Raw genomic sequence first — 70116 nt, forward strand, 5'->3', positions numbered from 1 at the left:
TGAGTTTGAGTAAACTCCAGTAGTTGGTGATGGACAGGGGAACCTCCTCAGGTGGCCAAAGTATTGGAGCTTCAGCTTCAGCATCAGCCCTTCCAATGAATATTCAGGCTTGATTTCCTTTAGGATTGGTTTGTTTGATCTTTGCATCTTTTAATGTCTTGGCTGCAGTCATCATCTGCAGTGATTTTGGAGCCCCCAAAAATAAAGTCTCTCACTGTTTCCATTGTTTCCCTATCTACTTGCCATGAAGTGATGGAACCAGATGCCATGATCTTAGTTTTCTGAATGTTGAGTTTTAAGCCACTTTTTCACTCTCCTCTTTCACTTTCATCAAGAGGCTCTTTAGTTCCTCTTCACTTTCTGCCATAAGGGTTGTGTTATCTGCATATCTGAGGTTATTGATATTTCTCCCAGCAATCTTGATTCCAGCTTGTGCTTCAACCAGCCCGGCATTTCACATGATTTATTCTGCATATAAGTTAAATAAACAGGGTGACAACATACAAACTTGACGTACTCCTTTCCCAATTTGGGACCAGTCTGTTGTTTCATGCCCAGTTCTAACTGTTGCTTCTTGAACTGCATACATATTTCTCAGGAGGAAGATCAGGTGGTCTGGTATTCCCCTCTCTTGAAGAATTTTCCACAGTTTGTTGTGATCCACACAGTCAAAGGCTTTAGCATAGTCATTGAAATAGAAGTAGATTTTTTTTCCTGAAATTCTCTTTCTTTACATATGATCCAACTGGTATTGGCAATCTTATCTCTAGTTACTCTACCTTTTCTAAATCCAACTTAAACATCTGGGAGTTCTTGGTTCATGTACCGTTGAAGACTAGCTTGAAGGATTTTGAGCATTTCCTTGCTAGCATGTGAAATGAGTGCAATTGTTTGGTAGTTTGAATATTCTTTTTCATTGCCTTTCTTTGGGATTTGAATGAAAACTGACTTTTTGATCCTGTGGCCACTGCTTAGTTTCCCCAATTTGCTGGCATATTGAGTGCAGTTCATCCACAGCATCATCTTTTAGGATTTCCATTCCATTTAGGAATTCTGAGGAATTCCACCACCTCCTCTAATTTTGTTTGTACTGATGCTTCCTAAGGCCCACTGGACTACCCACATCTGCATGTCTGGCTCTAGGTGAGTGATTTCTCCATCGTGGTTATCTGGGTCATGAGAATCATTTTTGTGTAGTTCTTATGTGTATTCTTGACACCTCTTCTTAATATATCTGCTTCTATTAGGTCTATACCATTCCTGTCCTTTATTGTGCCTATCTTTACATGAATTGTTCCCCTGGTATCTCTGATTTTATTGAAGAGATCTCTAGTCTTTCCCATTCTATTGTTTTCCTCTATTTCATTGCATTGTTCAGTCAGGAAGGCTTTCTTATCTCTCCTTGTTACTCTTTGGACAACTGTATATCAACTTGAAAAACACAGATGCCAAACACAAAAATGGATTATATGCCTAAACATAAATCTGTAAAATTCCTTGAAGAAATAATTAAGAGAAAATATGTGTGATATTGAGGCAGGCAGAGATTTCTTAGAATGAAAAGGTGTAAATCCCATAAAATAAAAATTGATAAATTGAACTTGAACAGAATTAAAAACCTCTGCTCTTAGAAAGATTTCTAAAAAGTAAAAAGGCATGTCACCAACTGGGGAAAATATTCACATGTCAGACTAAGGGTTTATATCCAAAATATATAAAGAACTCTTGTAACTCAATAATAAGAACACAAATTGCCAAATTTTTTAATGTTGGCAAATATTTAAACATGCTACATATAAACAAAAGATACGAGAAAGATCAGTAAGCACATGAAAAGACATTGAGTATGAAACCATTGGAATAATTAAAATTGAAAAGCTTGAAGATAGAAGTGTTGGCGTGGATTTTGAGTAAGTGCAACTCTCACCATTACTGGTGGAAATAATACACTCCCTGGTAGAGCAGTCAAGAAGGTCTTATAAAGTCAGAAGTATACTTATTATAGGGTCCTTGTGCTATATACCACTAGCACTCCTAGATATTCACCCAAGGTAAATGAAAACAGTCTACATAAAACTTGTGCTAGAGTGTTCATAGCAGTTTTATTCTTAATAGCCTCAATAAGTACATAAAATCACAGTCTGATCATGATGCTTAAATATACAATTAGAGAGAGGTCGGGGGTAAATTAGAAAACATGATCAGCAAAATGAAGTTTACAAGGAAAGGATAAAAAGGGAAAATATGGTACCTAGAGAAACAAAAAACAAAAATATGCAGGAAAGAAAAGCTAAGCCTATCAGTACTTATAATAAATGTAAGTGAGCTACATTCATGTCATAAACAGGATCTTACAAACTGGGTTGAAAAAATCCTATTTTAAGTCAATTGAAGAGACACATCAAAACATGGAAGCTGAAAAGAATGGGAAGGATAAAGATAGGCCAATCAAATGTTAATAAAATGCAAGCAACTGGAGCAATATTGACATGGAACAAACTAGAATTCAAAGCTAAGACAACAAAATGGATGAGGCTGGATATTGACATATCAAAGGGAATAATGCACTAAGAACGTGTCATTCAGAAACCCTGTTTGTCCCCAACAGTATTTCTTAAAAGGGCACAAAATAAATTAAAGACAAGCGAAAAATTCTCACAGAAGAAGCATAAACTTAAATTTCAGAAACTATTAGCAACAGATTAAATGGAGAAAATGTTTAATGCAGAAAAGTTGGACACTACACTTAACAAGCTATATCTACTTTGTCTTTCAATATTGAAACTGAACAATGAAAGAATATGCTGTCTTTTAAAATAATCATGAAACTGTCACAAAAACTGGGCATTTATTACCGCATATAGAAATTTCAGCACATTTAAAATAAATCCTAGAGTAGACAGTCTCTTGATGGATATAAAAACTGATGTTTTGAAAAGAAATAAGATGAAAACTCTATAAGTTTGAATATGAAAAAATGGGAAGACACAAACAACCAAAATTCACCGTGGAAGAAGAGCATAAATGATTAAAACTTTACAGAAACACACTTTAAAATGTAGGCTTAATGGAATTATCATGGAGACATAAATAGACAATACTGTCTCAGGAATAGGTAGAAAATCTAAAACAATGGAATATTTTGCAGTCAATAAAAAGCAAGGAACTTGATGATATGACAAGTTCTTAAAGGTTCTTTAATGAAAGAAGACTGCAGAGTACACACAGCAGGTTCTATAGGACCTATTGCATTATCTATTGAGTATACACCTATTATTTCACAGTTTGTGGTTCAGAAATCTGAGTGACTTAGAATCTCTGGAGAGGCTGTGGTGCTGCTGATAGCTGAGACCATAGCCATCTCACTGGGAGAAAATCTAACTTGATCCCACTGGGATCAAGGACCCTCCTCCAAGTTCAAAACATGTCTGTTCGTTGGCCATGGCCCCTCACCAGGCAGCCTGTTCACAGGTTGCTTTGCAGAGAGCTGGTTTTCCACCAGAACAGGTTATCTGCGTAGCACAAGAAAAAGCACACCCAAAATGGAATCGACAGGCTTATACCTCAGACTTGAGAGTCCACCGTTTATGCCATATTCTGTTCAAAGGCTTCCCAGGCGGTGCTAAGTGGTAAAGAACCCACCTGCCAATGTAGGAGACATAAGAGAGGTGAGTTTGCTCCCTGGGTGGGGAAGATCCCCTGCCTAGAGTAGGAAATGGCAACCCACTCCAGTATTCTTGCTTGGAGAATCCCATGGACGGAGGAGCCTGGCAGGTACAGTCCATAGGGTTGCAAAGAGTCAGACTGGCACGCACATGCTAACCAGTTAGTGAAGTTCTCGCTCCTGTCATATGTGTACGTATGCCTAACACGCCTGCACATGCACACGCACACGCCTGTGCCCAATATGTCTGTAGATGCATGTACATGCACAGAAGTGCTTGGAGAAAGCTCCAAACAATACACTCTGTCTCTGAAGTGAGGAAATGAGATTGAGGTACTGGTCTGAGGTGGGTGTATAACGTGGGCCCCAAACTCCGCCCACGTCCTCACCCCAGAACCTGGAAATGAGACCTTATTTGGGAAAACAGTCTTTGCAGCATCCTTTCTGCTTACACCTACAGTCAGCACCCAGCCACGTGACCTAGCTGCAGGGCATTCTGGGAAATGTGGTCCTTACTCCAGGAGACCGTGGACTCAGCTGAACACCAAGGTTCTGTATTTCTAGGACTGGGCAGTGTGTGTGCCAAAGGATTTTAGGCTATAGCACTCCCCAGTCACGACAGTTCAAAATTGCGTCCTGTGGACACCGCTCCGTATAGGAAGCAGGGGCTTGCTAAGGAGAGGTAAACAGGTTTTGTTGCATCAGCCAGAAACAGTTCATCATTGGAATCATTCAAATAATGCGTAAGAATTCAAAGCAACTTACTACGCCGTTACCATTTAGCTTTCCATGGTTTTATTAGTAGTATATGTGTAGATCACACGTGCTTTATCATATACAGAATCTAATAAGTTATAGAGGTGATCTTCACATTTTATTTCATATATTACTACTTTGTCCTTTTTCAGAATCTACTTAATATTCTACTGTGGGACTGAATCATAACGTATGTGACTAAGGACCTATTACTTATGTTTTTAAATTATGAAATGCAAAAAATAATAATAAATAAATAAATTATGAAATGCTACATACCTGTGGTAAAAATAAAAAAGAAGAAAATTAAGAAGTACACAAGCTCCTCCTAGGTTCCTTTATTCTCTTCCTCAGAAGTTATTCATATGCTATTTAACCACATGGTATGAATCTTAACAAAAGATTGCAGTGTGTATATCAACTGTACAAACAACTGATTTTAAGACTTGCCGAATATTCCACTCATGAACTCTTACTTATTGCATTTCCCTGACAGTAGATGTTTACTTAATTTTAGGCTGTTACAGACCTGCAGTAAGAAATGCCCTTTTAAACAATTTTGGGGGTATTTCCACAATTTAAATTTGTAGGAATAAAATTCCTATTTCAGAGATGATAAAGATTTTAAATTTTGAGGAACACTGCCAAACGGCCTCCAAAAAGCGTAAGCAATGTATATTTGTGCCCCAATCTATAATTTCTGTTTCCCCTCTCCCCTGATGAGCACATTCTCACATTCACTCACCAGATAGCTTGAGCTTTTTTCCTTGTTGTTATTGCTGATGTTGTTTCATTTCAAAGTAGGTTGTTTGGGTTTTATTTTGTTGTTAATTTATGATATTATGGTTACCTATCTTTTATTTGGGGACTTAGAACATAATTTTGCTGTTGAAACATGCATTTTAATAAATTTTCTATGAATTTTATAAACATTTTTATTTGCTGAAAGTGCATATGCATAATATATATGTATATATAAATATATATTATATATGCAAAATTTCAATTAAGATTATGTATACATTCGGTCACATAAAAAGCACTAGTTGACAGCTGCTACATGAATTCCTCTTGGAAAACTGTCTTTGTCAGCATAAAGCCTTGAGAAACTTGAGACTGACAGCTGACTGTTGGCAGAAGCCCATTCATGCAACAGTGGTCACCGCGCCCTAAGAAAGAGCGCGCGCCCTGGCTTTTTGGACGCAGGCCCGGGTGGACTAGCAGAGGGGCTGGGAGGGCCGCTTGGGGCGGGGTTGCGGGGGTCACTGGGGGAGTGGAAGGCCTTGCTCTTGCTGCAGACCCTCCGCTCGTTCTCCCGTCGAGGCTGTCCGGCCTGGGTCCCAGCGGGCCTGGGTCCTGGCGGGCGGGCTCTGGACGCGCCTCCCGGAGCGCAGATGCGGAGGCGGCGCCTCGGGGCGAGGGGTGGAGTCGGCCGCGCCCCCGGCCTCCCGAGGCTTCCAGCAGGCGGTGGGGAGTCTGCGGTGGAAACTGGTTGAACCAGTTGCGCTCCGGAGCCTCTCCACCTGCGCGCCGGCCTGTGGGACCGGAGGGCGCATTCCTGCGGCAGCGGAGGCTGAGGGGTGGGGGAAGGGGCGAGGGGCGCCCGGGCAGGGGGGCGGGGGGCAGAATACCCCCCCCTCCCACAAACTGGAGCGGGCCCGGAATTCGGACGGTACCCTCCGCAGGCCTCCAGAAATGAGGGCGGCCCGGTGCGGGCTGGGCCTTGGCCTGAGGACGGGAGAGGGGAAAGGCAGGGAGCCTTCCGCAGCCCGAGGGCAGAGCCGGGAGGTGAGCTCTCAGTCGGGGCGACCTTGGGGCGGTAGGGGGACCCTGGAAACCGAAACTGCAGGGAAGGGTCGGTGGAGACGTGGGAAGAGTCAGGAGAGTGCAGACCTGCTGCCCGCCGGCCCCTGCCCCTCCCCAGCCAGTCGGGGCGCTGTGTTCTGGGCGGGGGTGCTAGCGGGGCAGTGAATGTCCCGAGATGCCAGCCAAGTCTGGGTGGGGACAGCCGCTCTCCCTGCTTTCAGAGCAGTCCTGAATGTTCTCTCAGGGCCCATTGGTTCTAAATTCCTCTTAAGTTTGTGTTGTTTAGTAGCTAAGTCTTGTCTGACTCTTTGCGACCCCATGGACTGTGTAGCTCGCCAGGGTCCTCTGTCCATGGGATTCTCCAGGCAAGAATACTGGAGTGGGTTGCGGTTTCCTTCTCCAGGGGATCTTCCCCACCCCGGGGATCGAACCTGTGTCTCTTGCATCTCCTGCATTGGCAGGCAGATTCTTTACCATCTGAGCCACCAGGGAAGCCTGTAATCTCTACATATTGTAGTTGGTTGAATAGACAACCCTCCCCCCAAAAAAAGATAGATCCACTTAGCACCTGTGACTGTGACCTTATGTAGATACAGGGTCTCTGCAGATGTGATCAAGCCAAGCATTGGCCTGGGTTGCTGCTGCTAAGTCACTTCAGTCGTGTCCGACTCTGTGTGACCCCATGGACTGCAGCCTACCAGGCACCTCCGTCCATGGGATTTTCCAGGCAAGAATACTGGAGTGGGGTGCCATTGCCTTCTCCATTGCCTGGGTTAGGGTGGGTCTAAGTCTGAGATGGTGTCCTTCTAAGAAGAGGATGCAGAGTGGAAGACCACCTAGTGCAGAGGCAGAGCTTACAGATGGGGAGTTGGCACAAGACACAGAAAGAGGCTCCTGAGGGAGCCTGCCCTGGGAAGCTGACTTCACACTTCTGACCTGCGGAGCAGTGAGAACATCCACCCCTGCTGGTTTCAGTTCTGCTCCATCACTCAGTCAAGTCTGACTCTTGCGACCCCAGGGACTGAAATACGCCAGGCTTCCCCGTCCTTCACCAACTCTCGGAGCTTGCTCAAACTCATGACTCATGTCCATGGGTCAGTTATGCCATCCCACCATCTCATCCTCTGTCGTCCCCTTCTCCTCCTGCCTTCAATCTTTCCCAGCGTCAGGGTCTTTTCCAGTGAGTCAGTTCTTCACATCAGGTGGCCAAAGGATTGAAATTTCAGCCTCAGCATCAGTTCTTCCACTGAATATTCAGGACTGATTTCCTTTAGGATGGACAGGCTGGATCTCCTTGCAGTTTTCAAGGGACTCTCAAGAGTCTTCTCCAACACCACAGTTTAAAAGCATCAGTTCTTTGGCGCTCAGCTTTCTTTATGGTCCAACTCTCACATCCATACATGAGTACTGGAAAAACCATAGCTTTGACTAGACAGACCTTTGTAGGCAAAGTAATAATGTCTCTGCTTTTTAATATGCTGTCTAGGTTGATCATAACTTTCTTCTTGCTCCAAGGAGCAAGCATCTTTTAGTTGCATGGCTGCAGTGATTTTGGAGCCCCCAAAATAAAGTCTCTCACTATTTCCACTGTTTCCCCATCTATTTGCCATGAAGTGATGGGACCAGGTGCCATGACCTTAGTTTTTTGAATGTTGAATTTTAAGCCAGCTTTTTCACTCTCCTCTTTCACTTTCATCAAGAGGCTCTTTAGTTCTTCTTTGCTTTCTGCCATATGGGTGTTTTCATCTGCATATCTGAGGTTATCTATATTTCTCCCGGCTATCTTGATTCTAGTTTCTGCTTCATCCAACTCAGCATTTCACATGATGTACTCTGCATAGAAGTTAAATAAGCAGAGTGGCAATAGACAGCCTTGACGTACTCCTTTCCCAATTTGGAACCAGTCCATTGATCCGTGTCCGGTTCTGACTGCTGCTTCTTGACCCGCATACAGGTTTCTCAGGAGGCAGGTCAGGTGGTCTGGTATTCCCATCTCTTGAAGAACCGCTTTTGGAGTCATTGTCTACATCAGTCATAGGAAACAAATACACTTTGAATTCCATCCTGCTCCCTGTGAGACTGGAAGTCTGTGCCCACCTCCCCACACCTTAGGGAAGCTCTCTCTCACTTTCCTCAGGTTTCTGCTTAAAGATCATCTTGTCAGCTTGACATCTGACAAGAGTGCCCTCTGATCACGTGCCCTGTGGCCAGTCCGTTCCCCCATCGCTTCCCCCATCGAAGAAAATGGGACAGATCCCATGGAACTTCCTGCCCAAACTCTCAGACAGTCTCCTTAGCAGACACCTCTCGGGGCTGGGGTCCAGCCCCACAGACCTGTACCTGGTCCTCACTGTAACCTGCAGTTTCCCAGGTCTGCACCTGCCGTGTGTGAGAACCGCCGGGGCCTGACCACAGAGACAAGCCCCAGTTCTGCGTGCGCAGGACTCAGGGACACCCTGCACAAGGATGTCACTACACCCGCAGAAACCTCCGGAGGTCCTTCAGGGAGAGATCCGCTCCTCATTCTACTCTTAGAGCACAAGCCTGGACGTCCAAGGCAGTCAAGAAGGCCAGCCGCTGGACACACATGCCCCGGAAATGTTTTTCCCTCCAACAGCAGAGGATATGGAGGCTCGGGTGAGAAATGGCGCTTACCTCGCAGTTGATTGAAAAGCGCGCTGGATTTTCTTAATTCCTTCTTGAGTAAATCGAATTTCCTTTGCTTTGCCGTCCCTTGCTTGGCTGCTTAGGCTGCAGTGTGGAATTGAAGATATGGTATTTGTTGCAGATTCTTGGATGCTTTTGGCATTACCAGTGTGCATGCTAAGTTGCTTCCGTTGTGTCTGACTCTTTGCAGCCCCATGGACTGTAGCCTTCCAGGGTCCTCTGTCTAGGGGATTCTCCAGGCAAGAACCCTGGAGTGGGCTGCCACTCCCTTCTCCAGGAAAGTGAAAGTGAAAGTCATTTATTCATGCCCGACTCTTTGAGAGTCCATGGAATTCTCCAGGCCAGAATACTGGAGTGGGCAGCCTTTCCCTTCTCCAGGGGATCTTCCCAACCCAAGGATCTAACCCAGGTCTCCTGCATTGTGGGTGGATTCTTTACCAGCTGAGCCACAGGGGAATCCCAACAATATTGGAGTGGGTAGCCTATCCCTTCTCCAGTGGATCTTCCCTACCCAGGAATCGAACTGCATTACAGGTGGATTCTTTACCAACTGAGCTATCAGGAAAGCCTTCCCTTCTCCCGGGAATCTTCCCAACCCAGGGACTGAACGTGCGTCTCCTACAGCTCCTGCATTGCTGGCGGATTCTTACTACTTGAACCACTATGGAAGCCCTAGCATTACCAATAATCACACTAATTCCTAAAAGCCAATTACTTTTTTCTTTATAACTTCCTTTTGAAAAGAGCTTTTATCAAACTGACAAAATGCATGGACGTCCCAGCCAAGGTAATATATCATATTAATGTAAAATTTGCATTGCTAAAATATCACTGATTTTGTCTGAATACAGACCAAAAGCATGACAACATTAAAATGCTTAATTGGTTTAGATTATCATGATATATTAGCAAATAAAGATTGGGATGAATATGAAAGAAACAAACCAAAACAAAGCCAGAAACAAACAAAAATAACCCTGCTGAATACAAGTGGAGGGGCAGCTCATTGGAGATAAAATCGTGATGCTTTAATTTTATTATGTCTTTGGCCACACCATCAAGATCTTGCAAGACTCAGGAGTGAACCCACGGCCCCTGAAGTGGAAGCACGGAGTCCTAACCACTGGACTGACAAGGGATTCCGGAAACTATCATGCTTTTAAAAAATGAAAATGAAAGCACGCTCTAAACCCTAGGAAGATCGGCATATCCTTCAGCAAACCTAATAGAGAATGACAGAACCCACAGGACCAGCAACGATGAGGGGGTATTGGAGTCTGAACGCAAGCGTGCCCTGGAGTAGGTGGGATGCATCAGGAAAGCTGGTCACCACTCGTGATTCTGCGCGAAGTGGCTGCAGTCACGTTGGATGTTGGCAGGAGGTTTGGACTCCTGTGTGGAAATCCCAATCCTCTCTATTCTGCGTCATTTTATAGATTACATAACCTGGTGGAGGTTGGCCTGTGTGTCTCTTCAAGTCTTCTGATGGGTTTAAGAAGAAACTCGGCACAGAGTTCTTCTGCACAAAGTCAGTATATGTGCCTGGAGCACTCCAGTGCCTCCACTCATTCCAGCTTCAGTTTGCCCTCCTGTGAACACTGAAGCAAACCCCCAGAGGGAAGAGATTAGGTCTCACGGACAGCCCCTTCCCACCCCATCTGCAGGAAGCTCTGGTTGGGGTGGGGAGCCCACAGGTGGTTCTAGATGTCCACCACTAGCCCCCGGCACATGGTGCTGCCCGGGGAGTGGGGGGTTGCTTGCTCACCTCCTACCCGCAGGGACCCTGCCGATAATCTGTCCATCGAGCACTGTGATTTCTATTTTGAGCCCATCTCAAGACAAATCATCTGGGAAGTGTGACAAACCATCTGTTCCCTTAGCTTGAAGCTGGGGTCAAGGGTAGCAGATCGGGGTGGAAGACGGGGGTCCCAGTCAGGAAATGCAGGAGGAGACTCATGTGCCTGCTGGGGAAGTAGTGCATTTGCATCCTCACACTTGTGGCTCAGCTGTAAAGAATCCACCTGCAATTCGGGAGACCTGGGTTCAATCCCTGGGTCGGGAAGATCCCCTGGAGAAGGGAAAGGCTACCCACTCCAGTATTCTGGCCTGCATAGTTCATGGGATTGCAAAGAGTTGGACACGACTGAGAGACTTTCATTTTCACACTTGCATCCTCACTCTCAGTGGAGCATACACCCCGTGCAGCCAGACCACCTTTTTTCTTACTCATAGTGGCATTCACAGAGGCGTGGATAGTGGCTATAACCTCGAAGGTGTTGTATCATCTCCTCAGGCTGCCCTAATGAAGTAGCAAGACTGAGCAGAGTAGTGAACAGGAATTTATTTTCACACCATTCTGGAGGTCAGCAATCCAAGATCAGGGTGTCCATGAGGCTGTGTGGGTTGCATTTCCTTCTCCTATATGTCATGAGACATGTAGGCTTGGAAAATGATCATGTAACCATGACCAAGAAGAGCAACAGAAGGGGGTGACAGAGGATGGGATGGTTGGATGGCATCACTGGCTCAACAGACATGAGTGAGCAAACTCTGGGAGATAGTGAAGGACAGGGAAGCCCGGTGTGCTGCAGTTCACAGGTCACCAAGAGTCAGACACAACTTACCAACTGAACAACGACTAACCATGACAAAGGCAAGGTTGGGCTTCCCTTGTGGTTCAGACGGTAAAGAATCCACCTGCGATGCGGGATACCGGGGTTCGATTCCTGGCTTGGTAAGGGCCCCTGGAGGAGGGCATGGCAACCCACTCCAGTGTTCCTTCCTGGAGAATCCCCATGTACAGAGGAGCCTGGTGGGTTACAGTCCACAGGGTCGCAAAGAGTCAGTCACCACACCAGGCAAGGTGGGTTTGAAATTCGAAAGTGGATTACTGCAATGCATCACATTATGGAATATGTTTTCAAGATGTGTTTAATCAGTAGATAGAGAAAAACAATTTTTAAGACAGTGCAGATCCCCTCCATGCTTGAAAGCTCTGGGCAACCTAGGAAAAGAGGGAAACTCCCAACTTAAGGACATCTTCAGAACTTACAGTAGCATCATGCTTAGTGAAGAAGGGCTGACCTTTCTAACTAGGGTCATGGCAAAACAAGGAGGCCTCCATCACACTTCTGCTGCATAATCCCAGAGGTGCTGGCTGGTGCAGGAAAGACAGACAGTGAGACAGCAAACAAGCTGGAAAGGTTGAAATAAAACTTTATTCACAAAAGACATAATTGCTTATGCAGAAAAGTTTCAAAATTTACAGAAACCACTACAATGAATCACTGAAGTAAACAAGATTGAAGAACATGTGGTCAATAAACAAAAATCACTTCTATTTCTAAATAACCAATGTCAAAATATGTCACACACAGGCATTCCCAATGGCTTAAATAAGTAAATAAAATGCTTAGTAATAACTTTAGGAAGTCTTGTCCAAAATGTCTACATTAAAAACTATGAAAGCTTCCTGAGAAAAATTTTCTGGGCTCAGTGGGAGAAGGCGAGGGTGGGATGATTTGAGAGAGCAGCACTGAGACAGGTACATTACCATCTGTAAAAGCGATGACCAGTGCAAGCTCCACGCCTGAAGCAGGGCACCCAGAGCTGGTGCTCTGGGACGTCCTAGAGGAGCGGGGGCACTCAGGATGGGGGGACACCTATATACCCATGGATGCACGGCAAAACCCAGCACAATATTGTAATTATTCTCCAGGTAAATCATTTTTTAAAAGCCCAAATAAAAGGAAAGGTATACTATATTTATGGATTGAATAACTCAGTATTTTTAAAAGAGCAGTTTCCACAAATTGATCTATATTATCAACTAAGTTCCAATCAAACCCCATAGGGGGTTTGTGGAAATTGAAGGACTAATTCAAAATTTACAGGGAAATACAAAAGACTTTGAATTTCCAAAACAATTTTATGAAAGAAAAATAAAGTTAAAAGACATACTACATAATTTAATATTTTCTGTAAAGAGATAAAAAACAAAACAACATGGTATTGAGCTAAGGACAGACAGATCTGAAAGGTACATTGTTAAGAAGCCAGAAATACACCCACACTCAAATGGGCAATTGTTTTTTTTTTTTTTTGCAAAAGTGCCAAGATAATTCACTGGATAAAATATAGTCTCCAATAACTGGCATGAAATAACTACCTACTAGATGGGGAAAAAATAATGTTGACTCTTACCACACATCATACACAAAATTATTCCAAAATGAATTGTAATGGGTAAATGTAAGAGCTATAATCACAGAAACTGCAGAAATCACATAGGAGAAAATCTCCATGACCTTGGATTAGGCAAATATTTCCTTAAAGGCACACATACACACACACATCAAAGGAAGAATTTTTGAAAACTGAATTTTATCAAAATGGGAAGTTTTGCTTGTTGAAAAACTCCATGAATAGAATAAAAAGAAATTGAAAATGCAAGGCACAGATTAGGAGAAAGTATCTGCAAAGCATATATCCGAGAAAGGACTTGTGGCCAGAATATATAAAGAACTCTTACAACGCAATCATTAGAAGAAAATGCATTTTTAAAAGTGACCACAAGAACTGTATAGCCACTTCAGAAAAGAAGGTGCGTGGATGGCCTCCAGCACAAGAGCAGATGATTAGCATCATTAGTCGTTTGGAAAGTTCAGCCTCAGCCGTAATGAAACGGCCACTTTGTTCTGAAACGAGCGTGCGGGGTTTTACCTCCGGGAGGTGACTGAGACCCAACGCCGAGAGGTCAGCGCCACGGAAAGGAGAATTCATGGCCCACATTTCACACAGCAGACTCGACAACACGCCGAGTGTCTCGGAACAGTCTATACGGTCGGGATGAGAAGAAGCGTGCAGTTACTCAGGCTGGTGTCTGAGTACAAAACAGAACAGTGGTCTGCCAGTTCCAGGAGAAACCGCACCCTGTGACCAGACGTCCCAGTGCCAGGGTGAAGCGGCGTCTTCTCCAGCAAGGAACAGCCTGGAAGAAAGCTGCCAACCACAGTGCTAGAACAGAGTGCAAGCTTGTAACAGCACACAAGTCCTTCACCAGGGCTGTGGTTGAGTGACTATGATACACCCCTGAAGGGAATACTATTCAGGTATTTTGCAGAAAATCAGGTATATTTGGGGGAAATCTCCAGAAAGGAATCTGTAGTAATCTCCTTGAGTTACTGTTAGGAAAACAGCAAGTTTTGCAAGGATGCATGTGACCTGAGAAAGAAAGGGAGAGGATTTATTGACTAAAGGCCATGAGTGTGTGCGTGTATTTGCTCATGTTTGCAAAAAGAAATGCTGCGAAGACTTGTAGAAGCTAATGAGAGCAGAGAGGGACTGCTGGAGGGCAGGAGAGACGGAAAGCAGGGCCAAGGCTGCAGAGCAAACGTCCCCTGACTTGTAACCACGCAAGCTCTCCAGGTCCAAAACCGCAGTTCCGTCAGAATGGAAGCCAGTCCTGACACTAACTTAGGACTGGAAAACAAATCTTTGTATAAAGCTAGTAACAGATAAAACACTGTTTTCAAGTAATTCTGTAGATTGTTTTGTGAATCCCAACTGTGATATTTTCTAGACGTGAAATGATCTGCAAAGGAAAATAAAAGCCGTACTCAGTGATTTATTGTGAGTAGTCCTGCAGATATTTATAGTTTTGAAGTATTTATATATATTTCACAACAAATCAAATAAACGAAGACTGGTGAAAGAATCAAGAGTCTCAATATATGAAGAGAGATATAAAGAAACATTAAAAATGAGTTAAAATATGTGTGCTTATCTCAAATATAAGTTATTGTCTACAATATTTCAGAATATATATGTATAATATATATTTTCTCAGACTAATGTAAAAATATATAAAAGGCACAGATTTCAAAAGATAACATAAAAACATGCTCTTCTTATCCCATTATAGTATACACCCAATTCTTCATATTTGTATATAATTTTTAAAAATTGAAGTATAGTTGATTTACAGTGTCGTGTTGATTTCAGGTATAAAGCACAGTGACTCAGTTATATGTACATGTATGTATGTACATGTACATGTGTGTGTATGTGTGTGTGTGCACAAGTCACTTCAGTCATGTCCAACTCTTTGCAACCCTGCCCTATGGCCTGCTGGGCTCTTCCGTCCATGGGATTCTCCAGACAAGAATACTGGAGTGGGTTGCCATTGCCTCCTCCAGGGGATCTTCCTGCCCCAGGGATCAAACCTACGTCTGTTATGTCTCCTGCATTGATAGGCAGGTTCTTTACCACCAACACCAGTGGGGAAGAAGTATACATATACTTTTTCAGATTCTTTTCCATGACGGGTTATCATCAGATACTGAGTGTCGTTCCCTGTGCTATGTAGTAGGTCTTTGTTGTTTATCTATTATGTATATATGTTAGATTTGTTGGTCCCAAACTTCCAATTTACCCCTCCCTGGCTCTGTATATAACTTTTTAAAAATCAACAAGTACTTATAAAAGTCAAAAGCTACAGAAGGCAGTTCCTGGCTTCGCTCCTCCAGAGGGATGCTGCCTCTTACCGGCCCCTTGTCACATGTCCTGCCTGCCCGTGCTCAGAGCCGGCACCATGCTCTGATGCCCACGTCTTCTCCAGCTCGCATGCCGTAAAGGTCTCTGAAGACACAGACATCAAGGTCCTGCCTCTCATCACCGTTAGGATCCCGCCTGTTTTTGTAAACACGCCCCCCTCTCTCGTTCCCACCCTTGACTCGCCTACCTTGTCCCTGGCAGCCATCAACCTATTCTCCCTTTCTAAACTTTCGTAATTTCAGAAATGTCCTCTTGGCAGGATCACGCAGTAAAGAAGCTTTGGCTTCGGCTTTTGTCCCCCAGCCTAGTTCTCTGGAGGCTTCATGTGAGCTGTGTGGACCAATAACTCGCTTCTGCGGTTGAGCGTCAGTTCCACCCACTGAAGGACGTCTGGGCCGAGTCCAGTTTCTGTCTGTCACAAATAAAGGTGCTGCGAACATCCGTGTACAGGGTTTGTGTGAACATAAGTTTCTGTTTCTCTGGGAACAACGCCCAGGAATGCAATCACCAGACTGCATGGCAGTTTCAAGGCTAGTCTTTTTTTTTTTCTTTCTTTTAATTGATTTATTTTAATTGGAGGATAATTACTTTACCGTATTGTGATGGTTTGTGCATCGTCATGAATCAGCCACAGACATACATCTGTCCCCTCCATCCTGCACCCCCGTCCCGACTCCCTCCCTGCCCACCCCACCCTTCCAGGTTCTCACAGAGCGCCCCATTGGGCCCCTGCATCAAGCATCAAACTCGAGCCGTCTATCTTCATAAGAAACTGCCCAACTAGTTCCCACAGTGGGTTTACCACCTTACATTCCCACCAGCAATGCATGAATGACCTTGTTTCTTTGCATTCTCACTTTTGATGTTATTGCTACTTTATTTTCTTATTTTAGCCATCCTGGTAGGTGCATATACTTCACAGTGCTTTTAATTTGCATTTCCTTGATGGTTAATGATGTTGAACACCTTTCATGTGAATATTTGCCATCTGTATATCCTCTCTGGTGATAAATGTCTTTTGACCAAATTCTAATTGCATAGTTTTTTATTGTTTTGTTTTACTATTCGGCTTTGAATAGTCTTTATATATTCTAGATACTAGTCCGTTGGATACATAATTTGCAAATATTTTCTGTCAGTCTGCATTCTTTTCATTCTTTCAGAGAATAAAATATTAATTCATGGATTCTGCTTTTGGTGTCTAGTCTACAAATTCCTTGCCTTGTCATAGATCTTGAGATTTTTATCCTCTATTTTTCTAAAAGTTTCATAATTTGACATGTAAGTCTGTGATCCATGTCTAGTTAATTTTTGCATAAGGCATAGGCGTTGGCTTGAAGTTTGTGTATGTTTGTATGTGTATACTTGCATGCTCTGTTGTGTCCGAATCTTTGTGGCCCCACCCACAGACTGTAGCCCACAAGGCTCCTCTGTCCCTGGGATTTCCCAGGCAAGAACACTGGAGTGAATCACCGTTTCCTACTCCAGGGGATCTTCCTGACCCAGGGATCAAACCCCTGTCTCTCACATCTCCTTCACTGACAGGTGTGTTCTTTACCACTGAGATACCTGGGAAGTCCCACACACTTGCTTAGGAAAGTCCAATTGGTCCAGCACCATTTGTTGAAAAGACAAATTTTCCTCCATTGAATTGCTTTGCATCCTGTCAAAATAAGTCAGGAATATTTATACATGTTTGTTTCTGGGATTTTCTCTTTTGTTCCAATGAAGTAATGTCTTGGAATTGGGTAGACTGATTCTTCCCACTTTATTCTTCTTTGTCAGAATTGTTTTAGCCATCCTAAGATTCCTGCCACTAAACATAAATTTCAGAAGAAACTTGTCTGTTTCTAAAAAACCCTTGTTAGGATCTAATTAGCTTTAAACAGTCGGTCCCACTCTGAATTTTTCACTAACTCTCTCATCAGTCTGATTTATTTTTGTTCACTTTCCTTTTTCACGAACCTCTGTGTGCTGGGAATGGTTCAGGTCATGTGGGATGCAAAAACAACAACAAAAATATGCACGCTCGCTCTTCTCAAGGAATGAAGGTTTGGGGCTGATTGCTAACTCAAGAATTTATTTTAAAAATGAAATGCCATTTTCAGTGTGCATACCTATTGGGCCTTAAAATTCAACATGCCAATCCACCGTCCTTTATACTGGAGAGCCAGGGCTCCTGAGCTGTGATCAGACTTGCCTGGATCACTCGAGATCCAAGACACTCAGGGCACAGGAAATGCCTAGGAGAGAAGCCGGCATGAAACATATGCAACACCCCCCCCCCCGCCCGTCATTTTTCTGTTTCTGTCCCTCAGTATCCTGGTACCTTTGAGAAGAAAAAGTGAGTAACCAAGAGCAAGCCATTCACCGACTCAGTCAGTCAGTCCATACTTGTCCAGTGCTCCACAGAGCCCCACGGCAGGGGGTGATGGAGCCCCGTGGGCAGGGCCTTTGCAAGAGGCAGGGACTGACTTGGGGGGGGTGTGGCCGCAGGCAAATGGGCGGGCAGGCCAGGAGCAGGCCAGGAGGAGGCCAGCAGGCCAGGAGCCTGGGCAGAGAGCTAGTCAGGTTCGGGAGGCAGTCAGTCCCAAGGGCCTTCAACCGCGTGGGCACAGGGAAGCCTTTGGACACACGGGGCTCCCCAGGAAGCCGCCCCCTCTCCGGGCCTGGCTCTGAGCAAGCTGAGGAATAGAATGAACCTCAGGGGCTTCTGGAGTCTCTGCTGGGCCAGGGTGCCTGCCCTCGGGCTGAGCAGGTCTGTCGGGGAGAGCCAGGCCCTCCGGTTGAAACGGAGAGGATGAGAACATAGAGTTAGAGACGTTTCGAGAAGCAGCCCAGGGGACAAACAGGCCTGGAGGGCTGTTCTGGAAGTAAGGAGGTGTGTGAGGGTGAGGGCTTCGGGCCTGGGGTCCTGCTGGGGGGGGGGGGCAGCCCTTCCCCCCCTTCTCTCCTCCTCTCCTTTCCAGGCTGCACCTTCCCCCTAGGCTGCCCCCTCCCCATCTTTCTGTCTCCCCGCACCCCCCCTCTGTCTGATCTTGACTTGAATTTTCTAAGGCACCTTCACTGTGGCTGGGGAAAAGATGCAGACTTCTCCAGGGCAAAAGCGCCCCTCCCCAGAGACAAGAGCGGCCAGCCCCCGAGGAGAGCCAGTGGCCACAGGTGAGGAGCCTGAGCTCCCGTGGCAACGTCCTGCCCAGGAGGCCTGTCTCTCTGCCACGTTCTGGATGACGCCCGAAGACAGACACACCGGGGACAGTCCGTTCAGAGGTCAACACTGCAAATCTTAGACTGTATCTGTGTTTTGAAGGATGGGGTGGGCGGGGGGTGGGGGGAGGTGAAGCCAGGAAGAAAGAGACAAAAATGTACATTTTTGAGAAACTAATTTTTTTTTTAAGAAAGCACTCCTCAATTAGTTCCCTATACTTCTGCGCTATGACACTTCTTTTAAACAATAACACACATTCTTGTTTTAATTTTCAAAGTGTTAAATATTTCACATGCTAGGAATGTAGAGAGTGATAGAATCCATGTAATAACCATCATGTCAAGTTAACAATCTTGGGTGACATTTGCAGCACACAGATTTCTCAGACACAAGGCATGACTACCGGCATGGGCCCCCAGCCTCTCTTCGGGCTCCCTGCGGGCCTGCAGCCAAGGGGAGAGGCCCCAGGGCGACACTGCCACCCCCACCTGTAAACAGCAGGCATAACGGGCATATTGCTGCTTTGTGTTCCTCCTTTTTGTCAACTGCAGCAGCAGCAGCAAGCTGTCAGGATCCTTTTCTGAAAGTATTATTATTTTCCCCAGCTCAACCTTTTACCCCCAGGCCTGGCTCCAGCGGGTGCAAGCAGCATCCGGGGTGGTTCCCATCATCCCTGGGGAGCACTATGCTCCAGGGGACCCGCCCCAGGCGGGGCGCTGCAGACAGGCCTCCTCCGACTGCCATTTAGGACGCCCAGCCCTGAACTTCGCAGACAATGCCGCAAGGGCCGTGCCAGGGCTCAGTGCCCCCGGCCTGGCATTTTCTCCGCGGCGGACAATGAGGCTGGGGGTCAGAGGGGCGGGCAGCTCCTGCTCTTTCAGATGCGGCCAAATGCCTCCCTGATTCCTCTGCAGCAGTTTCCACTAGCACAGCAGGAAGAGAGTGCCCGGTCTCCGCACACCCTGGGCCTTGTTTGGGGTCAAACCGCGGCATCTGATACACGGTACGGTTTGCCCGCCAAGAACGAACGTGGGCCTCTGCGAACCTGCCGTTGTGGTTGTGCTCTGTGCGGAGACTCTGCCTGCCTCCTTGGCCATCTGCGGGTGGCTTCCCCTGCTGACCTTGGGAGCCCTTCCTGGTTGTGCAGGGCAGTCTTTGCCATTTACGGGCGCTGCAAACCTTTCTCCCCAGGTCAATGCCAGCAAGTTCTGTTCAGCTGAAGTTTTTTACTTTTAATGCAATCAAATTTATCAAACAGTCCTGTCTGCATTTCCGCCAGTATTAACAACAGAAACAACAAAACGGCCTTCCTTACCCGCGGCTCTCCCACCCAGCTGCGTCAGTGTGCGCCTGACCACGCGCGGCGGAACCGCGGTCTCGGCGAGCCCTTTGGGTGAGGAGTCAGCAGGCGGCTATGAACGTGGCCCCGGACAAACGCCCTCTATAGCCTCCCTCGTCTAATGAAAGGAATGGGCGAAACACAGTTACTTCTCCTCTACTGTTTTCTTGCGAGCGAAGATCCCACCCGCTCTGGCCGGATCCAAGCGACGCTCCGGGTCTCTGCAGCTCCTGGGCGCGCTCACACCCGCGTGCACGTGACGAGCTGCGCTCCGGCGTGGAAAACGGGGAAAGCAAAGCGAGTAATGAGAGGCTGCGGACAGTCTGGGCGTCGGTGGGGGTGGGGGGTGAGGGATGGGTGTGTGTGAGCTAAGTTCTTCCAAAGGCTGTCTCGAAGAAACATTTAAAAGAAAAGAAAAAGAAAAAGAAAAAAAAACCAAAAACGGACACCTCTCATCTGTTTCCACTTGCCTAGAGCAGCTCCCGCGGCGCGCGGACCTCCCCGGGCAGCGCGACTGTGCGCGCGCACGTGTGTGTGGGTCGGGGCGCCGGGCCGAGCGGCCGTGAACGCGGAGGGCAGAGCGCTCGTCCACACTGCCCTTCCAAACGATCGCCGACCGCTGAACGAGGGCGTTCGGGTCTTGGCGGCTCCGGAAGAAGGTCTCGGATCACTGGGATCTCCATCCCGTCCGCGGCGCGCACCGCCAGCCACCCCTCCGCGCACCCCTGCTCGGCGCTCCCGGCCGGGGACGCGGACGCCGCGGGGACCTGGGCCCGGGGACGCGCGCACGGCTCGCTCAAAGGGGCTGCGGGGCTGGGTTCGCGGGGGGCAGGGAAGAGCCGGAGCGATAGGGGCACGGGATGCGGAGAAGAGGCGAAGGATGCTGATTCCTGGGCCGCGGCGCGGGAGAAACTTCAGGAAGCGTGTCGGAGGCGGGGCGTCCGCGGAGAGGATGGGCCGTGTGAGGCCGCTGAACGAAACCTGGAGGGACACGTTAGCGGCCCGCAGACTGCTAGTCCTCCGACCTCAGAGGCTGGGCCGTGGTGCTAGAACCGGGTCGCGGGCTGAGCCCAGAACGTGCAGAAGAGCGCTCTCCGGTCCAGGGACCCCTCCCGCGGCGCTGCCCGCGGGGCCCGAGGCCTTCGGGCAGGTGGAAACCCAGGGGACGCGTCCGTGCTCCGGGTTCCCTGACTGGAGCGGCGGGGACCCTCTGGGCCTCGCCTCCTGCGGTGTTTTTGCAGACACACGTGGCCGCATCAGAAGACCATGTCAGAGCCTCGAAAGGCCGAAGTGTCCAGAGACCCGCGAGCGGGCTCGACCCCGCTTGGAAGGCATTCACGTTTCATTTGACTTAAACTCTGCACAGTTTACAGCGAAGTGTTCCTGTTTCCCAAAAAAGAAAACGCAGACCCGGACTCGCGGCTCTTCTGGTCAGTTTCTGATGCCACTCGTTCCGTAGTCCCCCGGGAAGAGCTACACCAGAGGGGACATGTGCCCTATACATGGAAACCACTTCCACTTCACACGGAAATGCATGAGGAGGAACCACGTAAAATGGGTCTTTTAAAATCTTGATTGACCCCCTCCCCCCTGGCACATCCACACGCTCCAAGATGGTACCTCTTTTCCCACCCAACTCTGAAAAACTCCCAGGACAGGGCAAAGGGCGGGAAGAGAGAGAGGCCGGGTTCGGCTAGGCTTTATTCAAACGCTCCAGTGTTGCTGTCCGTTTGCCCCGAATGCAACTGACGTAGGGGAGGCCGGGCCGGGGCGCCCTCGGTGGCCGGGGACGGCGCCCGGCCCACCGCGGCGGGGACTAGGCGGCAGCCGCGCAGGCCACAGCGCCCCCTCGCCGCCCGCGCGCACGACTTCGGGCCGCGTCGCCGCTCGGCCTGCCCGCCTCTCCCGGGAGCCCCGGGCAAGGAGTGGAGGGCGCCTCGGTCTGCGCCGCCGCTGCTCTCCGAGGAGGACTTAGAGCCCCAGGCCGCCGTTTCCCAGAACTCGGCCTCCAGGAAACCGCGGGCTCCTGGAAACACGCGTGTCCACGCCGACTCATTCCAAAAGCATCGGCCACTGTGGGGACAAAAAACGGAAGTGTGACGGTGTTACACCCCCCCTTTTTTTAATGCAACCCTGGGGCAAAGTGGGAGGGGGGCGGAATCGACCGTAACCCCGAAACCGAACTGCTCGGATCCATCGCTCTTGTGAGCGCGCTTTCAGGGCACGCACCCGGTTGGCCTGAGCGCCGGCCCGTTCTCTTCCATCCCAGTGACGAGGGCCACCGAAAGTGACAAGACACCCAGTGTCCGTCCGGACCCGGCTCTCCACAGGCCTGAACGGCCTCCTCGCCCGTGAGCGGAGCATCCAGGTCCTGCTCCCCGAAAGCGGCGGCCATGGGGCCCGGGCGCTCCCCGCGGTGACCAGAGAGGCAGCTGCAGGATTCCAGGCCACCGTCACAGGCGGCCGCGCGCCCAGCCTTCGCGGGCTTGCAGCCGGTTCTTTCGATTGAGTTTTTAGAAAAGAAGCCCGAGCCAACTTTAAGAAAAGGGAAAGTGATTTTATATACATATATAAAAAAATCAGAGAGCTTTAAAGCGAAACGGAGTTTATATATCCCGATAACAATGCAGAGCGTAAGTGTTAATGTCTCTGCGTAGGCATTTTAATTTGCTACAGTCACTACCAATAAAAACGGCATGTAGTGCGATTCGACTGTTTAATAGTGCAAGGTAGACGGCTTTTATTAGTAGCAGGCAGCAGTATGGAAAATTTAGATTTCAGTGGAGGAGTATAATTGCTGGGGGAGGGGGGGGGCGGGTGGAGACACTGAGCAGAGACTGTCTTCCGGATCAGCTGCGCCGAGCTGCGGGTAGAGCGCGAGCCGGCAGCCCTTTCTGGAGAAGCACCCTGGGCGACGCGAGACCCTCCAAAGCCACGTGCACATGTCTGGTTACACACTTAATTGATGTCAAAATCGAGTGTATCGGAGCTTATGCTCCCTGCTCCAAACTGGGGATGTTTTTGTAATAATTCGCTGTTTTCTTCTCTGCCCCTGGCAGAGATCAAGCCCTGGAGGTGGGGGGTGGGAGTCGGGGGAGGGGGAAGGAGAGGGCGGGGGGGGGGGCGCGGCCCCAAATGCTAATGAGACAACAGCAGGAACTGGTCTTTAGAAATGGAAATTCTCAGGCCAGTCCTCCTTGGAGATAAAAATTGGACCTGATTTTTTCTTTTTTCACTTGAACTATGTAATTGGAAGCGAACCGAAGGCCTGGAACCTGATCCGCGCTCTGAATGTTGGTCATCCGTAGTGTGTCTGTCTCATTTCGGCCTCTTCCTGGCCGAATTCCCTCCCGGGAAGACCACGGATGCCGCGGACCCTGGGAAAAGCGGGCTCCACGGGGCTGCTGCGGCCTCCGACTCTCCCCGCTTCCTTTTCCTTTTTAAGGCGACAATAATTGATTTAAAATAACTGTCCTGAACTGAATTAGGGCGTCCTGCTTGGGGTCGAAGGATTGCTGAAACTCACCTGCTGGGCCCTCGAGGCGGCGCAGTGGGTGGGGTGGGGTGGGGTGGGGTGGGGGTGAGAGGTGGGGTGGGGTGAGGGGCGGGGGAGCGTGTGTTTGGGGGTGCGGCGGCTAGGCAAGTGTAGAGGGTGCAGGCTGGGATTTGTGGGCAGCGCGGGGGCTCAGAGAGGAGAGCCGCTGTTGGGGGGACAGGCGAGGGTGCAGCGGTTTGGGGGCGAGTGGGGAGGCGGCTGGGGTGAGGTGCCTGGACTTCACCTACCGGGGGGGCCACGGCCTGCAGGCGGAGGAGGGTGGGCCCTGCTCAAGTCCAATCCTGCAGTTTATAACTGGTCTCCCTAGATCTGAGGGAATGAAACACAGCCTCGAAGGTTCCGCAGGCGGTCAGGCCCGAGGCTGGAGCCTCCTGGTCCTCGCGCTGCAGCCGCGCCCCGCAAGAGGCCGCATGGCGCCCGGGGTACCCGGGAGACAGAGACCCGAACGCGATCACCCTGGTCCCTCCGCGAGCTGCCCAGCCAACCGGGCTGGGAAGTGGGCCAGCGAGGTGGGTAGGCGGTAGGGTAGCGGGGTGGGGGGTAGAGGAGTAGGGGGTGGGGTTGAGGGGTGGGTAGGGGGTGGGGGAAGGAGAGGCTGCGGCCCGGAGCTCCGGCCTACCGCGTTCCCCGCCCCCCGCAGGAAGAGGCACCTGCTGTGTTCACCACCACGCCGGGGCCTCGCACAACCCGCCGTCACCACCCCCCCGCAACCGTGCGCCCACTTCCTAAGCGCCCATCGGTGGCCCCATCTGCCACCCACCCCCCAGCCCAAACACCAGACGCCCAACTCCACGGCCCCGGTGGGGGAGGGTGGAGGAGGCCCATGGAGAAGGGTGTCTGTGCGACTGGGTCCCAGAGCCTCCTGCCGAGCGCATCGCCGCTAGGCCCCGCGAGGCGGCCCCCGGGTCGCCTGTTACCTGCGCTACCTGGGCAACCGCGTGCGCCGCCCGCGCCCCCGGCCTGTGACTGTCTCGTCCCTTCCCGAGTGACAGCGAGGCTCCACGTCCTGCCAGAGGCGGTCTGTCCGCTGACGATCGTTTCCCCCGAGTGCTTTACAACACAAATCCGAAAGAGGCGTCAACTTATTAAAACAAAATAAAAAACCCTTTGGGGGAGGCGGCGGCGTCCTGGAGAAGCACTGGAGGCGCGGGCTAAACCTCATCCGAGAGCAGAAAGTCCTGACACCCAGGGCCCGCTGGCCACTGCGGACCTCGGGGCAGAGAGCTCACCTCAGGGCCCTCCTGGCGGCTCGCGACGAAAGCGCCCGGGATCCGGGTCCGCGGGGGCACGCCGGGGCGGCGCGGGGCCGCCGCGAGACCCCGCGTGGAGGCTCGCCCCGTGCGGCAAGCAAGGACGGACCGGGGGAGGTGGGCGTGAGAGCCGCGCACGCCGTCCCCAGGAGGACCCGGGCCACGGTGCCCCACTCCCGCCGCATCACCCGTAGCTCTGACCCGGGCACGAAAGTCCGGCGCGCAGTCCGCGGCCTGTGAGGGGGGCCCGGGACGCTCATCCCCCCCCCCACCCAAGTGGCAGCGGGCGGCCTCTGCCCCGGTCCTTGCGGGCCGAGCTGGGGGCGGGGCAGGGGGAGGGGGCAGAGTGTCGGGCTGGGGCGAGGGGGGCGGCCGGAAAGGTGGGGGGCGCGGGGGCGGACGCCGGGAGTCCGCGCGAGTGGGAAGGGGGCGCGCGCACTGCCCGGTGCGGCCGGGCTGCGGGCCGGGGGCTGGGGCTGCGCGAGAGGCGACTGAGCCACAAAAGCCTGCGCGTCCTGCCTCCCGCTCCCCCCGCCCCTCCGCCCGCCCCTCCCCCGGCGTCCCCGCCCCTCTCCCGGCCGCGGCCGGGCGGCGGGAGCGGGCGGAGCCGGCGGAGCAGGGGAGGGGGCGGGCGCCCGAATATGCAGATGAGCCCGTGACGGACAGCTCCGCGTTCCAATGTCCCTCGGAAACTCGAGCGCTCCTTCCTCAACTCCTCACTCCCGACTCCAGACTCCCCCAAACCCCGACCGCCGGCCTGGCGCGCGGCTGCGCCCACCGGCTCCGAGCTGCCGTTGCCGCCAACGCCGCCGCCGCCGCCCCGCCGCCCCGCCGCTCCCCCGGCCCGCGGGGCCGCCCGGGCTAGTGCGCGGGCCGGCCTGCCTCGGCCGGCGGTCCCCGCGCTCGCCGCCGCCTCCTCGCGCCCCGGCCGGGCGTGGATGGAGGGCGCCGCGCGCCCTGCCCGCTGCTCGGCGTGACGCGGGCCCCCTCGCCCCGCGCCCACCATGTCCTACCCGCAGGGCTACCTGTACCAGGCGCCCGGCTCGCTGGCGCTATATTCGTGCCCGGCGTACGGCGCGTCGGCGCTGGCGGCGCCGCGCAGCGAGGAGCTGGCGCGGTCGGCGTCGGGCTCGGCGTTCAGCCCCTACCCCGGCTCCGCGGCCTTCACCGCGCAGGCGGCCACCGGCTTCGGCAGCCCGCTGCAGTATTCTGCCGACGCCGCCGCCGCCGCCGCCGGCTTCCCGTCCTACATGGTAACCGAGCGCGGGCTGGCGGGCGGGGTCGCGGGATGCCGGGAGCAGAGACCCTGGTCTGTGATCGGCGAGCCGGAGGGTCGCGGGGAACGTCGTGTGGGAGGCGGCTCCGAAGTCGCGGAGTTGGGGCCGTGGCGAGGCCGGCGGGGACGAGAGGCGGGGCGGTCGGCCGGCGACGTCCGGAGCGCGGGGCTCCGCGCGCCCTTCCCTTCGGCTGCTGAGGTCATCTCCCCCGAGCCCGAGAAGAGCGACTCCGCTGGGGTCGGGACGGGATCTGGCCTGGGTGGCCCTCTTTCAGGCGCCGAAGCTGGGCGAGGAGTCTTGAGCTGGCCGGGGCTCGCTTCTTCCGGCGCGGGGAGCAAGGGTCGCCGCCCCTGGGGCCTCCGGGGCGATCGCTAGGCGCTGGGCACTTCCTCGCGGGGCTTGGGGGGGTCACAGGACTGGGGAAATCAGCGGAGCCTCCGCCGCGGCTCCGGGGCCCGGCCGGGCCGCCCAGATCTTCGCCTTCATCTGCCCCACAGGCTGGTGCTTTAGAAAAACATGTCGGCCGGCGTGCGGCCCGCTAAGTGCCGCCTTGGTCCCGCGCGCCGAGAGCAGCCCCTGCGTCAGGGGCCCCCGGGCCGGCCCGAGCTCCTCAGGCTCCGCGGCCCGGCCAGGCCGAGGGGCTGGCAAAGCGCGTTTTAGACTCTGGAGGCCCGGACGGGGGGGCCTGGTGGCCACCTCCCGCCCTCGGCGGAATTCCAGAGCAGAGACCGGGTAGCCGGGGCCTCGGCGCTGGCTGTGGAAGTCTCGAATTTAAACGTTAAAGGATGAATTAAAATGCTAATTGCCGCGTATTTGAAGAATTCGAAACGGTGACTGGCTTCGAGTTGCAAATTGGATTTGCCGAGCTTTAGCGCGGTGAATAGCGGAGCGGGGGCTCTGGGGTGTTTTTTTTAACCATTTCAGGGAGGGGGAACGGGAGTAGGAGGAGGCGGCGACTCTTCACACCAGGAGAAATTTAGATATCAAGAAGCTACCTGCGAGCCTGTGTGTGCGGGCCTGTTTGTGCACGCCCGTACCAGCGGCTCAGGGGCACTTGGGGCTAGATGTGTCATTTTTAGGAAAATGAAATCGTTGGAAAATTTGGGAATAAAACCGCAGCGCTTTCTGAGATCCACAGCTGGCGTTAAACGACCCGCTGCGTCCTCCGGATCTGTTGCTGCGGGAAGGCGCAGCCCCAGCGCAGGGAGGCACCGTGGGAAAGGCGGCCGCGGGCGGGCGGAGGGGTCGCCGGGGCGCCGACGCCTGTCGGGCCCTCGGACGACCGCTCACCGGGCTCTTGTCGGTTGCAGGGAGCGCCCTACGACGCACACACGACCGGGATGACGGGCGCCATCAGCTACCACCCTTACGGCAGCGCGGCCTACCCGTACCAGCTCAACGACCCGGCCTACCGCAAGAACGCCACGCGGGACGCCACGGCCACGCTCAAGGCCTGGCTCAACGAGCACCGCAAGAACCCCTACCCCACCAAGGGCGAGAAGATCATGCTGGCCATCATCACCAAGATGACCCTCACGCAGGTCTCCACCTGGTTCGCCAACGCGCGCCGGCGCCTCAAGAAGGAGAACAAGATGACGTGGGCCCCCAGAAACAAAAGCGAGGACGAGGACGAGGAAGAGGGCGACGCGGCAAGGGGCAAGGAGGAGAGTGCCGACAAGGCGCAGGAGGGCACCGAAACGTCGGCGGAGGATGAAGGTGAGCTCGGCCGAGGCGGCGCAGGGGCGCCGGAGCCGCCTTCTTCCCAGGCGGGGCGCCGAGCTGAGGCCGGAGAGCAGGCCGCCCGAACGCCCGGCGCTCCAGACTCGGCCGCCCGGCGCCTCCGGGTCCCAGCGAGAGCGCCTCCCGCTCGGAGCGCGTGAGCAGGGAGGTCAGGCTGCCCGGAGGACGCGGCTCGGGTGGGGTCGGGGTTGAGGGATCGAGGGGGTGGGGAGCGGTGGGCAGGGGGGCCCCGGGTGCCAAGACCGTGCCCCCCTCCCCGCGCCTCTGCAGGGATCAGCCTGCACGTGGACTCGCTCACCGACCACTCGTGCTCCGCCGAGTCGGACGGAGAGAAGCTGCCCTGCCGCGCCGGGGACCCCCTATGCGAGTCGGGCTCTGAGTGCAAGGAGAAGTACGAGGACCTGGAGGACGACGAGGACGACGACGAGGACGCCGAGCGGGGCCTGGCGCCGCCCAAGCCCGTGACCTCGTCGCCGCTCACGGGCGTGGAGGCGCCGCCGCTGCTGAGCCCCCCTCCCGAGGCCGCGCCCCGCGGGGGTGGGGGCGGCAAGACGCACCTGGGCAGCCGGACGTCGCCGGGCGCACCGCCGCCCGCCAGCAAGCCCAAGCTGTGGTCTCTGGCCGAGATCGCCACGTCGGACCTCAAGCAGCCGAGCCTGGGCCCGGGCTGCGCGCCGCCCGGGCTGCCCGCGGCCGCCGCGCCCGCCTCGAGCGGGGCGCCGCCGGGCGGCTCGCCCTATCCCGCGTCGCCGCTGCTCGGCCGCCACCTCTACTACACGTCGCCCTTCTACGGCAGCTACACAAACTACGGGAACTTGAACGCGGCGCTGCAGGGCCAGGGCCTGCTGCGGTACAACTCGGCGGCCGCCGTCCCCGGAGAGGCGCTGCACGCCGCGCCCAAGGCCGCCAGCGACGCGGGAAAGGCGGGCGCGCACCCGCTCCCGGAGCCCCACTACCGGCCCCCGGGCGGCGGCTACGAGCCCAAGAAAGGTAGGCGACCCGCGGGGCCCGGGGGCGGAGGGAGGGGGCGGCGGGGCCCAGCGGGCGAGCACCCCACAGGGAAAGGAACTGGGCTCCTGTAGGTCTGGCCAGGGAAGCCCTGTCCCTTAACCGGGAACGGGGAACGGACGGCTTTGCATTCCCAAGTTAGAAGTGAAGGGGGGCGGGTGAAGACAGCTTCCTCGAGACCGCGACAGAACTGACCCCCTTATTACTGGCTTTTCATTTGATTTATTATTCCTGTTGTTGGTGTCGTCCTGATTGTTTTCAGTTTGGCAAATACAAATCGACGCCAAATGTAGCTTCCCTCCGGCGTCCTGAGCGTCAGCCTCGGAGCTTTCTGTCGGTTTCTAGTCTCAACTCAATCTCCTCTTCTGCCTTCGGGTGCAGGGAGATAAAGCCTTCTGCTTCCTCCCAGGGGCTTCCGCTTTTTAAATCGCCAGAACAGAAAACCAGAATCCGTTTTCTCCCTCCCTTTCTTTGCCTTGCCTCTGTTGCTCCTAATGGAGGCTTGATCCGATCCGACCTGTAAAAGGGGGTCAAGGGGGCAGAAAATGCGGAAATGTGACAGGCGCGTGCCTCAGGTGGCGGGTGGTGGCGGGGTGCAGCCGGGTCCCCCAGACGCTTGGGGGTTCGGGGGAAGGGCATGGCGTGCTTGGGCGGCGCAGGGCTGGTGGCCGTGAGGCTGTCGGGAGGCAGATGGCTCTGGGGTCGGGTCCTGACTAACTGCCCCCTCCCCTGACAGATACCAGCGAGGGCTGCACCGTGGTTGGTGGGGGCGTCCAGCCCTACCTATAGAAGGGCCATCAATGCAAGTAAGTGGGCTCCCTGGGGTCCCCCCTCCCCACACCCCTTGTGGAACCTCCCGGCACCAAATGCCCAGCAAATTCGCTTAATGTGTGTTTCTTGCTTCTTGTCATGGGGTCTGAGGACAGCCTTACTTCTCTCTTTTTTATTTTCTTTAAGTGGGAGAGGATTATGCTGTTTTTGAGAGCTCCTCTTTTTTTTTTTTTTTTGCTCAAATTCTGCTTAAAAAAAGAAATCACTCATATTCATTGCACCACTGCTGTTGTTTTCTCTTTGGAAAAACAGATTCTTAAAATCTGGGTATTTGTATGCAATTTGGAACCTTAAAAAACTACGCTAGACACTTAAAAGGCACTTGCTTTCCGGAGCTAGTGCTCCTGAAACTGGGGGTATCAGACCCCTTTCTAGATGACATTTGCAGTCAGACTGGAGAGACATAGAAATACTGGTCTTTTATCAGGCCTGTCCCCGTGTTCAGATGGACTAGATAGGATCCGCAGTTTGCCTGGCTGACAGCAGTATCTCAAAAAGAAAACTACTTTACAAGTAGGCAGAATTACTCATCACAGATCTTGAAGGTGGGCAAGAAGCGAAACCTTTTGAGATGGACCCTTTTTAGAATGTGGTGATACTGATGGGGGCTGAAGGATTTGGGATGACTTGGTTTTTTCCTTGGTCCACAGGTAGGTGTCACAATTGCTTTGGAAAAAAAAGTCAGCAGGCCATTCTCTCCTCCCAAGTTCATAAATATACAGATAGATATATATATATATATGTAATGACCTCTAAATCCGGACCACATCTTGTGCCACTGTAAAAAGGAAGGACCCACAGGGCACTGCCAACCCACAGACTCTATCGGAACAGACTTTTGTTGGACATACGTGAATTTGTTGGCATAGTATAGCTTCCCCAATGTATGTGTGACTTTTGAAAACAATCTTTTTTCTCAGGATATCTGAATTGATCACTTCATTGCCACGGTATATATTCTATAGGTGTGATAGGATTTACTGTAAAATTTATTTGTAAAAGATGTACACAGTAGAAATAAAACGTGATTATAGAACTTGAGTACTTAAGAAGTGGAAACAAATTTGATATTTATTTTTATAATGATATAAAGCTTCTAGTAATTTATGCAAGTTGTATTGCAATGGAATCTAAACCTTTTGTAAATAAATTCTGCCTGGTTTTTATTTGAACATTGCTGGTTATACAATCTTTGTTGGTTGTTTAACAAGAATTCTTTACTAATTTATATCTTAAATTGTAAATAAAAACAAACTAGTCTACAACAATGTGGTGTTTGGGGCTCATTTGTCCTGGAAGAGTCTTTGGGTAGGGCGCCCTGGTGATAGCAGCCCCTCCCTCCAGGTGATCTGACCTCAGGCTTTTTAATGAAAATGTGTAAAATAATCCCTCCCTTCTGCTCCTGCAAGAAGGCACAGGCAAGAGCAGTACACAGTAGGGAGATACGAATGGTTTTACATTATTTATATACACATGCATTGTAAGAAAATCTGGATTTTGTGTTCTGAATATGCAAATGACTTGTTAGTGTACATTTAAAAAACTTGGCAAAATAAAATGATCTGATACCCCATGCATTAGGATCCCTTGGACATTTATTCCTGGGCTTACTGAGCCTCCTCAGTAACTAGAGTATTGTGAGTGGACAATGTGGATAATATGGGGTATAAATGATGCCCCCACCATAAATTATTGAGTGAAATAATTGTTTATTGTTTATTTGAATTATCCAAATTGGCATAGATTTTTCAGATTTATTGACCGACTTCTTAACTCTCCTTTTCATATAACTCACATTAAACACAAGGTGAAAATCTGGGGAGGAGAGATTCATTTTCCTTTCAGTAGCTCTTAGCCTTACCCTGGGGGGAAAGAAAAGTTTAAAGAACCCTAGACTATTGCCTCGTTATTGTGTGACTCACTACCTAATTCTAGGACAAGTCTACAATTTGTAGTCAAGGAACATATTCCCTTTGATTAGTATCATAAAAGCAGCAAAACTGTCACTTTAATTTTCAGCAAAATTATATGGATACCCATATAATATAATTTCAGAAAAGAAATGAACAATCATTTATTTCCTCTCCAAAGATAAATTGAGTGAATATAACTTACGGTTATAAAACAAGAATAATAGCTTCTTAGATTGCCCTTTAATCAATCATACACTTATTTTTCAAGAGGTTCATCTATTTTATTCCATGATTAATAATGTTGCAGCCTGAGCGCATTATTGGATCCCAGCGGGGGTCGGCCAGGATGCTTTTAGCTGCTTTGGAATGGTCAGTTGGGGTTCATTATGGGCTGATATTGAACAATTTATAAAATCTTGTCTAAACATCTGCCGGCTCTGATAGGCTGATGTGTCTGAGGATGGGAAATTGCCGGACCAGTTGATATTGACAAACGGATCTCTCTCCAGTGGCTTTTTGTGCCGTGGAAATTAGTGGCCTCTTGCTGGGGTCTTGTTAGAAAGGGTATTTGAAAGTAATCTTAGACACTTGAGGCAAAGCTGGGGGGCTGTAACTGGTCACAGAGCCCTGTCTGTTACGGGGTCTGACTGCCCAGGAATGCGCAGACCAAGGTTTCGGTTTTCTGTTCCTTCTCAGGCATTCTGTTGGCTTGGAGTAGATAAGCGATCGGAGGTTAGCAGAAAGCGAATCTTTGCGGGTAGAAAACTATATTTTTCTCCTTCCTGCCTCCCCTAGTAGGAGACCTGGACATGTTTGGAGTCGAGCTATCTCTTGGAGACAGGGAAGATTTTTCAAGTGGGAAGCCTGGTTGCTCTGTGGCAGCCCGTCTGGAGGAAAACAGATTTGAGTCTGTGCACATAAAAGGGAGCCAGGAGCTCCTTGGCCTGCTTTTGTTTCAGATGGAACCTTTGTGGAATTACCGTGAGGATAATGCTTTTCCCTCCAGATAGCATTTGACATTGCAGTCTGAAGATGTTAAGTGGTTTTGCTTTTATTAACATTGGCCGTATTTCCTAAATCAGCAGAGAATCCAACCCCCCATGATAGCAGTGTTTCCTGAATGTGATATTCTAATTTGAAGACTCGGGTGAAAAGTATGAAAGTTAACAATAGTTAACAAATAGGCACTGAAAAACCATGCCCCCTGATGAAGATACGTAGTGACAGCAGTCAGGCTCTTAAAGACGCAGAGAAGGAGGAGACCAAGTAAAAACTGATCTCCCTGCACATGTTCAGAAACTGAAGCCTGGGTGAAAACTGCCTCCCTTTGGAGCAGAAGATTGTTTTACCTGGATACATGATCCCTTCGCTGCACACACAGGCATGCACGCGCGCGCGCGCGCACACACACACACACACACACACACACACACACACACACACACACACACACACACACACACAGACCTCCTTCTCAGGGACAATCTGCACCTTTCAACTGGTGCAAACGCAGAGCAGCTCGGGAGATTAGCCCAGACTAACGAATCCTCTTTGATGTTTATGTGCCAAACAAATTATCAAAGATTTCCATGACTTACCCACCCAGCCACCTGACATGAATTTCTTTGGGAAAACTTGATTTTTAAAAATGTATGCTAAGCACAGAAAACCTGCAGGTGTTTAGAGGATCTTTCTTAAGGAAATGCAGAGTGGAAAGAGGGCGTTTTACGGCTTCTCCGTTGCAGATCCTTACAAAGAGGCTCTTCTCAGGGAAGGGGGTTCCTGTGTCTTATTTCTCTCTTCCGCTTTAAAATTCAGCTAATCAAACATTACGTCCCGGCCCACGGAGACTTTCTCGTGTTAGCGGAGGCCGGGGAGAGGGAGGCGCGCGGCGGCGAGCGCGGGGCCGCGGGGACGCAGGATGGAGCCCGTGCGGTCCGGCCCGCCGGCCTCTGCCCCGCGCCACCCGGGGCGCGTTAGAGCCGATTTATCGGAATTCGCGCTTTAATCTCAGGTGGACCCCGGAGGCCGGGCCGAGAGCAAACGGGGCGCTGGCCCGGCGGCCGCGGCCTCCCGAGCGGCCTCCCGCGCCCGTCAAATGTCAACATTTGTTCCCAATAAAAGAGTTATTGTTTCTGCAAAGCTGCTGCGCAACTGCCTTTGAAACTTGAAAAGAACTTCATCCACCTTTGTCTGCGGCCAGGCGGCGGGGCCGGCGGAGTGGAAAGGACCGGAGCTCCGCGCAGCCCGCGGCGCTGCCGCCGCCGCCGCCGCCACCGAGCTGGTCCAGAAGGCGGCGAGTAGCCGGTCCCCGTGAGGCCCGCCCCGCGCGTGTTCAGCCGGCACCTGCGGGCCTGGCCTTTGCGCGCCGCTGCTAGTTTTGGGGTCATCTCACACCGCATCGAGATATTATCAAAGAAGCTAAGAGTCAATTCGATCTTTTGTTTCTTAAACGGGACAGAAAATATGCCCTAAACTTTCTCTGCTCAAGTCGAAGTAAACAGTCAATCGTTTGCCAAAATCATCCAAAGCCATTTGTCTGTGAAGTCAGAGCATCTCTTTCAAGTGTGAATAATACGCTGGGTTATTACAAATTTCCTCCAAGTAACAGTCTCCAATGATCACCCACCATATAATTTTCCTTTAGTTCCCCAGTGCACTGACAATCCCAAGGAAAGCATTCATTTTAACCCCCAAATTAAGGACATAAATAGACCCATTAAATATGTGTTTTTACACTGCTTTTTAAAAACAACATTGTAAACACTTTAAAAAAATGTGTTAACTCAAGAGGCAGTCTTGGGAACAATACACAACAGCCTGTGATATGTGGATGTTATGATTAACAGCATTTGAATTTCTACAAATTGCAAAGGGGACATGTCCCTTTGATGTATTTGCAAACCTTTATGTAAGTGACAAATCCCTACAGATATTTTAAAGGCTTATTATAAGGAGAAGTAATCTATGACAATATAATTTTCCAGTTGCTGGAAATTACTTTCTATTGGCCGTAAGGAAAGCACACGCCAGCCCTCCCCTGCGCTTGGGCTGCAGGCGAGGAAGCTGGGGTTTGACGCTGTGCGCTTGGACGTCAGGCCTTGGTAAGTGAGAGGGAAAGCACTCCCACCCCGGGTTTGGGGAGCAAATATTCCCCCTTCTGCACGCCCCACTCTACTCTTTCACCTGCGTCTCCCGCAAACAGAGGGACGGTGTCTTAACTGGCACCTTCACCCTCCACCCTCCAGGCAGAGGACAGGCTTCTGTTCCCTCTGCTGAGGGCACCGTGTTCACACTCTTTCTAAGAAAGATAAAAACTGAAGGTGTTAGGAAGGAGGACTCCCCTGGTAATATAATGCAAATAGGATGGCTTAGGAAACCCGAGGACTGTTCTTTTGCAATCCCAGGTAAAAGGAAAGAGGAAGAATGGTCTTTGTTTGTTTAAGGGTGGCTCCAGGATAATAAGGAAAGGCCTTTTTAAAAGGCGTCCCCAGGTTAGTCTGTTCTGGATGAAACTGAAAACAAATTAAATGGAAGGCTCTTAAAGAAGCCAGCGGGAGGCTGGGGGCTGCCTCCAGTGGTCGCAGCAGTGGAGCCCGGTAGGCAGTGCCCAGGGGAAGGAGCGGAGTAACAGCACATCACTCAAGGTTTTGTGGGGGAGATAAACTGGCAATTGATTGTGTGTAAGTCCTGATCAATTATTAACCATTAGTGTCAACAACACGGTTATAATTACCTTTGGTTATTTTAAAGACTTTATTTTTTTCATTTCTCTGATCACATAATTAAGTTAATGCTCTTGAGGAATGGTTCAGAGGGGAGATGATCAGACCAGGCCCCTCCTGTTGGTGACCTTTAGGGAAAACACATTCACTGCTCTCCTTGTCAGAAAACCCCTCTCTCCCTCCATGATACTTCAGGCACTTTTTTTTCCCTTTTCCTCTGCCATAAATAATGATTGCGCAGGAAAAGGGGAAAATGACAAACAAATAGAGTGCGGCTGGAATTAAAAGGCTGGAATTAAAAGGCAGCTGGAATTAAAAGTTAGTGGGGCTGGGACTGCTCCGCCACAGGTCTAAGGCCCATAAAGGTGCCAGCAGTTCCCGCTTTTCCCCTCCAAGATCAAGAGAAAGGGCAAAGCGAACATTTTAACCCCCGACATCTTCTAACGGGGGAAGGGTGGGCTTGGGAGAGAACCCCTGTTTGCAGGCCCTGTTCGCACCAGTACAGGGAGGCCGCCTGGCCCGGGGGTGGGAAGGGTGCCGCTTGTTCGCCCTCATCCACCTCCGACCAGCGTCCTTGACCCTGAAAAGTTGGGAGGTGAGCTGGCAGGTCAGGTGGGGACAAGTAGGTTTCTGGGGAAGATGGGGGCGGCAGATGGATGTCCTCCGGAGAGGCGGTGTCAGCTCAGGAGGCCGCCCCGGAGCGCGCGCGAGGAGGGCCGTGGGCGCCGGCGGCCCCGAGGGAGGCGCGCGGCTGGAGGCGTCCAGGCGACGCGAAGTTCTTTAACGTTCGCCACCCCGAGATTGATTCCGAGCCCACGTTTGGTTCCTGCACGATTACTACAATCACTTCTTCAGGGAGCTGTCTTTTCTCCTCTGCCTCCAGCCCCCGGGGACCTTCAGAGGTTGAGGTCGGCCTTCAGCGGACACCCCCAGACTCATTTCTGTCCCGCCAGCCTCCGGCGCAGCGCCACCGCGTGTGCGCTCCTTGGTCACATGGAGGCCCCGAAAGGCAGCGACCAGGACAGAAGCAGGCGAGCCGAGCCGCAGGTCCCGGGAGCACGGAGACTTGCCCGGGCACCGGGAAGTGCGGGGCGCGCGGCCTCCCGCCATTTCCTGGCTCCAGCCCCTCGACGAGAGGGCCCGGGTCACCCTTCGAGGCCTCCTTAGGGGGCGGCAGCCAGGGCCCGGGCCATCCAGCAGCCTGCAGGGACGCGCGACGCCCGCCAGGTCCCAGGGGAGGCCCCATCCCGGGCTCCCCCGACGACGCGCGCCCCTAGCTCCGCTTCGCCAGCCCCTGGCCCGCCCCCACTGCGAGGCAAGCCTCCCATCCTCCCGGCCCCCTCTCCGCGCCTCCCTGCCCTCCAACCCTGCTCCGGGCGCCCTCGCCGGCGGCTCTGGGTGCCACCCGCCCTGCCCCTCGGGAGCGCCGGTGAGCGCGCGGAAGGGGCGCGGAGTGCACACTCGGGACCGCCGCAAACCGAAAGCGCTGCCTCGGAGCTCGGGCGCCCTTCCCACGCCCGCGAGGGAGGAGCCGCCGCCAGCCTCTGTCCGCCCCCTTCGCTCTGACTCTTCGAGTCTCCGGAGCGCACGGCGCTGCTGCGCGGCGCTGGGAGCCGAGCCCGGCATGGCACTCGCTGGGCCGCCGGGAACACTCTCCGCTCGTCCCGCCGGGCGGTGACCTGGGCGGGGACTCCCCCGCACCTCCGGGACACAGCGAGTCAGAGGCCTGACGGCTCTAGAGTGAGCTGCCTGGTCTGGGCGCGACTTCCCACAGGCGAGGGGCTTGAGACATCTCTTCTCAGAGCATTTACCAGGAGAGGTCGGGGTTTTACAGGCCCGACCAGGCGAGTTGACTTACCTCGACTCGCTTCTTTTTAAGAACCGGTTGGGTGACTGCCTGGAGGTGCTGAGGAGCCCGCGGGGACACAGCGGAGTTCGGGGCGTGGATAGGGGCGCCCTCGGGCCTGCCAGGCCGCCTGGGTTGTCCAGCTACAGTCCCTCAGGACAAGCTCCAGAGTCAAGGGGATGGGGGGGGGGGTGCTTGAACCAACCCTTGAACCTCCAACCCTTCACTTCCGGAACTTACCGCTGCCAGACCCGAGTGGGGCCCTCGTTTAGGGGGTCCTGGCGACCTTGAATTGGACGCTCAGAGCTGGCAGCGCTGAGGTGGGACCACAGGAGTGGAGTTCGGAGCTTCCCGCTGGGCTGGAGAGGGTCCTTAAGGATGGCAGGACCTGCAGGAGGCCTGGCCCCCCGGGGAGGTGGGGGAGGCTCGGGCTGGGGGCGAGTGAGGGTTGGACCCGGGAGGTGCCTTGTAGCCTTTGGGAATCCTGGGGCGGGCCTGTCCTTCTGGTCAGCTGTGCCCAGGACTTGGCTTTGGCCCCAGCTTCCTGCCATCCCACTCCAGGAGGGGGCAGGGCGGTGGTCCATACACATCCAGGATGGGGAGACGGTGGTCAGGGCCTGGAGGAAGGGAGGGGTGTGGTGGGATTTAGGGCCCAACGGACCCCTGGGCAGATCCAGGTCCAGGGTGCTGGTTTATTTAGACAGGAGGTCCAGGCTGGGTCCAGGTTTATTCTTTCTGACTCTCAGGCAGTGGAAAAGCAATTTGCTTTAAAATGATTAGTGATCCTCAGCCCCTCCAATAATAACGCCTTAGCTGGTAATGGGCCCAGATGTAAACAGGAGTTCCTGAAAGGCCCGGCTTCCAGGGGGTGGGGGTGGGCGGCTGTCTGTGGCGGGGGTTGGGGGACCCCAAGCCCTGATGAGAAAGGCTGTTGGCTTAACCTCTGGTGGGGCTGGGCCTCTTGCAGAGGAAGGGGCTTATTTAAGGCTGCCTGGGCTTTGAAAGAAGATAAAGTGGGCTTGCAAGGAGAGAGTGGCACAGATGAGTTACAATGTAAACTTTTTTTTAACACTGTAAACTCTACTGACTTTAGATCTTTAAACAGAAGCAAATGATGATGTTCTCAGGTGCTTGACCCTGCTGTCCCTGCCAGCCCAGCGCAGAGGTGTCAGAGCAAGACAGAAGGGTAAGCCGCAGGTGGGCGGTGGGCTGCAGGCGGCGGCCCTCTTGGCCTTTTCCCTGGTGATCAGGGAAAGCCACCAGTAGCAAGTCTTTGGGAGAGGGGCCCGCGGTGGTCCTGACCAGAGGGGCCCCTGGTGGTCGTGGTGGTAGGGGGCCCGGGAAGCCTCAGGCAGGATGCTCGAGGCGGGTGCTGACTGCGTTATGGCATTGTCACCTGGAGTGTGTCCCACACGAGACGACGGAGCAGAACTGGGTGTGCGGCGGCCTCCTCCGTAGGGCTCCAGCTCTGGCTCTGGGCAGGGGTCCCGCAGAAAGGGGCAGGGTCTGCACTCGAGAGGCAGAGCTGATGGGCAGACAACCCCAGACGAAGCGATGCCTGCTGGTGCCCGCCACAAGCTTTGGAGGGCAGGAGGCAGCAGTCAGGGTGATTCTGGGGGCCCTTTGAGCGCCCCAGGTGGTCCTCCTCCCACTTCCCAGCTCCTCCTGCCGCGGAGGCTCTCCCCGGAGGCTCTCCCCGGGGGCTCCTCGCTGGGTGATTCTGGCTCAGCGTCACCATCCACCTGCCCTGTTGGCCTGTTCAGAGCCCAAGGCCCAGGAATAGCCACGAAGGATAATGAAGGGGCCGTGAATGATGGCCACGAAGGGACCAGGCCAAGAGGGTAAACTGAGGCCTGTTCAGGATGCTCACCATTTGCAAATAAGGCTATAAACTGCCCCATGCAGTCTGTTTCAGCTTTCTACCTGGGCAAAATACACCTTCAACTGGCACAATCACAAAATATGTGCAAAGCAAAACTTGCACAGAAATTATTACCATATCAAAGAGGATTGACTTTAACGATTGCTCTGCATGTCTGGGTGTTTCCTTCTGTGGGGCGGCAATGCTCAGATTTGTAATAAAGACCGTGTAATTCATAAATTATATATTTATTCAATTTTATTCTTGTCTCCTTTTCAGCAGGATCACTCCTTACATTGTAGTAATCAAGCTTTTCATATAATTTGTGTCCCACTGACAATAATGATTCAAAAATCAGAAAGCAATTGTATTCAAAGTATACATCTAAGTATATTTCCAACAGAAACTGTGTAGTAAACCAGATGCAAAAAACAAGAATACACTAAACTGGGTGTTCTGTTTTTTATTTGCTAAATCTGGCAACCCTAATACTGATGAAATGCATTAAAAATATTTGTCAAATGATACTTTCTTCATACATGGCTTGGAACAGAGGTGTGTGGGAGGGGAATTGAGGCAAAATTGACAGGATTGAATTTAGTGACTTGCACGGATGGAATTAGAAGTGCAATGGGACTTGGGTTCAAGCCAGAATTACATCACCCAGAGACAGAAAGCGGCCAAACTCCTCCTTATACAGAGTTTCTGCTGTTCAGTCACTAGGTCATGTCTGACGCTCTGCAGCCCCGCGGATGCAGCACGCCAGGCTGCTTTGTCTTTCGCTGTCTCCCAGCTTTCTCAAACTCTGTCCATTGAGTCGGTGATGCCATCCAACCGTCTTGTCCGTTGTCACCATCTTCTCCTGCCCTCAATCTTTCCCAGCGTCAGGGGCTTTTCCAATCAATTGACTCTTCACATCAGGTGGCCGCAGTATTGGAGCTCCAGCTTCAGCATCAGTCCTTCTAATGAATATTCAGGACTGATTTCCTTCAGGATTGACTGGTTGGCTCTCCTTACTATCCAAAGGACTCTCATGGGTCTTCTGCAGCAGCACAGCTCAAAAGCATCAGTTCTTCAGTGCTCAGTCTTCTTCATGGTTCAACTCTCACGTCTTTGTATAACCACTGGAAAAACCATAGCTTTGCGTATACAGACCTTTATTGTCAAAGTGATGTCGCTGCTTTTTAATACACTGTCTAGGTTTGTCATAGCTGTTCTTCCAAGGAGGAAGTGTCAGCCGCTCACTCATGTCTGACTGTTTCCCATGGACTGTAGCCCACCAGAACTCCTCCCACTGAGTTCTCCAGGCAAGAATACTGGAGTGGGTTGCTATTCCCTTCTCCAGGGGATCTTCCCAATCCAGGAATTGAACCTGGGTCTCCTACATTGCAGACAGATTCTTTACCAACTGAGCAAGCACCCCTTAATTTCATGGCTGCAGTCACCATCTGCAGTGATTTTGGAGCCCAGGAAAATAAAATCTCTCACTGTTTCCATTTTCCCCCTTCTATTTGCCATGAAGGAAAGGGACTAGATGCCATGATCTTAGTTTTATGAGTGTTGAGTTTTAAGTCGACTTTTTAACTCTCCTCTTTCACCTTCATCAAGAGGATCTTTAGTTCCTCTTCCTTTCTGCCTTTAGAATGGTGTCATCTGTATATCTGAGGTTATTGATGTGTCTCCTAGGGATCTTGATTCCAACTTGAGCTTCATACAGAGAGACCCCAACAATTCTTTCCTCCAAAGGATCCCTCTCCAAACGCTCCATCTCACATTTCTCCAGTGAAAAGCTGTCCCCAATTCACATTCTCAGAAGTAAATGCTGCTATTTCAAAACAGTCACCTTACTTCAGCGTGGATTTGTTGACAGTCATCCACACTTGGGGCCTTTATGTTTTACATTAGATGACTTCGTACATTAACCCAATGGTTCTAAGCCAGGATAGCTTTGACTTCACCTGTAGAGATCCGGGGTCAGTTGGTGTGACGGGACCCAAGCTCAGGACTCAGGTGACAAAGTAAGAACAACACAAGCCTCAGTGGCCCTGAGGCGGCATCGGGTGGTGGAGTCCTGCAGGACGGGGCTGGCCCTGTAGCGTCTGCAGACTTCCTCCAGGGTGGAGCGCAGACGCGATGACCCACATGCTCTCAGAAGAGCCAGGCATTTCCCGAGACCATCCGGCAGACGAAGCCACGTGGAGACGCTGCATACGGGGGCCTGGCGCGGCCACCATGGGGCTGTCAGAGGCCCTGGGTGTTGGTCAGAGGCAGGGCAGTGTCTGCGTGTGGCAGGTGCCCTGGGCACCTGCATGGTGCCCAGGGTGGGGGCGGCCTCAGCCCGGCGGGCACGCAGACCACTTTTAACCCCACTCAGCAGGAAGGAGGGGTGCTGGTGTTCACAGCTCGGCCCTGAGTGCTTTTCTGCAGGTGATTTGACCTACAAGGCGGCCTGTCCCAGCTCCGGCCAGTGCCGAGATCTGGGGGCGTGATGGGCAGGGAGCCTCGCTGGGTTGGCCTTGACTCCAAATCGACACAGTGAGTACAAGTGGATTTAGGTGTCTGCAGATAGGAGAGGAGCCACCGGATGGAACTGAAGCGGTAGGTTTGGTCCTGCGGCTTTGCCTGAGGTTTGGGTTCCTGGCACGTGTCGTCCCCACCACAGGCTGCTTTCACGTTGGTCTCGTTGGAATCTTAGGCTTTTGGTAATGGACAGGTGTTCCCAATGTACTTACTTTTCAGTTCAACAGGAATTAAAGACAGGAGATGTAACTTCAGTTTTCAATAATTTCTCATTGGATTTCATTGTATGGTTGGACAGTCCCACTAGTGAATCCAGTAAGGCCCTTAGAATTCACCATGAACCTCTAGGGACTCAGGTTTCTGAGGAGCTTCCCACTGGCCTCAGTCACTGTGCAGCCCTGGATGTGTATCTTAAGAACACACCGATCTTTGGTCTGTCATCTCTGTCTGCCAGCGTAGTGCAGAGTGACCCTGTGCCCAGCGCCTGGCCCGTGTCCATTTCGTGGTGGCTGCCTTGCTTGTCTGTGGAAGGACATCAGACTGTTAACTGCCCCAGACATAGCAATGGATATTTTGGAGGTTGGTGTGGGATGGCTTGGCACTGGGAGGGCTCAGAGGCAGGAACCCGGGGTCTGGACATTGCGGGGGCAGACAGAGAGCTGAGGGCCACCCTCAGGGACACCAAAGAGAAGGATGGCGAGGCAGCTAAGGGGGCAGAGGCCGTGGGCCACGGGCACCGCTCTCCCCTGCCACGGGTCTTCCCTCCAAAACAGGTGAAAGCACGAAGTGCAGGCTCTCTCGAGCCCCTGGCTTAGAGCCTCTTGCTTCTGCTTCTCAATATCAGTTCTCTCTGCTCAGAGTGTAAATTACTACTTGAAAGTCACGTTCTCTTTGAACAAACCCTGATGTCATATATCAGCCCCGATGGATGTATCAGTTAAGCTGACAACTCTGCTTATCAATACATTATGCATGTGTTATAGCCAAAAATTAAAAACTGCAGGTAACAGTGTGTGTGGGTAGGTGTGTGTGAGGTGAGTGTGCAACTGTCTGCATAGGCACCAGTAAAATTCTCACCTCCTAAGCCCCTTTCCCAGCTCACAAGCCCCAGGACACACACATTTTGGGCACAAACAAGACTCTTCGGGCTTCCCTGGTGGCTCAGATGATAAAGAAACCACCTGCAGTGCAGGAGACGTGGCAAGAGCCACGGGTTCAATCCCTGGGTTGGGAAAAACCCCCTGGAGAAGGAAATGGCAACCCACTCCAGTATTCTTGCCTGGAGAATTCCATGGACAGAGGGGCCTGGTGGGCTACAGTCCAGGGGGTCTCAAAGAGTTGGACATGACTGAGCGACTAACTGTTACTACTACTGTGAGACTCTCAAGATGAAAAAGAAACTCATGAAGTTCAAAACCGTTTTCGTCATGTTAACTGCTATTAATTTTAATGAATGGCCTTGAAGGAAAAGTTAAATAGGCAAGTGAATGGAAAACCTTCCTCTCAACCTAATATTTTGTTTGTTTAATTAGTGATGACTAATTTGCTTCATGACTCAGACATCGTTGGACTGAGAAAGAAATAGATTAGACCTGTGTTTACTCTGGTTTCTGAGGGAGTTTAGGGGTGGTGGTAGCGGCGTGGTTACCCCACATGGACTGGGGGAGTTGAGGCTGAGATAATCGGCATCTTTGTGGTGGGACTGAGTTGCGCTTCCGCTGAAGGGCCCGCCCAGGCTTCTGGACCACAGCAGCTGTACTGGGACATCCTTGGAGAGCAGAGAGCCAGTGGGCTAACAGGGAGGGTTTTTATCTGTCCACTGCGGGGCACAGCCTTTCCGTCATCACATCTTGGTTTCTGCGTCCCAAAATAGACCCACTAAACTTCCCGGGTGGCACTGGCAATGAAAGAACCTGCCCACCGATGCCGATGCAGGACACGTAAGAGATGCGGGCTCGATCCCTGGGTCGGGAAGGTCCCCTGGAGAAGGGAAGGGCAACCCACTCCAGTATTCTTGCCTGGAGAATTCCATGGACAGAGGAGCCTGGCGGGCTACAGTCCATGGAGTCAAAAAGAGACACAGCAGAAGCAACTTAGCACGCAGCACAAGTTGAAAACCCACGTGTGTCTTTTACGGCTGATGTCTGAAGCTCAGTTCATTCCAGTGACCTGGGAGAAGCTCAAGAGTTGGCAGTTAAGTATGCTGAAAGAGGAAGTGCGGGATCTCACAGAACTCTCACGGAGCGGGAATCTCGGGGCTGGAGGCGCCCCACGAGCAGAGCTGGAGAGGACACGCATGGCCGTGGGACAGCTGAGAGTGAGTGGCACCTGCCTTATCCCCTGCAGTATCTCGTTTAGACGCCATCCCTCGGGGCTCTCCGGGCTGACGCCGTGTTCTTCTTGCGGCACGCAGGAGAGCGTGGGTGTTCCGCACGTGTTGTCTGAGGACGGGCCGTTGATGGGAGAGGCAGTGGCCGCCTGCATGCAGTTGGTGCCCACTCTAAGAACTGACTCATTGGAGAAGACCCTGGTGCTGGGAAAGATTGAAGGTGGGAGGAGAAGGGGGCGACAGATGGGTTGGATGGCATCACCCACTCGATGGAGGTGAGTTTGGGTAAACTCCAGGAGTTGGTGATGGACAGAGAGGCCTGGCGTGCTGCAGCCCATGGGGTTGCAGAGAGTCGGACACGACTGAGTGACTGAACTGAACTGATCTGTGCGCTTGCTCTGAATCATCTCGCCTACCCTTTTCCGCAGCCCTGAAGAAGGGTTATGAACTTCATCTCCACTTTACAGGTGAGAAGCCCGAGACTTCTGAGTCGCCCGGATGAACCCCCAGCGGGGGCTGTGCTGTGGGCTCTGCTCTGGGCCAGGTGCGGGCCCCGTGAGCTCACAGGGGCCCAGCCGAGACGTCGCTGAGCTTCGGCTCTTCCAGACGCTTCCCCCTCGCCACAGACCTTCATTGCTGTCCCCGGTGCCAGCGGCCGGCCTTCAAGCAAGCAGAGGGCGAGGATGAAATGATGACAGGGTGACCCATCCCTGTGGCCCATCCTCGTCGACCGGAAGGACCCCAGTAAATGTTCCCAGGACCCGTGGACACATGTGAACGCAGCCCCGTGAAATCGCGCCTGCAGCGCCCAGCTTCCCCTGCAGACGAGTCCTTCCTGGTTTCAGCAGCACAGGTGCCAGCATCCTCCTAAAACTGCTCTACGGCAAGTTCACAAAAGGGGGCTCCCGGGTTTGCAGAAACCCACGGACACACTGTAGCAGCCGAACCACCGCCTGGCAGAGAGGCAAGAACGGTGCTGGTCAGCCCTCAGGCCAACGGGGCCGCGCACTGCTGTCCTTCTGGGGTGCTGGGGGGCCAGGGCGCGCTCAGCCTGACCCTGTGCTCTGCCCCAGCCCTGCACATGGGGACTGAGAGGGACCCCGGCCTTTTCTCTTCTGGACCCGTTGGTTTCTTTCCTAAGATCTGAGGTTGTTTGATAGGATGTACCTCTCTGTGGCCTTCCCAGGTAGCACTAACGGTTAAAAAAAACAAAGAAAAAACTCGCCTGCAAGGCAGGAAACATAAGAGACACAAGTTCGACCCCTGGGTCAGGAAGATCCCCCGGAGAAGGGAATGACAGCCCACTCCAGCATTCTTGCCTGGAGAATCCCATGGACAGAGGAGCCTGGCGGGCTATGGTCCATACATAGGGTCACAAAGAGTCGGACAGGATTGAATCAACTTAGTATGCTGACCTCTCGCTGTGTCTCTCTCTGTGTCTCTTTCTCTCTGTTTCTGTCTGTCTGTCTGTCTCTACTCACACACACACACACACACACCCCCTCACCCATGGAGTTTACATTTTTAAGAATAAATAAAAATTTGAAAAGGAGATGAAGTCTAGAGCTGTGGCTTATGCAAACGTTGCTTGAATTTGCTCTCTTTTAATTAGTAAACCATCAGCTTCTCCCACCTGAGATCCACGGGATGCTGGCCAGGTATGCTCAGCTTACCCAGGCAGGTCCCATCCCTTACCCTCTCTAGTAAATTCTTCTCCCGTTTTAAAAACTGAGTGTCCTTGGCACAAATAATAGTTGAGGTTGTGCAAACCTTAAGAATCAGGCATGGTGTCTCTGCCTCTTGATTTCTCTGTCTCTCTCTCTCTCACACACACACACACACACACACCATTACGTTCCCCAGAGGACTGCAACACTCCCCTAATTGCACGCGAGGCTCAGATTCCTGCCTCGCCTGCACAATCTAATTTTGGAGCAGAAGTATGTCTGCCTGCTCCATGCTGTGGAGAAACAGCCCTTAAGCAAGACAGATCAAGTTGACCGCGTGTCTCAGGAATACGTGGGACTGTCACCCGTCATCCGTCAGCATCTTGACACTGTCTGTCTTGTACCAGCTGCCTGGGAAAGACGGACTGGGTGGAGTTCACCGGCTCCTGCATGTTCCTCTGTCTCTTTCAATGCTTCGGGAGCTGGGCGGGGTCTGCGGGCCTCAGTTCAGTGGACAGACATCTCCAGATGTGAACACAAGTAAATGCTCAACTTCAGGATGAAGGTTAAGGCCCACTGACTGGGAGGTGGCAGCATCCACAGGGAGGTGATCCTGGGGAACAGTGAGGGGAAAGGGTGGGGGTAGAAGGTCGACCTCCCCCAGAGTGGCCTCCTGGGGACGGGGGACCCCCCCGCCGTGTGATCGCAGTGTCCGGCTCCCAGGCTTCTCCACGGGGGTCCCCCTCGTCCCATCCCCTTGGGGCGAGGCCCCCAACAGTGCCCCCGGGATGTGGACCCTCTTCCCAGTGGGCGCCAGAAGTGTCTGGGGGGGACGGTCCCTTACCTGCTGTTGGCTCCACCCTGGGCCCCACGATGGATGCCTGCATCCTGAAGGACTTTGAGAGCGAGTATTTTGAAAGGCACATTTCAAACATGGGTTTGTTGAGTGTCTCCTGATCTGAGAGGGCGTGGGGGGCACATATCAGGGGGGTCAGACACGGCCTCCCCCTGCTCCCCGGACGTCCCCATCTCGCCTCCATCAGGAGGACTCGTACCAGACCAGCCCTGAAGCCACGTCCACGCAGAGGCTCTGGGACTTCTGGCCCCATCAGGTCGGGCTGCCTGCGATTCTGCAGAGCTGAGAGTGTCAGACAACACACTCATTAGCCTACCCTCTGGAAGGACGGTCTGTTGTCATCCTAGAAGTCCTGCAAAGTGTATGTTGTGGTAACAAAACCAAGATTATTTACCCTTGAAAAGGCTGTTTTTTAAAAACGGAGCCCATGTGAAAATACTAAAGAATATGTATATACATATGACTGAATCACTTTGCTTTACAGCAGAAATTAACAATGATAAAAGACTACCACTCAGCCGTAAAGAGTAACAGAATAATGCCATCTGCAGGAACATGGATAGACCTAGAGTTTCTCATACTGAATGAAGTCAGTCAGAGAGAGAAAGACAAATGCCATATGATGTCACTTTATGTGGAGTCTGAAATACGGCATATGAAACAGAAGCAGACTCAGACACAGAGAGCCGAGCTGTGGTCACCCAGGGGGCGGGGGCCTGGGCGAGGGGCATGTGGATTGGGATTAGCTGATGCCACGGACTCTATGCGAGGTGGATAAACAGAGTCCTACTAGATAGCACAGGGAGCTATAGTCAATATTCTGAGATGAGCCATGATGGAAAGAATACAAAAAGAGGTCATATATGTATAACTGAACCACTAAGCTATAGAGCAGGAATTAGCTCAACATTGTCAGTCAACTATACATCATCAACCACCACCATGTAAACAAAATGGACCTCATGTAAAATACCCAGCAATCAAAAGAGTTTCTAATACCGTTAAGAATGGGATAAATAAGAATGGGATAAACTGTTCAGTTAATTGAATATTATTAACCGTCACTGCTTGGTCACTTCAGTTGTGCCCGACTCTTTGGATGGTAGCCCACCAGGCTCTGTCCATGAGATTCTCCAGGCAAGAATACTGGAGTGGGTTGCCATTTCCTCCTCCAGAGGATCTCCCCAACCCAGGGATCGAATGTGCGTCTCTTGTGTCTCCTGCATTGCAGGTGGATTCTTTACCACTGAGTCCCTGGGATAGTGCTAATTATAAGTAGAATTCTTTGTTGGAGAGATCACTCAGAAATATTCCTAAAGCTTAGAGACAGAAGATGGGTGAGGTATCTGTTATCCATGAATGTGATCCCATACATAAAAGGAAACAAAAATATAATAATAATGTTGAAACAGAGCACGATCCTATGATCTATGGCCCCCATGTCTTACTTCTATCTTTGGTCTGTGGAAGAACCTTAACCAAAGAATAAGTTGAGTGAGAGAAGTGAGAAAATGTCAAAACAGAAGAAAGCAGTCAAATAGGACAAAACAATAATCCTGTAGTCATTAAGCAAAGTCAAGGGCCTTTAGTTCCTTCTCAAGGGCTGGGCATAATACTCTGGGCCATGTCCTGTGAGCTGTCTTATAGATGCTGAAACCCCCAGCAGGTGGGAGAAGTTAACTCCCTGATGACCAGACCACGGCCATGACAAAAGCCGCCACCATTCTGAGAACCAGCCTCAAGAAACGGGAACAAACCGACCCTGAAACTGAAGACCAACTGTACCTAAAACGATCAAGACGACACTCGTCAGACCACCCATGACCGACCTCAAGATGCCTGTCAGAGCTGGCGGTGCCGTTTCTGCCTGCAGCCCCCTCCCTCTGCCTGCGAAAGCTCCTGCCCCCGGATTGTTGTTGGGGGGGCAGGACAGGAAGGGTGAGAGGGGGCTGCCTCCCCCAGGGGTGCCAGCCCGGCATCTGAAACACAGCAAGCTTTCCATTCCTCCAACCGGACCTCTTTATGGACTGTTGAGCAGCCAGACCCCACTTTTGGTTACAAAGTGATCCCTCCAATGGCAGAGTGCTCCCCCACCCACCCCCAGTATGGGAAAGAGGGAAGCTGAGAGAGACTTTATAAAGTTGAAAAGACACCCAGGAGCGCTCCATTGATTTAGGCCTTTGTCAGTAGAACAGAAAAATGTTCTGGCTAATTGTTTGTTTCTATGGAAGGTGGTCATGTATGGATGTGAGAGCTGGACCATAAAGAAAGCTGAGCACTGAAGAATTGATGCTTTTGAACTGTATGTTGGAGAAGACTCTTGAGAGTCCCTTGGACTACAAGGAGACCCAACCAGTCCATCCTAAAGGAGATCAGTCCTGGGTGCTCATTGGAAGGACTGATGCTGGAGCTGAAACTCCAATACTTTGGCCATCTGATGCGAAAAGCTGACTCATTGTAAAAGATCCTGATGCTGGGAAAGATTGAGGGCAGGTGTAGAAGGGGACGACAGAGGATGAGATGGTTGGATGGCATCACTGACTCAATGGACACGGGTTTGAGTAAACTCCAGGAGTTGGTGATGGACAGGGAAGCCTGGCATGCTGCAATCCATGGGGTGGTAAAGAGTCAGACACGGCTGAGCCACTGAATTGAACTGAGCTGAACTGATGGAAGGCGGGCTCTGGAGCTTCTCTGTTCCTGTTTGAGAGGGGACACCTTCTGAATTCATGGAGCCAGGGGCTCACGGGAGACAGGATTAGGGGGATTCATAACTCACAGCGTGGTGATGGTGTGTTGCACTTGGCCTGATTTGCGTTTGCACATTGCCTCCTCATGCGTTCTCCCTCTGTGAGGGGAGCCGTGTGGTCCCTGACCCCGAGACCCTCTCCAAGGGGCTCTCAGTACTTCACAAGTGTGAATTCAGCAGCTCACCCGCAGCTGCGGAGGCAGCAAGGCAGCAGCAGTGTCGCCCAGGTTCCTGAGGTCACCGGAGTGTCCCCGGGCTGGAGAGGAGTCGGTCAGCCTCATCCTCACCCTCAGGCGTGGCCCTGACCACAGCCCAGGGGGGCCCGCAGAGCCCCCGGGGATTCTGTGCACCCTGAACGGAACTTCCACTTCTTTTCCTTGAGAACAATCCCTTTTTTCCTAGTGCGGCGTTTTCATGATGTGGTTTTGAAGAGGAAAATCAGAAGTGATTAGGGTGATGGCTTGCTGCCTCTAAGATGCTTGATCGCTTAGTGTTGCATTGGGGAAAGGAGGGCTTCACGTCGACAGGCTATTTCCGCTGTGCTCGGAGGTGATAAAATATACTGAAAGATGTTTAAAAATACCTGTGCCCGATGGCGGGACGTTGGCAGCTGGGCGAGGAAGAGTTTAGTACGCTTCACGTGGAAGTTCTTTACCGGAGAAGCTGACAGGTGCCCCATTTGTATGAGAAAAGCCAGCTATTGTTATCCAAACCTCTCAGATTCCTTAACACTCTGCTTGACATGGGCGGATAGATCGGGATGCTGTCTGACGGCATCGTTCACCGTTTCTAATAATAATTCCTCACAGGTGCTGCACTAGTGACAGAAATGACCTTGGATTCTACAAACGGAAAACCTCCCCAACCGCACCCAGGGGTGAGCGGGAGGCGGGAGGCCCGTGGGCTTCTTCCCTCCTGTCACTCGTGTGGCCCTTCTTGAGCAGTTTTCGTTTCAAAGGCGTGTCTTATCTTCCCCTGGGAAGGCCATCTCAGGGGCGTGAATTTAGATTAAACGAAACTTCCTGTTTCTCGCTTCCCGCACTCTAAACTCATCAAAACCCGGAGCTCATGAGAAGAGGGCTGTGGGTTTGCCTCCTAGGTGAGCTTATGAGAGACAAGACCTTGGCGGAGTTGTGACCGCATCTCCTGTCTCGGCTCGGGGTGGGAGAGCAGGCAGGGGTGCACAGGTGGGGCAGAGCGATGGTCCTGCCCGCTCTGCTGGGAGGGTCTTCGGTTTCGGGCAAGCAGCGCCTTCACCAGCATGAAGGTGAGCGGGGGCCACAGGCGAGGGGTGCCAACACAGAACTTGCCCCAGCTCGGGGCCTGCTGTGTGGCCTTGGCCTTGGCCAAGGGGTCATGCTCATTAATTCATTTGTATAACTGCACTGGTCCCATCACTTCATGGCAAATAGATAGGGAAACAGTGGAAATAGTGGCTGACTTTAGTTTTTTGGGCTCCTAAATCACTGCGGATGTTGATTGCAGCTATGAAATTAAAGGCGCTTGCTCCTTGGAAGGAAAGTTATGACCAACCTAGATAGCATATTAAAAAGCAGAGACACTACTTTGCCAACAAAGGCCCATCTAGTCAAGGCTATGGTTTTTCCAGTGGCCATGTATGGATGTGAGAGTTGGACTGTGAAGAAAGCTGAGTGCTGAAGAATTGATGCTTTTGAAATGTGGTGTTGGAGAAGACTCTTGAGAGTCCCTTGGGCTGCAAGCAGATCCAGCCAGTCCATCCTGAAGGAGATCAGTCCTGGGTGTTCATTGGAAGGACTGATGCTGAAGCTGAAACTCCAATACTTTGGCCACCTGATGCGGAGAGCTGACTCGTTTGAAAAGACCCTGAGGCTAGGAGGGATTGGGGGCAGGAGGAGAAGGGGACAACAGAGGGTGAGATGGCTGGATGGTATCACTGACTCAATGGACATGAGTTTGGGTGGACTCCAGGAGTTGGTGATGGACAGGGAGGCCTGGCGTGCTACGGTTCATGGGGTTGCAAAGAGTCGGACACGACTGAGCGACTGAACTGAACGAACTGAACTGCCATTGCATACTGTGTGCTGGGTCGAACAATTTACTCCACAGATGCTTTCCTTTTAATGAATAAAACAAGCATTGGGAAGAAGGGCCAATTCAGTTTCTTCTAGAGCTAATAAGAGTTCATAACCCCAAGATCGTCTGGATTGACACGCGATGTTTTTGAAGTTAGTAAGAGCTCCGTTAACAGAGGCAGTCCTATATGAAGCTCACTGGTAACTCCTGTCTGTCTCATTAAGCGTTTAACTACCTTGGATAAAAGCTTAAGTCAGCTACACAAGGATGAAGGCTTCCCAGGTGGCGCTAGTGGTAAAGAAGCCACCTGCCAATGCAGGAGACTTAAGAGACACAGGTTCAATCCCTGGGTCGGGAAGATCCCCTGGAGGAGGCCATGGCAACCCACTCCAGGATTCTTGTCTGGAGAATCCCATGGACAGAGAAGCCTGGCGGGCTACAGTCCATAGTGTCCCAAAGAGTCAGACTCGACTGAAGCGACTTAGCGTGCATGCACGCAGACAAGGGCTCAGTCTGCAGCAGTGGTTGGAAACCGCACTGGAATCTAGCTAAATGCCTTTTGGAAACAGGCTCCTTGTGGCCACAGAACTGGAAGTGTCTCACCCTATGTAGGGACAACCTCGTGGACAGATGCTTTGGGCATGAATCTGCAGTGAGGCAGCCATGAACAAGCACCATGGTCTAAGAAATTCGGTATTGTTTTCAAATTGTGGGTTTCTCCCCACAGAGTGCATCAGTTTTCCTTAAAAGAAATAGGGCAGAAGAGAAAGTAACACCTGGAAGGTAAGGGGTGTTTTGTGAACTTGAATTTCACTTGTGTGAGAATGTGTGTGCAGATAATACTTCTTTCTGAGAATTGTGACCTGAAGCCGCTGGTGGAGGCTGTGAGTGAGTGACAGTCTGTGCTTCTCTGACAATGATCAGGATTTCAGCTGGGTTTCACTTGGTACTCTTGCTTTCTAGGGGGCTTTGTGCAGCAAAGCCCAGGCTCTGGGCTGCAGGGTCCATGAGCCAGCAGGAGTCTGGGCCTCTACTATTCCTCATGTGTGGTGGGGCAGCCCAGCCCACCACCCCACACCCCACCTCGGGCCCCCATCTCTGCCTTCCAATTAAGACAGTGAGTGCCCCTAAAAGGTGAGAGAAACAGAAGCTACTCAGCTGAGAAAGCTGTGACTACAGTGATAATCGGTTTCAGTAAACAGTTAATGGACACAAACTTCATCCTTGAGCTGCTGGCGATGGCTGGTGATGGCAGAGCTTCTGTGTCCTGGACAGAAAGTGTCTGGGGCCTGGGAACATTTCCGCGAGGCCCTTGTGGGCGTTCTTGCTCCTGGAAGCTCCTAGTTTTCCCGCCTCAGCCCTGCACATAGCAGTGTGGTCTCACTCCAGCCACCGAGCACTCACAGGCCCTCGGGAGGCTAATTTACAAACTCTTGGCACTATATTCTGAGAGGAGAAATCCCAGCAAACAAAGTAACCCAGACCTCTTGGCTGGCTCTGAGAAAGAGTCTTGAAATAGCTGGGGGTGGAGGGGCGGGAAGGCACCCTGACAAGGACCACATGATCGAAATCTTAATTTCCATGGTTGGCTCCCCACCCCCACCCTAGCCCCGTGAGGCCCCAGGATGGATTCTCAGCCCCAGTTGTCTTCCAGGGCAATCTTCTTTCAGGAAACCCACTAAGGAATATTAGTCTTATTCCATTTAATCACCAGATCCAAACAACGAAGAACCCTCTTCATTAAAGGCCCTCAGAAATTCTGGCCAGCTGTTTCCTGCCACTCCATGGAGGATGGGCCCGGGAACTCTCTGAGGTGCTCCATGTGGTTCAGCTGCATCTTTACACTTTTATCATCTCGTTCCCAAATCCGGGATCCAAATCCGGGAGAGGTCCTGTGACTTACGGGCTTAGCTTTTGACATGCTTTAATGCATATTACACACCCTGAAAGTTATGGAGATTGTGGCAATCACTTCCAGCTAAGTCTTTGTTTTGTCAAGCACATTTACTCCCTAACATTCATGAGCTTGAAGTCCTGGAACAGTTTGGGAGAGAAACCACAGCCAAGCGCACCCGGTGGGCCGAGCACGTGCCCCACGGTGCAAGGAGCTGTCCTCTCTGTGACTCGACTCTAGGGCACGGAGGATGCTGGTCCTCCAAAACGGCTCCAGGGCACCGTGCTCTCTTTGCGGTTATCCCAAAACCTCTCGTTCTCTGCCTACAACCGCAGAATGGTTGGACGGGAAGTTTCCATTTGTTTAAACAGGTAAATGGACAGCTCCTGTGTGCTGGAGCTGGGCAACGCTGGTGCACCGTGGATCCTGAAATGACCAGGGTGTGGGAGGGTCCCCCTGTCCCCAGACTCTGGGGTTTCCTGTCTGCAAACACCTCTCCTTCCCTTCCGTCGGTGAAGTCTCTTCTCTCCTGGGCACCCAAGTCAGAGGTCACTCTGCACGATCACGAGAAGGAATGACCTTGGGACACGTGGCCTTGGCTCTGGGTTTCTGTTCTGATGGTGAGTGAGCCCTCTGCCATGCAATGTACAAGAATACATTAGTGCAGCTAGGACATGCCTCTGGGTTGAAAGCTTGTCCCCTTTAACCAGACCGTCCTGAGTCTGGGGGCTCCGTGAGTGGCTAAGTGAGTGAGTGGCCCCTGGTACTCTGCGATGCTCCAGTGAAGACTGGGGTGGGCAAGAGCCTCCTGGCTGAGAGAGGAAGAAGAGCAGGCTGTGATCCTCTGGCCTGTCTTCTATATTTTTCACGGTTTCCTGATTACTTAACAATAAATATCCACAACAACGAAAGCAGGAAGTAGGTGTCCTGACTCTCACTGCTGCATGGACAGTGGGTTTTCCCGGGCATTCAGGGCAGGCTGGTCCAGGAGCAGAGGACCTATTTAGGTCAAGGTGTGGGGACCACATGGGGCTCTGGCTACAGGGCCTCTTGTTTGGGGTGAGCGGGTGACCCCATCAGGGGACGTGGCTCCCGGATGAGCCCAGTGTCTCACGCTTCAGGCCCAGCTGCCCGCCTTGTCACAGCCCTTCACACCCCGTGGCTGCCCTTCCAAAGGGCTCCCCCTGCGCCCGTGGGGGAAGGACGCCTCTGGTGTGTGTCTGTCCCCCACTCTATGATGTGCCCTTGTGTTCAGGCTCCTCTTCTCCTGGGTGTTTCAGAGAGAGTCGGGGGTGGGACGCAGCACAAGTCTGGTGAAGGGGCTCCCCACCAGGCCGGTGGTGGGGGTGGTCACCTCCAGACAAGCCCCGTGGCTGTGGGGAGGGGCTGTGTGGCTGGCCCCGTGCCTGCTCTGTGCTCAGCCCCAGGCCTGCCCCTGCACACAGAAGTCTTCCAGGGCGCTGATGGAAGCCACAGCTGCATCACCCCTGGAGCGTGTGCGGCCCCACCTGGCCCGCGGGACTGACAGAGCGTGTGCGCCGGGGCAGGGATGGCACTCAGGGCCCAGGGAGGCAAGGCCGGCCCACACCCAGCCCTTCTCGCAAGCCGCCTCCCCGCTTGTTCCCTGTACCGTCGGACCATCTTCCCGAAGCCACAGGTGCAGAGTCAGCTGGACTTAATCCTGGCCACATTCCTGATGGCGAAGCCCGGATTCTGCTACTGAAGTAGCCATGGGCCATCTCAGTGGCTGACGGGTGTGAACAAGTCGGGGGAGGATTGACTGATGTGTGTGGAATAAGAACGCATCATCCTTTTCCCCAAATAACACAGGCCATTGTGAGTGTTCAGTCTTCTAACTTAGGAGCGCTTTAATATCACAATAAGTCACGGAATTTTACTTCCTGGGGACTGTATATGGAGCAAGCAGCCTCGGGCCTCCCCGTGTGCTCTGAGATTCCAGCCAGGTCTGAGCAGGCCCGTCACCCGTCACCATGTGACAACGTGACCATGCAAAGTCGCTCTCCCCGCGTGCTGGGTCGCCGGCTGAGACAGACGTGTGGCTTGTTCCTTTCACCCACATATCTTAGGACCTGGGATCTGCTGGGTTTTCTCAAAGATGCTTCAGATGCATCGAGGAGGTCCGACCACCCTGCGCCAGGCCAGAACAGAGGGTGTGGGACTCAGGGTGAGGCTGTGTAATCGCTCCTCGACACTTGGGCTTGAGGATTTCAGCTCTGACTCATCACATCATTCTTCATGCTGCTCGCTTATTTGCAATTTGGCAAAAGCTAGAGAATATCATGGCTTCTATTTTTAAACATGAGGCAGGGATACTCTGCTCAGAAGTGCTAAGTTTTAGAGACACCTTAGAGCCTCCGGAGGCTGGGATAATTCAAAAAACATAAAGTGAAATTTGTAAGTCATTTCATAAATGTGTATATTGGGATCCTGGTAAGAAGGACAAATCCATAGTCCTTTAAAGTATACATATTGTGAATCAACAAATAACATGTAAATGTATCTGGTCACATAGCAATTTTATTCTGGATCATGTGAAGGGTGAGTACAGTGCAATGCTTTAGGCATGTCGTTGTGTTATGAAGTGCTATTTCATCTCTCGATCTGTGTTTGGTACTGCAAAGCCAAGAAGCACACAAAACCCGGCCTGAGATTGCGTTCCTGATACTGTATGCAGCAGTCACAGGTTTTTGCTGTTCAGTCAGAAGTGACCGATTTTATGTTGAAGTGAATCATCTTTCCATGCTGACTTTTCTCTCCTACTACAGATTTTTCTTTTTAAATGATCTATTTTGGATTAATTAGGAAATATGTTTGGGAAAAGTTTTCTAAACATTTATAAAAATGATGGGGCAATTGAAGTTAAGCACTTGAAGCGGTCACCACTTGCAACTATGTTGGATCACTGCCTGCTCCTTTGATCGGGTGCCCTTCAAGTGAGCCTTGACAAGGTGAGGAGGGGCCTGGAACTTGAGAACCCCACCAGCATGCAGCCCTCCCATCCCGGAGGTGAAATGGTGGAGGATGCGAAATGATACAACGATCGTGACAAGGTCTCCCCAAAGGCGCTGGGAACGGGTTGGCAGGAGGATGGCTTCAATGAGAGCCTCTGCACGCAGGGTCTCTGGGAGACATCCACCTTCACCACCAGAGGGGCCGTTCCTGACACACGGGGAGGAAGCAAAGGGCAGCCTCCTGGGCGGGGCCCGAGTCCAGAGCCCAGGACGTGCAGGAGGGCTGCGGTCCACATCCCCGCAGCCACCTCAGGCCCAGCCCCTCCGTGCCCCCTCCTTCCTCTCTAGACTGGGAAAGCTGGGGGTTTACTCCACAGAGCTCGCTGCTGCTCAGCCCCAGCCATGGAACCCCTCCTAGTCAACCAGGCAAAGTGCCAATGGCTGTGCGTCCTTTTTATTTATCAAGGACTTGGCTTTTGCAGTTGAAGTCCTGGCTCCCAAATCTCGTGGACTCCCCCTTTTCTATGGCTGCTTTAATGTCACAGCTGAGCAAATGGCTTCCTGACCTTCAGCTGTGTCTGTCCTTCTGCTGAAGCTGTGGCTGCCTCCATTTAGGGAGAAATGAGCCTCTAGCTGGGCTTCTCTGTGATTTGAATGGTAAGAAATCTCCCTGCAATGAAGGAGACCTGGATTCGATCCCTGGGTTTGGAAGATCCCCTGGAGAAGGAAATGACAACCCACTCCAGAATTCTTGCCTGGAGAATTCTATAGACAGAGGAGACATTAACTAGATAAAAATTGCAAAGATGGGCACACTAAAGGACATAAACGGTATGGATCTAACAGAAGCAAAAGATATTAAGAAGAGGTGGCAAGAATATACAGAAGAACTTTACAAAAAAGATCTTCATGACCCAGGTAACCATGACCGTGTGATCACTCACCTAGAGCCAGACATCCTGGAATGTGAAGTCAGGTTGGCCTTAGGAAGCATCAAAATGAACAAAGCTAGTGGAAATTCCAGTTGAGTTATTTCAAATCCTAAAAGATGATGCGTGAAAGTGCTGCACTCAATATGCCAGCAAATTTGGAAAACTCAGCAGTGGCCACAGGATTGGAAAAGGTCAGTTTTCATTCCAACCCCAAAGAAAGACAATGCCAAAGAATGTGCAAACCACACAATTGTATTCATCTCACAGGCTAGCAAAGTAATGCTCAAAATTCTCTAAGCAAGGCTTCAACAGTATGTGAACCATGAACTTCCAGATGTTCAAGGTGGATTTAGAAAAGGCAGAGGAACCAGAGATAAAATTACCAACATCCATTGGATCATCGAAAAAGCAAGAGAGTTCCAGAAAAACATCTACTTCTGCTTTATTGACTACGCCAAAGCTTTTGTCTGTGTGGATCCCAACAAACTGTGGAAAATTCTGAAAGAGATGGGAATACTAGACCACCTGACCTGCCTCCTGAGAAATCTGTATGCAGGTCAGGAAGCAACAGTTAGAACTGAACATGAAACAACAGACTGGTTCCAAAATGGGAAAGGAGTATGTCAAGGCTGTATATTGTCACCTGCTTATTTAACTTATATGCAGAGTACATCATGAGAAACACTGGGCTGGAAGAAGCACAAGCTGGAGTCAAGATTGCTGGGAGAAGTATCAGTAACCTCAGATATGCAGATGACACCACCCTTATGCAAGAAAGTGAAGAATTAAAGAGCCTCTTGATGATAGTGAAAGAGGAGAGTGAAAGTGTTGGCTTAAAACTCAACATTCAGAAAACTTAGATCATGGCATCCAGATCTTCATGGCAAATAGATGGGGAAACAATGGAAACAGTGACAGACTTTATTTTGGGGGGCTCCAAAATCACTGCAGATGGTGACTGCAGCCAAGAAATTAAAAGATGATTGCTCCTTGGAAGAGAAGCCGTGACCAACCTGGACAGCATATTAAAAAGTAGAGACATTACTTCATCAACAAAGGTTCATCTAGTCAGAGCTATGGTTTTTCCAGTGGTCATGTATGGATGTGAGAGTTGGACTATAAAGAAAGCTGAGCACCAAAGAATTGATGCTTTTGAACTGTGGTGTTGCAGAAGACTCTCGAGAGTCCCTTGGACTGCAAGGAGATCCAACCAGTCCCTCCTAAAAGAAATCAGGTCTGAATATTCATTGGAAGGACTGATGCTGAAGCTGACACTCCATTACTTTGGCCACCTGATGCAAAGAACTGACTCATTGGAAAAGACCCTGATGGTGGGAAAGATTGAAAGCAGGAGGAGAAGGGGGCGACAGAGGATAAGATGGTTGGATGGCATCACTGACTTGACAGACATGAGTTTGAACAACCTCGGGAAGTTGGTGATGGACAGGGAGGCCTGGCATGCCGCAGTCCATGGGGCCTCAAAGAGTCGGACACGACTGAGCAAGTGAACTGAACTGAACTGAAAAATACACTGGGCCAAAGAAAGTTATAACACCAGATATATGACAGGGTGCTGTCCCAGTGCGGTGCTTCCGGGCATCTCTGGGAAATTACACACAGGAAAACCAGGGTCTTGGTTCCAGAAACCACATGCGATGGGAAAACCCTCCCTGAATTCTAGGAGCTTAGACAAAAGCAGGTGGAGCCAGAGGCCTCAGTCCATAGACAACTATTTCTTTACATTGATAATAATCAGTATTTATATCACTAATACTCTCTTTAGGGAGATTGGCTGTGTCTTTTTGTGAGGCGACCTGTAAGCTCTTAAGAAATGGGCTATATCCATGCGCAGACAAAAGGCTGCCTCTCGTTCCTTAGGAAGAGTTGTAGAGACTAGTTAATTATAATTAATCAATTATTTAATCATTTCATTCAGTCATTTAATGCATATGCATTCAATGCCAACTCCAAGTGAATTTCTGTGTAAGCTGCTTTTCCCCTATGACCAAGAGCTGTAAGTGGAAAAATCAAGTTGAAATATTACTGAATATCAACATCAAACACAAAACCTTTAAAATGACTAATTGTTCATTCTTAACCAGAAGATATTTTGAAGAGTGGTATAAGAAAGGTTTTGGATTTCAGAGTATAAAGTAATGAGTGAAGCAGAAAGAACCCTGAAGAAGTGTTTTCAGAGTTCAAGACTTAAACCCTTGAAAATCATTTTTTAAAGATAAAATTTTATTTTATGGAAATCAGAAGCCATGTTACTACAAACCCAGTTCAACCTACTGCATATAAAAACTCCATCACCTTGCCTCAAGGTAAGAAAATAAAGTTTACCGCTATTGAATCAGACTAAAATATTCATCCGTCAGTACTTTGTCAACCATGGTTTTGATGGCATTTAAATTGAATTTAATATAAATTTAAAGGCATCTCCATTTGATGTAATGAATAATGTGGGGTCACCATCAACTTCAATTTTAATACCTCAAATGTAGTCCGTTCCACTGCCTGGATGCATTTATCGCTGGCAGTTACTTGCTATAATATATTTTTTAACACTTTGTTATTTTAAATTTGTGAATAATACTGAAGCCAGAGGTGGAATCCCCACCTTGGTGTTGCGCTTCTGAGTGGGTTCCACAAGTGACCGTCCTGAGAGTCCCTCTAGAGACCCTTCCTTAGCACCCATGAAGGAGAGGAACCGCCCCCCCCCCCCCCCGGCCTAGCTGCTGACTCTGAAAGGGGTAATTTTAAATACACTGCTGGCAGGGACCCCATGCACTGGCCATCTATAAATATTCTATCAACGCACAGTAGAAGAGAACTATGCTTCTCTCTTTTTTTGCGTAATAATTTCTTTCTTGGTTTTGCTGTTTAAAAACAGCTAATGGGACTCATTGACCATTTTCAGAAGCGGGTGTCTGAGCAGAGGTCTAAAGTGTAAGTTGTGGAGATCGTTTTGTGTCTGTGTACCTGTGAGATGACCCCGCCCTTGGCATTCAAGCCAGATGGAAGCTTCCAGCAGCAAGAGCAGGGACACGGTCTGCTGAAATGCTTGGGGTGGTAACCACGGAAGGTCCATCTCCCTGTGATGATTTATTGGTCGTGAGATAGCTTGCTGACCGATCACTGCTCCTCTGTGAATGGGGAGTAAACACACACCTGGGGCTGTGAAGTGTAGATACTTGGCTTAAACTGTGTGTGAACCAGCTTCATTTTTGAGGCCAGGGGGTGCTAAATTCTGTGAGCCCACAGTTTGTTGTTTCTCTTAGACCTGGTTCTAGGCTGCTTTGCAGGTCTAGTTTGCCTATCAGACGGGAAGAGAAAAGTGATGACATTTAAACTTGAATGTATATGGTGCAGAGCTTCACAAAAATGAGATCGATGCTGTCAAATCTGTTTTCTGGTGATTCTATAATGATTTTGCTTCTCCAGGGAGGGCCTCTGATCTGAGAGCTCGTGGAGGTACCCCAAAACCTGGAGTCAGCTGGAGTGCCCCCTAAAGTGCTCTGAGGAGGGGGTGGGGCCCTGTGCAGTCCTGTCTCCCTGTTTCCACCCTGGGTCTGAAATCAGGGTCTTCACTGTAGCTCTCGGACCCCTTCCCAGCCTGAAGGGGTGATGGGCGGCTGGTCCCCCAGACTGTGAGGACAGAGGGCTGTCCAGAGCTCAGGGTGACCCCCACATTTCCCTGGCCTCCTAAGGGGAAGGTCCGTCCTGGACATGGAGTTACCACTGGCTAATTGGTCACTCTGTGTGAGCAGGGGCCTCTGTCCATCACAATGCACGAGCCCCGCCCCCTGTCCCCAGGCAGAGAGCACCCTTCAGAGGCCCCACCCTCCCTGCTCAGAGAAGATGTCCCTCCCTTAGGGGGTCCCAGAGCAGGTCTCCAACTTTTCTCCCAAAGGCAGCTGCAGCCCAGGGTCTCTGTGCTGGGGGTGTGGGGCAGGGACAGTGATGCTGAAATGCCCGGGGCTGCCCTTGGTGACGGGGAGGCCCAGCAGGCAGCACAGGCCGGGCTGCGAACAGACACCCTAGGAACCTCTTCCTGGCAACTGGCTGAAGGGGAGGATGGAGCCGGCCTGGGAAGGGGAGGAAGGGGGGAAGGGAGAAGGGGGAGCACGGGGAGGAGGAAGGGGGGCAGGTAAGAGGGAAAGAGGCGGGGAGGGACATTTAGGAGGATACAAGCCTAACCTGGGGCTTCCCAGGTGGCTCAGAGGTAAAGAATCCGCCTGCAGAGTAGGAGACGTGGGTTTGATCCCTGGGTCGGGAAGATCCCTGGAGAAGGAAATGGCAGCCCACTCCAGTACTCTGGCCTGGAGAATCCCATGGACAGAGAAGCCTGGTGGGCTACGGTCCATGTGGTCACAGAGTCAGACACGACTGAGTGACTGAGAACACACATCTTTGTTGTTCCGTCTCATTCACCTCCGACTCTCTGCGACCCCATGGACTGCAGCATGCCAGGCTTCCCTGTCCTTCACCATCTCCTGAAGCTTGCTCAAACTCATGTCCATTGAGTCAGTGATGCCTCCAACCATCTCATCCTCCATCATCCCCTTCTGCTCCTGCCTTCAATCTTTCCCAGTATCAGGGGCCTTTCCAGTGAGTCAGCTCTATGAATCAGAGGGCCAAAGTACTAAAAGCTTCAGCTTCAGCATCAGTCCTTCCAATGAACATTCAGGACTGATTTCCTTTAGGAGGGACTGGTTGGATCTCCACAGTCTAAGACTCTCAGTAATCTTCTCCAGCACCACAGTTTAAAAGTATCAGTTCCTTGGTGCTCAGCCTTCCTTATGGTCCACATCTTACATCTATACATGACTACTGGGAAAACCATAGCTTTGACTGTATGCATATCTTAGTAGAAAGGCTAAAAACTTAAATTTTAAAATGTTTTGAGTAATCAAGGGGAGTGCCAGCCACTAAGAAATGTGGACAAGCAACATGAGAAGACTTTCACTGAGAATGCAAACACAGGTAAATTGCTTTCAATCCCAGACGTTCCCAGTCACTTGTGTTAAGAGAAAAGCAATCTGTGGGATGGAAACTAGACAAAATCTGGCAAAACCTCCCAGGCAGTCACCCTCCAGCTCTCAGAAGCTCCTCTAGAAATCACACCCAGGGTTTATCTGCACAGCCAGAAGCAGCATCAGGGAAAAGAGGGCAAGTTACCAGGTACAGTGGGCTGAACGGGGGCCTCCAGGGGACCGAGTCTGCAACTGACACTCGGACCTGCGAATGGAACCTTACTTGGAGAAGGGTCTTTGAAGATGTGACTGAGGATTTTTGGATGAGCAACCTGTCCTGGATTACCTGGTGGGCCCTGAATCCAATGACAGGTGTCCTTTTAAGAGGGAGGTTAGACAGACACGGGGAAAGAGGGACAGAGAGGAGGAGGTCATGTGACGATGGTGGCAGAGGATGGAGCGGCGGGCCCCAGAGGCTGGAAGAGGCAGGAAGGACCCCCAACCCCCGTCTGGAACCTTGGAGGGAGCACAGCGCTGCTGCCACCTTAATGTCAGACCCTGGCCCCCAGAGCTGGGAGAGAGCGTATTTCCAGGGTCTGAAGCCCCTTAGCCTGTGGTGCTCTGCCACAGAGTCGGGGAAAACGAACGCAGGGAGCCCGTCAGGGAGAAGGTGACTGTAAACTGCAGTAGCCACATGGTGAAGAGGGGTCGGAGGACCCCCCATCCGCGGGCAGGAGAGGGAGCACCTATCCCGGGATGCGGGGTGCTATGAGGTCAAAGGCGTGGGGCGAGGATGCTGCCTGTGTAGCTGGTAGTCTTCTGGGTCAGGGAGAAGATGAAATAAGAAGGTCAACCTACCTCTTCTTTGGTAAAATGGGAACAGAGGAAGGGTCCGCAGGAACCGGTGGTCACTCAGGAGAGGACTGGGGATGGGGTGGGGATGTGGGGGACCCTGGGCAGAGTGCCAGTTGATGTTGCAGCAAGACACGCACCACATGGCAAAACCATGGTCCCATCTCAAAGGAAATAAGAGGCAACCTTAAAACAGGAACAAATGTAGATCAAACAGATGTCAGCCCAGGGAAACAGCGGCCGATTCAATTAGCCTTTAAGTGTAGCACTCTATAGCTTTAGAGGCATATATTCTAAGGCCAACATAACAGGTTGCCAGGAAATGTTTAATGACTGTTTATTGTGTGACCTGAGGGGTATCATATAGAAAAGAGACCAAAAGATCCGCAGTAAGACTGTTAATGTTTCTCTTCCCCTGGTGATGGCCATGTGTCTTCATTTGTAAAGCTTCTAGTGCTGGTTCTGTAATAAAACTTCTGGCTCTGGTATAATTCTGGTATTATTTCCAATAAGAAATGCTTTTTTTTTTCTAATACACAGAATAAATGAAACCAACTGCTTTGTTCTTTGTCAAGGAATATAAGGCAGAGAAGGAATCTAGACTAAGATTAATAACTCTCCTCATAGGAAACGTCAGGACAACGAAAAGAGAAGCATAGTCAGAACTAAAATTGAAGAACATTTTCTTCTCTTGAGAAAGGAAACTTTAAATGCTTGGAATATTCCAGGCAGGAGCAGTGTTTGCAGTTCAATTGTTATTATTACTTTAATTACGGAGACGCAGCAGATGTTACTATTTCAAGGAAACACATTTGTTCCAGCATCATGAACCCCATAACCCACTGTGTGTGGAGAAAGTCAACAGTGGTCTGTCCTCGGGGTGTGGGTGCTCCCCACTCACACGTTCCAGATTGCCAGGCTCTCCCCAGGCCTCTCTTGTGTGGCCATGAGCCTTGGCCATCTGGAGGCCTGGCCTCTCTAGGACTGACCACGTCCGCTGCTGAACCTGACCCCATGGGGGAATGAGAGCTGACGGTGAGAGCTCAGAAGAGGTGTGTGGAAGTAGCTGGGAAGACACTTAGAGTGACATGGAGCCTCTCTCTGTCTGGAGGGAAGAGGGATGAAGTCCTGCTGGGCACTGGCAGCCTTGCTGTGACCATGAGGGCCTCCAGCCTAGGATGACACCGATGCTCCATGTCACAGAACCAGACGCTCAGCACACCTGGGCGTCCGTGGTCCCCGTTGAGGCCTCCATCCAGCCGCCAGGGTGATCTGTCTCCTGCTGCCCCAGCCTGTTGGAGAAGGGCCTTCTGTCACTGCAGAAGCTTCCATCCACACAGACAAGCCACCCAGACCGACAGGGCTCAGAGAGCACGGCCTTCTGGGAAAAACAGAGATCTACCACGCAGGGAGGCGCAAGGAGGCCGGGAGCTGAAGCAAAACAGAATGTGGAGGACAGACCCCGGCTTGGCAGAGAATCTTAGAAAACACACATCAGGTTCATCCAGAGAGATGCTGGCGAGGTGGTAACCAGCAGAATGAAATGGAGACCCCAGTCGTTCAAAGGAGGGTGATACGTGGCTCAACCCTCAAACTGTCTAGAAAATTTGGGGTGTGGAGAAAAGGCAAAACAGTTATCTTGTGTGGGGAGATGAAAATGATTGCAGTTTCTCACTCCAGCAATAAAATATTAATTTACGCGCTTCTGAATTTAAAGTAGCCATGTGAAAAATTGAAGGCAGGAGAAGTATGCTCTGCCATTTCCTGGAAAGGACAAGACGAACTAAACACGATTCTGATGGCAAAAGACCAAGATATCAAAGGCTTTTTTTAAGTGAAAAATAATGGGCAGAAGACCAATCATATGATTTTTGTGTGTGTGTGGAGGAAATAAAAGGAACACACCATGAAACCATATAAACCATAAGGAAACTGAATTTTATTAAAAATATATGCCTATAGAGAAAGACTGAAATGGAATATCCAAAGCATGATAGTTACAGATTAGTCAAATCACACAGGTCTTTTTATTTCATTTTTCAATTTTTTGGTAATAAATGAGTGTATTTATAATCATGAACTTATCCTGAATGTAACTAAACGTGAATATATATTTATTTATGATGCATGTTAATTGGTGGTGGTTGATGGCATATTAAAAAGCAGACAGAGACATTACTTTGCCAACGAAGGTCCGTCTAGTCAAGGCTATGGTTTTCCAGTGGTCATGTATGGATGTGAGAGTTGGACTGTGAAGAAAGTTGAGCGCTGAAGAATTGATGCTTTTGAACTGTGGTGTTGGCGAAGACTCTTGAGAGGCCCTTGGACTGCAAGGAGATCCAACCAGTCCATCCTAAAGGAGATCAGTCCTGGGTGTTCATTGGAAGGACTGATGCTGAGGCTGAAACTCCAATACTTTGACCACCTCATGCGAAGAGTTGACTCATTGGAAAAGACCCTGATGCTGGGAGGGATTGGGGGCAAGAGGAGAAGGGGACGACAGAGGATGAGATGGTTGGATGGCATCACTGACTCGATGGGCATGAGTTTGAGTAAACTCCAGGAGTTGGTGATGGACGGGGAGGCCTGCGTGCTGCGATTCATAGGGTCCAAAGAGTCAGACACGACTGAGCGACAGAACTGAAGTGAACTAGTCACTAAATTGTGTCCAGCTCTTGCGACCCCACGGGCTGTAGCCTGCCAGGCTCCTCTGTCCATGGGATTCTCCAGGCAAGAACACTGCAGTGGGTTCCCCTGTCCTCCTCCAGGGGATCTTCCCCACCCAGGGATTGAACCCAGCCTCCTGCATTGCAGGCAGGTTCTTTACCATCTGAACCTGAAAAGGACAGAGAGATACTTCTGGTTTTGCTCTTATCATACATGTTGCTTTAGTTGTTTTGGGAATGACAGAGGGACTGAGACTGAGGACGGGAACAGACAGGCCCCAGGCGGAGCAGCTGCAGCCCGTGTCCTGCTGACACTTCGAGAGGGGATCTGAACCCCTCCCCCCACTCTGCCCCCATGAACCCCACCCCCAACCCGGCCAAGGGTCCCCACGTCTCCCCGACTCCCGCCCTGCACAGCACTGACCGTCCTTTTGGTTTTTCCAGGAGGCATTTTGCTAAGATCCCCCCGCCCCCCTCTCTCATGCCTGACAGCCTCTCACTGTGACCCCGGAGCCGCTTCCGAGTGAAGGGTGCAGGAGCACGGAGCTGATCCGGGAGGCGATCCCAGAGGCTGGGTCAGGAGGCCCCGGCGCACGTGGTGAGCAAGCCGGGTTTGAACCCCCCGGGTCCTGCCCCAGTGACTGCAGGCGGCTCCTCACACAGAGAGCTGGCGGCAGGAGGCTCGGCCAGGACAGAACTCCTTGCACGGCGGCGTCCCGGCTGCTGCTCCAGCCTCCTCGAGGGCCCCGCGTCCTCTGTGCTGGGGACCCCCTGACCGCCTGCCCGCCCCTCCACGCTGGCCACACATGCTTGCTGGGGGTCTCTGACCTGCGCACACCAGCCCCCGCCCTCCACTGCCTCCTGGCCCCGCTCCGCCCTAAGCCCCTCAGGTTTCCTCTCTTCCTCAGATGGACCCTGGAAGCAGTGTCCACGCGTCCTCTCTGTCCCCACGACAGGACACCTGGGGCCGCTCGAGTCCGCCCTATCGAACTGTCGCCCCGCTGTCCAAAGGCCGAGCCCCCCACCTCTGCCCTTGGCCGTGGACCATCCTGGGGTCTCCCCTTCTTCACACCACCTCGCTGCTCTCCCAGTGACCCCCCCCCATGGTGCCTCCTCCTCCTTGTCCCCCACAGGCAGGCCACTCCTGGATGTCACAGTCAAGAATCTGCCTGTGATATGGGAGACCCTGGGTTCCAACCCTGGGGCGGGAAGATCCCCTGGAGAAGGAAATAGTGACCCACTCCAGTACCCTTGCCTGGAGAATTTCATGACCAGAGGAGCCTGGTGGGCTACAGTCCATGGGGTTGCAAACGATCAGCCTGATTAAGGGACTGACATTTCCCTTCACGCTGGTGTAGTCAGAACAGGTGCCTCCAAATGGCCAGATGTGCAGTGTGGACGCCTGACCAGTGGGGGAAGCAAGGTTTGTCCCTCCTATCTCGTCTTCCACTACTTGGGAGGCTGAGTGCTGTGACTTATCATCCCGTGCTGGCGACGGGCTGGCCGGGGACGTCTGTGGCCTGGGGACCACCTTAGCATCATACTCATGGAGAGATGCCTGTGGAGCCCGTCTGGGGGGCCATTCCTGGCCGTGGCGGTTACCTGGGCTGGTGAGCACAGGGGCTGACTGGGGAAACGAGGACTCAGTCGCTGGTCTTAAAAACACAGACACACTTTGCTTCTGTGTCATCAAAAACAGAAACTTAAAAAAACAAAAAAAACCAGAGGCTCCATCCATTATGTTTCTGGTCCGTATCCCCCTCCCCTGTTTAAGTGACCAGGGCCCATCCCAGCAGAGAGGAGGGACGTCTCCTCCAGGAACTCCGAGGGCCTCTGAACTGCATCAGTGATACACATCCTCTGCTCAGAACACAGACTCACCCCGTTACCCCATCTAATAGCACCATTTCCTGGCTGGCGCAGGCTTGTCTGCTTGGGACGCTCCCAACGGGAGGGAGTAGAAGCATCGCCCGGGCCCGGGAGGCTTCCAGAGAGGCGTCCTCACGCCGTATCGATGGGTTGAGACCTTCTTAACACATTTCACTTGTGATCTTTTAAAGCTGTCAGACTGGAGTGATTTTCAGTCACTTTGCTCTGGAGTGGATTTGCAATCATGTCCCAAAGGTGGTAGATTAATAGATTAAAAAGGCAAAGTATTAATCTGGGGCATCGTCCTGTCTCCTTCTGCAGGAGATACCATATCACTGTCAGGCGGGCCTTGCAGCTCTGCAGGGAGGCGTCAGCAGGCTTCGAGTCGCTTCTGGCAACTGGGAGGGTTTGCAACCAAGGGCTCCGGGTCTGCCTGGACGTGGGGAGGAAGGCGTGTGCCCACTGCCCCTCCACAAAGCAGTTAGCTCTACACTTCATTCTCTGGGCACAGGGCAAAGCTGTCTGCTTGTTCCAGGGAAGTCTTGAAACGATGTGACCCACTGTGTATTTGTCTGCCCAACTTTCTTGAAAGAAATCAGTTTTTCTTCGTTGTTTAATGCCAGATTTCCCAGGAAAGCAAGAGGGAGCTATTAGAGACATCTGCCCCCCTCAACATGATGATACCCAGGATTCGTGGGTAGAAGCAAGAGTCTGGATCAGTCACCGTCTTCAACCTTTCCAGCTCTCTGGGACTGTTTCTGAGTTGACTCGGCAAAACCACGGCTGTGTTCAAGGAGGCCTGGGGTCCCCATCCCTCCTCTTCCATTTTGCAGCTTAAGGTCCATTTCTGGAGCAGCACGAGGCATTCTGCATCACGCGAGTAACTGCTTCGAATCACCCCTCAGAAAAGACAGAGGTCTACTGGTCTGAGCAGCACGTGGTGTGGGTGTCGTCAAGTCTGGAGTGAGTGACCTGCAAGGAGCCGGCTCTGCGTCCCTCCCCGGGGGGCCCAGGAGCCTCACGTACAGAAGTGGTCCCGGTCACAGGACGGACCTCCGTCTAGGCACGCGCTGTCCCCAGAGCCTGGACCAAGGGGAGAGTAGGTGTTGACTAAGTGCCCAGCACATACAGGTGTGTTTGGGTGAATCATTCCAGAACCTTCACATACCTGGAGGACTCGCTTCCCCTAGAACCTTCTCTAGAACCTTCCAGAACCTTCTCTCCTCATCTGTGCTTTATCCAGAGACTTTTGTACAAGACTTTACACTTCAGACATCGTCTTTAGCTCCTCCCTTCCCCCACTTAGGATGGGGACGCTTGCAGACAGCCAGGCCTCCACAACCCACACTCTCTTTTTTTTCTCAGAATGGGCACCAGCCAAGCAAAGCTCGGAGGAACTTTGCTGACAGTATAGGCTCAGGCTCAAAGGTGTGTTTTCTTGCTTCTGAAATTTCAGAAACAAAAAAATCCTTGCAGGATCCCCTTCATGGTCTCGCCCCCTAAATCATGAGGATGTCTGAAGTTCGGTGTCACCGGGACCATATTTTCTATGGTGTTCTTTCAAAGCGTGCTCCTGGAAAAGTACTTTGGGAGGCAGAGTCTGAAGCCTTAGGAATTATTAGTATTTTCATTTCACCAGGAAGCAATGGGGCAGAACAGCCTGGCGGCCGCATGCCCAATACAGTCCCTGGGGGACTCCAGCAGGCTTGTCTGAAAGACCCCCCGGCCAGGTCCCCGTGGACGGGCTGGCGCGGCTCGGCTTCAACTAGCTTCGGGGTCTTGCTCTTTCCAAGGCCCGGCTCCCGAGAGCTGTCAGATGCTGCCGTGGGGACACAGAGGGGCTTTACAAATACGAGGGCAGTCTGACTTCTGAGGCTCCATGTGTGTTACACAGAAAATCCTGTAGCCCAGCTCTTTGTGCAAAAGACACAAGTACTGAGTTAGGGGGCCACCCAGCTCCATCCCTGAGTCCAGCCTGACACCTGAGACCCCGGGACACACAGGAGACCTGGGAGGGGCTGCATTCTCCTCCCGTGACCCAGGTGACCCTGCACGAGGCCCTGGGGAGACAGGGCTGTTTTCAGGTCCTTGGGGGCCACCCTCCAGGGTGACAGAAGGAGGAGATACAGGTGGATGCTTGTCAGGACACTGGCTGGTGGAAAGGCCCTCGGCAAATGTCCTCTGATCTGCTTGTGTCTGCAAAGGTGCCGTGTGTGTTACCAGCACAGTAAAGAGGCTCACTGTCTGTGCCTTTAATGTCAACAAGGTCAGAGTGTATGTGAAACCTGCTTTTGTCCTTCTTAGAAGTTTGCGTTTAAGATCAGGTCATCCTCAAGCTGAAGCTGGAGCATTTCTAGATAACTCGTGCAGGGCGTCTTGTCCTTGGACTTTAGACTGGGTGCCTCCTTGGATAGGTCTCCCCTATCCTGTGTGGGCTCCTGGTGGGCACCTTACCTGACTCATCACCGCTCCTTCTCAGCCCTGGTGCAGGGGTCCTGTGTGACAGACACGTCCCAGGTGAGTGAGTGAGTGAATGAATGAGTGAGTGAGTGAGTGAATGAGTGAGTGAGTGAGTGAGTGTGTGAATGAGTGATTGAATGAATGAATGCATGGGTGATGAGTGAGTGAATGAGTGAGTGAATGAGTGAGTGTGTGAATGAGTGAGTGAATGAATGAGTGAGTGAATGAATGAGTGAGTGAGTGAATGAGTGTGTGAATGAGTGAGTGAATGAATGAGTGAGTGAATGAGTGAGTGAGTGAATAATGAGTGAGTGAGT

General features: G+C 51.7%; 2 protein-coding genes across 3 annotated transcripts; one reads left to right on the top strand and one right to left on the bottom strand.

Annotated features, from left to right (window-relative positions):
- Positions 1 to 21667: 21667 nt before the first annotated feature.
- LOC122683669 (collagen alpha-1(I) chain-like) lies at positions 21668 to 25807 on the bottom strand. Its single transcript, XM_043887449.1, has 5 exons — positions 25552 to 25807; positions 24781 to 25508; positions 24478 to 24601; positions 22225 to 22530; positions 21668 to 22068 (listed from the first exon to the last, which is right to left on the bottom strand). Exons 1-5 carry the CDS (start codon positions 25805 to 25807, stop codon positions 21812 to 21814), a joined length of 1671 nt encoding a protein of 556 aa, XP_043743384.1. The 3' UTR covers positions 21668 to 21811.
- Positions 25501 to 30922, top strand: IRX2 (iroquois homeobox 2). Of its 2 annotated transcripts, XM_043887790.1 has the most exons (5): positions 25502 to 26054; positions 27389 to 27794; positions 28089 to 28808; positions 29563 to 29632; positions 30308 to 30922. In XM_043887790.1, exons 1-4 carry the CDS (start codon positions 25806 to 25808, stop codon positions 29613 to 29615), a joined length of 1428 nt encoding a protein of 475 aa, XP_043743725.1. In that variant the 5' UTR covers positions 25502 to 25805; the 3' UTR covers positions 29616 to 29632; positions 30308 to 30922. The 2 variants fall into 2 exon arrangements, with proteins under 2 accessions (XP_043743726.1, XP_043743725.1); XM_043887791.1 differs by having other exon boundaries at positions 25501 to 26054; positions 29563 to 30922.
- The last annotated feature ends 39194 nt before the right edge of the window (positions 30923 to 70116 follow it).

The sequence above is a fragment of the Cervus elaphus genome, chromosome 25 (assembly GCF_910594005.1).
Source record: "Cervus elaphus chromosome 25, mCerEla1.1, whole genome shotgun sequence".
NCBI classification, from domain to species: domain Eukaryota; kingdom Metazoa; phylum Chordata; class Mammalia; order Artiodactyla; family Cervidae; genus Cervus; species Cervus elaphus.

What these genes read in the sequence shown, in the direction of transcription:
- LOC122683669 (XM_043887449.1), bottom strand. Translation starts at nt 25,807, where the DNA reads ATGGTGGGCGCGGGGCGAGGGGGCCCGCGTCACGCCGAGCAGCGGGCA. An exon ending in AGCCGCGCGCCAGGCCGGCG is followed by an intron (nt 25,509 to 25,551) that starts GTCGGGGTTTGG and finishes TGAGGAGTTGAG; the next exon opens with GAAGGAGCGCTCGAGTTTCC. An exon ending in CCGGCGCTCAGGCCAACCGG is followed by an intron (nt 22,069 to 22,224) that starts GTGCGTGCCCTG and finishes TTGTCCCCACAG; the next exon opens with TGGCCGATGCTTTTGGAATG.
- IRX2 (XM_043887791.1), top strand. Translation starts at nt 25,806, where the DNA reads ATGTCCTACCCGCAGGGCTACCTGTACCAGGCGCCCGGCTCGCTGGCG. An exon ending in CCGGCTTCCCGTCCTACATG is followed by an intron (nt 26,055 to 27,388) that starts GTAACCGAGCGC and finishes TGTCGGTTGCAG; the next exon opens with GGAGCGCCCTACGACGCACA. An exon ending in CGGCTACGAGCCCAAGAAAG is followed by an intron (nt 28,809 to 29,562) that starts GTAGGCGACCCG and finishes CTCCCCTGACAG; the next exon opens with ATACCAGCGAGGGCTGCACC.